The sequence below is a fragment of the Passer domesticus genome, chromosome W (genome assembly GCF_036417665.1).
Source record: "Passer domesticus isolate bPasDom1 chromosome W, bPasDom1.hap1, whole genome shotgun sequence".
NCBI lineage: Eukaryota > Metazoa > Chordata > Aves > Passeriformes > Passeridae > Passer > Passer domesticus.
Genome location: NC_087511.1, coordinates 17,620,966 through 17,693,054, shown reverse-complemented (window position 1 = coordinate 17,693,054; position 72,089 = coordinate 17,620,966). Strand labels below are relative to the sequence as shown.

Sequence of the window (72,089 nt, the reverse complement as noted above, 5' to 3'; positions counted from 1 at the left end):
GTGCTGTCCCGGGCTGTGGGCGGGGAGCAGGGGCAGGGACACCGACCGGGCACCGCCTACAAAAGGGGCGCGTCCCTGTTCCGATGGACAGGAGCTCAGGGAGCAGCCACCCAGGGACTCCTGGGAGTCCGAGGAGCCAGGCCCACGAAGGACAGAGCTGGGCTCGGGGCTATAATGGCGATTGCCACGTGCTCTATTGTTCTCAGACTGGATTCTATCGGCTCGGCTTTTTCCAGTTTTACTGTCAAAGTTCACCGATTTTGAACGCCAAAGCAAGGTTTTGAGAGGAGATATAGAGGACTTTGCTCTGGTAGGGTTTTTGGAAGACGGGTTTTGCAGACAAGCCTGGCCAGGGCTGGTCTGCTCCCCCCTGTTTCGGGATGGGGTTGGTGAGGCAGGCGGGGGGGCAGCTGGCCTGGCTGCCTCCCGGCCTCTCCACCGGGGTTTCTCGGCTGGGATAAAGGAAGGTTTTTGGGTCCCCTCAGAACTTCGCTTTCTCCTGTCTTCTCTGTCCTGCCTGCATTCTGCCCTCTCCCTGGTCTTTGCTTGCTTTTCATTTTCCATTATTACAAATTTCAATACCGTCCTGAATATTGGACGCAGCTTTAAGTTGGACTTCTTGTTCTTTTCTGTGTTATATAATTTCAGTCCAACTGAATCCCAGAAGTCTGGATCGAGTTTCTGAGACATGTCTGAGTTTGGGAACTCCTTTAAGACCCATTTTACAAGCTTTTTAAGCTGTTTTTTGTCAAACTGAATATCTTGGATTTCCAACTTATAGTTAAAATACGAAAAAAATTCCTGCTCAGCTACTGACAACCGATTCCCCATGGTGAAACTCACCGAGTCTTCTGGTCGTCCTTCTTGGTATAGACTTTTTCCCGGGTCCTGGGTGCAACAGTTTCAGCTTAGCCGATTCACAGTATCCTCTGAGGGTGTGTGCCGTTTGCTCCCGTCCCGTCTGAATTATAGCCTCTTCTTCACCAGTATGAGGCTTCGATTTGGGATTCCCTCTAAACCTCAAATCTCTTCTTCTGAGTTTTCTTTTTTAACGCGACAAAAAACTCAGGTGCAGGCCTGCTTCCCCAAAAACGCAAATACCAAGGAAAATTGTCCTATTTTGATTGAGGTAATCAAAAATTCCTAGACCATCTTCCTCAATATGAGAAATTCTGTCCAGGCGCCACGTATTAAGTTTTGTTTCGTCGGGCCAGGGTTTTATGAGCCTTTAAAAGAGAACTTAATACACAAAGGATAGCTCAGCTATTACCTTTGGAGGCAAATAATGAGCAGGATGGCTTCTGCTGCAGTGTTGGAAACAAAACTGTTTAATAAAAGGAAAAACAATAAACAGAAAATCCGATCCAGGTACAGAGGTCTGCTCCTGGTAAAACACCTTCACAAAAGCCTCGTCATTCTTTTGTCTTCTCTTTTTCTACCTGATGGCCCAGGCGGGATCTTTTGGCTCTCATCCAATTAGGTGACCCTAAGGTTTTAGTGAAGTCTCTGGGGTCCTATAAGGTGGCTTTTCACCTGATCGTTGGGAGAAACTTCTGGGCCTTCTTCCTTTTTTGGGGGACAAAGGCTAGTTTGTCCCTCTCTCATTGGGGGCATCCCCCTACACTCCTTCACCCTCCAAGGTAAAGAAAATAGGAGTGACATCGGAGCCAGTATGCAAATAAGAAATGCAGTGCACCTTGGGTTTTTACAGTTTTACAGTTTGTACAAGAAAAAAACCCCTAAAATCACGAGCCAACAAGTGACGTAAGTGACGTCTAAGGATGGGAGCGTGGTCCCGTGCCTGCTTGGACCTTTTTATTTCTCACCCTAACCTGAAAAGAAACTGATTAAAGAGACCCCCCGGGTTTCTAAACAAACAAACCAAGGACTCCACGACTCTCCCTTGAGGACAGAGTCCCCAGTTCTGTCTGCAGACCAGTGGACAAAACTGCATCACCCTCCTCCTTCGTGCCACGCCTGGGAGCAACGGGCGGCGAGGGCGCAACCCGTCGATTTCTCCCCACCTGAGCTGATTCTTCTTAATAAAGGCATTAAAAAAGGAGAAAGATCTCCCGCTCATTTATTTCACTATACACACACCTTTGAGACAGTAGTTATTATATTTTCACTGTGACACAATAATATGTATTTATACGTATGATGTACATGATATACGCAAAGCCTATTTCGCCTCCCAGTAATTTTACAATTATGACTTTCTACATACAGGAATAATTTTGTCTGGCACTGAAATGCTGCTATTTCTGGGATAAAACACAATTTGCTGAAGTTGCACTCAGTTTTCTGAAAAGACGTGAAGAAATATATCCTTTCCAAACAAAACCATAGAGTTACATTGCACAGGCAGAATGTACCTCCATATTTGGGTAATACAAAGGCTCTGGATTTTAGCAACATGTGGTCAGACATATGTTTTCACATATCACTGAAAAAATCCCAGTTTTGCAAACCATATGTCAACTCTTACAGGAAATAGGTTTACTAATAAATTAAAGAAACAGCTTTGTTTATTTGGATGTTCTTATCACAAGCAGTGCACATTTTCTTTGGATAATTTGCACTGGGTAAGTTCAGCCACAGCTTGGCTGATAAAGATGTCCAGATAGTGTGCATCTTTCTGTGATAATAGAATCATAGAATGGTTATGGTTAGAAGGGACCTTGAAGGTCATCTAGTTCCAGCCTCCCTGCCTTGGACAGGGATACCTTCAACTAGATCAGGTTGCTCAGAGCTCCATCCAACCTTGCCTTGAACACCTCCAGGCATGGGACATCAACAACTCTGGGCAACCTGTTCCAGTGCCTCACTAGCCTCCAGGTAAAGAATTTTCTTCTTCATCTAATCTAAACCTACTCTCTTTCAATTTGAACCCATTCCCCCTTGTCCTGTCACTATATGCTCTTGTAAATAGTCTTGTCCCATCTTTCCTGTAAGTTCCTTTCAGGTACTGGAAGGCCACAATTAGGTCACCCTGAAGCCTTCTCTTTTCCAGGCTGAACAATCTCAATTCTCTCAGCCTTTCCTCAGAAAGGTGCTCCATCCCTCTGATCAACTTGGCGGCCCTCCTCTTATCTCGCTCCAACAGGTTGATGTTGTAGTGTTTGTTTTGACAACCAACTAAACTCCAAATACCCACATCAGTAAGGTAGGGACAATAAATGAGAGATGATGAGTTAAAGTAACAGTTTACTAAAAACACAAAGCAATGGAATGAGACACACAATTAAAATAAAATTATACAGAAGAGGGAAATGGTTTAACAAAAACCAAGGTGTTACATAGTCCCCCTGGAACAAAGACAGAATGGCTGCCACTTCCCAGGCAGCCCATGTGCCCAACCCCCCCCTCCCCTTCCCCAGCCCCCCTAGAACAAAACTGGAAAGACAGGGGCTTACGGTGCAATTCCGATGGCGGATGGAGGGTGCTGGCGCTGCCTGGAGGAGCTCCAGACCTGTGCAGCCCGTGTGCCCAACCCCCCCTCCCCTTCCCCAGCCTCCCCAGAACAAAACTGGAAAGACAGGGGCTTACGGTGCTCTATACGTACTCCATCATAAATTTGTTGATACATTACATTGACCCTTAATTTATACTATTTCTTTGCTAGCTGTAATATAGTTACCTTATCGTGCACTGTATTTGTATCTACTAGTAGTTCTTTGTTTTAACCTGTGCAGCAAGTAGTCTGCTTATAGTCTTCTGTCTGTTAATCTTGTGTCCATTCAATAATTAATTTTATAATAGACCTAATTGGCCATTCTTAAGAACTTGTGAGTGAGAGCAATCTGAGGTGCAGGCTGCCTCAAATACAGCTACTGCCAGTGATGCCTTAAAGAACCTAGAAACAAAACAACAGACTTTCAAGGTAATATTACTATAACAGTTAATATAAAGGATGGTCTTTATTAAAGGCTTCCAAGGGGCACAGATGGAAAATGCCAAAATGCCCCCCACCCCCCACATTGGGGGAATATAGTTTTATAAGTTTAGTAAATTAGCATAACTGACAAAAATCCCCAAATTAAAGACATAAGTGGGGAGGTAATTCCCCCCAGTTCAACTCCTTTCAAAATCCTCCCCCCTCAGATAGAAACTATACTTTGTTTATGAAAATGTGTCTTGAAGAGCTGGCTTCAACCTTGGCTCCCAGGAAGAACCAAGACAGGGTAGGGGCCTTGTACCCCTGGGGCTTAGAGCCTCTGGAATGTGTTTTGTCTTTCTGCCTATCAGGGTGGGGAAAAGTACTGGGAAAATACTGGGACTAGCTACAAATACAATAATAGTCTAAAGAGCTACAAATATATGTGTAAAGAATATAGAGAATATATAAAAGCAAAAATCCTTCTGGCAACATTTCCCCCCTTTTAGAGACCAACAAGATTCTACCTTATCTTGTCTCTACTCCATATTCGACCACAGAATCACATCATACAGCCGAGCTATTATGCAAAGATTAACTACAGATATAAGTTGTATGAACAGTTCCTTCTATCTAGGTCCAGTTCAGTAACCATGAGGTGAGCGTATGGAAGATATATTCAAAGTTCAATGAGACTTTTGAAAGCTACCTGATGTAGAATTTGAGTTTGCTTCCAAATTTCAACCAAATCCTTATTGATTCTTTCACTCTGATCTACATAAGAAAAACAACTAATGTTAATGATTTTGCAGCTAGTAGGAAATTGAGAGCCATTCTGTTTTACAAAACTATAAAAGACAAATCATGGACTTCTTGTAAGGCTTTTCAGTATGTTCAAAAATCATTAATGTGATAAAATATTATGTATGGAATTACAGTCCCAAAGGCACAGGCCCGATATTTATCTAGGGGCAAAATTTGCCAGGCCTCATTTTCACATTATCAATACCACCTTGACAAGATGTTCTTATGAAGAGCTTTTGGATATATTTTGGACTAGAGCCACATGCAAATCCTGGGACCAAATCTGAGCCATGGTTACCAACCATGCAGATAACAGGCATAAAAAGAACAATTTAAATCTTAACAGCTTGATTTGTATCAGTGTCTGTTTTCCAGTTGTTTCAGGAGCAGAGGTCTTCTTAACTCTGGAGCAGTGAATCCAGGGTTCTCTGCCAGCACCTTTGGCTGCAGTAAGGATAGTCAGGACTTGGAATGGTCCTTTCCACTTAGCCTGTAAAGGTTACTGTCCCACCATTTAACATAGACTCAGTTTCCAAGCAGGAACAGATGAGCAGGTGTGTCCAGTCCTATCGGTCTGGATAACATGACAAATCTCTGGAGCCTCTGCAAAGTGGAACTTAAAGCCATTAAATACCTCTGTAAGTCAATTTCCCCCCTCATATACAAATTTCTCCCATAATATACACAATTTGATATGGCCAGCCATGCAATATTTCATAAGGACTCATGTTGTCTCTCTGCCTTGGTTGTATGTGGATTCTCAGCAAGGCTATAGGCAAGGCCTGAACCTACGTAATGGATGTTTCTTGACAAATTCTACTATCCCGTGTTTTGAGGGTTCCAATCACATGTTCAGCCTTACCACCCCTCTGGGGTATGTAGAGAATTTACTGATCCCAAACAATTCCCAAAATGTGACTAACTTCCTTCACTACAGTTGCAACAAAGTGTGATCCCCTTAGCTGATGACAACCCCAAAGGAACCTCAAACCTGTAATTATATGATTGAGCAAAACTTTCACTGCTTCTTTTGCTGTTAGTGCAACAGGGGTAAATTTCAGACCATCCAACGAAGGTGTCAACCAACACCAATACATACCTGTATCCTTCTTAGCATGGTAACTCAGAAAAATCTATTTGCCAATAATCTCCAGGGACATCCCCTGCCTTTATTATTCCTAACCCAACTCTTTTGCTCATGTTGGGATTTTTTTCTACAGTAGATTTCACATTTGCCTGTTACAGATTGTACAATATCAGTTATATCCCTTTCTACTACTACCTTCTTCATATGATTCAAAAAGTTCTCTGTTCCCCTATGGGTGTTTTCATGTTCTCACTGTGGTGGGACTATAATCTGTCCCCCTGGTGTAATAGTCCATTCTGTTTCTTTTGTTTCAGCCTTAAGGGACTTAATGGTCTGGTGGTCTTTCTGATTATACCTTGAGGCAAACCTTGACAAATCGATTCTCCTCTGTGGCACCACTGTGGGAAATTCAGGACTCCTGGACAATTAATCAATATGATTAAACAGAAGCTGTTTATTGTTTACATTAAGCACTATATATTCTAATTCTACTGCACATGCTGATCATGCATTTCTTATTGGTGCCTTTGTCTGTCCATGTGTTTTGCATGCACTTCTCAGAATATGATTGGTTACAGTCCAGGTGCTTTGCCACCCCCCGTTATTGAGTTCTTGTGGTCTTTGAATTCAGTTTCTCAGCTTCTTCTTTCTTATTTTAGCATAGTTTATGTCTTAGTAACCTTGATGAATTCCAGAGGGCCCTGAGAAAATCCTGATAAGAACAGTTACAAGTGGTATGGCTGGTGCACACTGTGGCCTAAGTTGTTCAGATACATTGCTACACACCACTGTTAAGATGCCTTTTTCTGCAGCTCTATGATAGATGAGTAATGCGATGATCGACTCTTACAATTAACAGACAAATATAATGTATATAGGTTAAGAAAAGTTTTCTAGATTTATAGTTATGTTTTACCCCCTTGCATTGTTATCAAGAGACAGCCGGGGTTGGGACATCTGGGAGGGTTGGCTTGTCACTATGGTGACATCTGACCTCCAATCAGGATTTGAGGAAGTGATCTCCACCACTGGACAGCGAAGAAGGGGTCAATGGACAGAACTTTGGGAGGGGTTAAAGGGTTAAGAGGCAAAACCTCCATTGTGTGGGTGAGCACATGGTGGGGAAAATCCTTTGCTCCTGGTGCCATAACCTTTTCTCTATTCAGTCTTCTGTTGTATTTTTTATAAGGTTTAACAAACCTTTCTAAAATTATGAAAAGTGAGTAACTATTTCTAACAATTTTGGCGTGCTCGTCCCGGATAACCACCTCGCCCCGGTGGTGCTAGGAGTTTTCAAAAAGAGGTGCGCCCACACCACAAATTTGGCAGAGTCTATCGGATACTCCTAGGGCCACCGGTGGTTGCAGGCTGAAGCCCGGAGACAAGAGGAGGCTGGATAAAGAAAAGAGAAGAAGAGGGGTGAGTACTATTTTTTTTGGCCAGATAATTACTCCGTAATTCTGGTATAGGAAAGCGAACTCCACGCCAGTACTCTACTAGACCCATCCTGGTCTGTTGGAGTTTTAGAATATTGGGTGGTTGGAGGGAAGGGAAGGGCAGGACACGTGGTGAAGAGGAAAGGGGGGATTTTTTCCCCCATGGCCGGCGGGATGCGTGATATAGAGGGGTTTGTGAAGAGGTTTACAGCACCGAGCCAGCGGCAGTCTTGAGGGAGGTGCGGCCATCACTGTAGTATTTTGGCCAGCTGAGCGGCAGTATCTGGCAGCGGTTTTGGGGGAAGCACCAGAGGGCCGGGCGCCGGTGGCGCCGCCGGTGGCTGAGCTCGGGCGGGGATGGCTCTTGGGCGCAACCAGCTCAATGGTTCCCGGAGCCAGCCGAGATTGGGCTAGAAACGGGACAATCACCAAGAGGTTTGCTGCGGTGCAGTTACTCCGTAGTAGGTGTAACACTTCACGTGCCGCTGCGAGTTGGGGCGGAGCTGCTGAGCTGGAGTGGGGCGGGCCAGGGGCGGACCCTAGCCGATCTGTGCCGCGACGAGTCAGAGTGGAGTGAGCCGAGCCGGAGCGGGGCGGGGCTGGCAGACCCTAGACTATTGTAAACAAGGGCAACTCGGACGTTGGTGAGGGAGAGAAAATGATGCATCTGACTCCATCATCAAAAGGCTAAATAATTACTTTCTTATTCTATACTATATACATTGCATCTAAACTGAATCTGCCTTGCACTCACTCTTGATCACAACTGCACAGAACTGCACTCATCTCTGATTCCTCCCGTGACTGTCTCGTGACTGTCCGACACACGCACACTTCTTGGCCCTGACAGGCCAAGGGAACAAAACATCCTCACTTCAGGTAAATAATCTCCATATTGCATTCCACTCTGGCACAACACAGGCACAGCAAGAGAGATAAGAATTATGTTTTCCTTCTTCTCTGCTTGTCTCACAGCTTTTCTCTGTTCAGAGGGCATGTGAATACCACACCTAGACCGTAGGGGTTTTTTTGGAAGAGAGGTAAAGCTTTTTCCTAGTTTCTTTCTCTCTCTTCCCCTTTTTTTTCTCTCCCTTTTCCTTTCCTGGTTTCTTTTTTCCCCTTTCCCTTGCCCTTCATAGGGAGGTGGGCTCTGTTGGGGGAAAACCTGTGATCTGCTGGTCAGGATGGGATCATGGGTGAGTAGCGAATCCCCAAAGGAAGAAGCAGAGATTGAAGAGAAACCAATGGGCATACCTCCAGATAGTCCACTGGGAAGGAAGCTAGCCCAGTGGAAATATGACCCCAACACCAGAGATAAGGACGAGAGAAAAATGGTTCAGTACTGTGTATTGGAATGGACCAGAAGGGAAATTAGGAGTGATCATGAATAATTGCCGAGATATGGATCAGACGAGGGATGGATATGCTGAGCATTAAACATCTATGTAAGAGCTAAGAAACCATTCAATCAGGAAGAGAGTGACTATGCTGCTTGCTGGGAAGGGGAAACCTCACCCTCGAAGGTGAGCATGTTTAAGGTAGCAGAACATACAGAGTGGGACCCATTAGACCACTTCCCCCCCCCACTTCCAGTGGCCCCAACTGCACCTCCCCTATCCCCTGATGGGCCTAGCCAGAACACCAGGAGCAGGGTAGCACAAAGAGAGGAAAGCAAATCAGAGGATGGGAGCCAAGCATTGGGACTGTATCCCCTGAGGGAAGTACCCCTGGGGGGAGTACAGGGAGGAATTGGGTTCGTAACGGTACCTCAGTTCCTCTGACATGAGAATGTTTAAAAAGGAATTAAAAGGACTATTAGAGGAGCCCCTTGGGTTAGCGGAGCACTTAGACCAGTTTCTGGGGCCCAATATTCTTACACATGGGAGGAAATGTAATCAATAATGACTATGTTGTTCACACCAGAGGAAAGACAGATGATTCGGGTGGCTGGGATATGAATGTGGGAAAGAGAGCATGTGCAATGACCTCCTGGGAACCTGAAAATGCCTGTAGTGTGCCCCACCTGGGACCACAACAGCACTGTGGGAAGGCAAGACATGGAGGAATATAGAACATTGATTGTAAGAGGTATCAAAGAGGCAGTTCCACGTAATCAAAATGCCCGTAAGGCTTTCAATGAGCAGCAAAAGAGGGAAGAAACCCCAACAGAGTGGTTAGAAAGGTTGAGGAAAAATATGAGGCAGTATTCAGGAGTTGACCCTGACACGGCAGCCGGACAGATCTTACTAAAGATAAATTTTGTCACTCACGCCTGGCCAGATATACGGAGAAAGTTAGATGGTTGGCAAAAAAGGAGGTCAGAGAATCTTTTAAGGGCAGCACAGAAGGTATATGTAAAAAGGGATGAAGAGAAGGCCAAGGCAAAAGCCAAGGTAATGGCAGCTGTCATTAGGGAAGGAAACCAGCATGTAAAGAACAACCCAGGTAAGGGAGGGGGATTCTGAGTATGGGAAGATAGATGGAGGGGGGATGCAGCTCCTTGGGACTGGGCACAGAAAGGAGAGTTTGGGAAATGGGGGAACTTAGGACCGGTTTGCTTTTACTGTAAAGAGAATGGGCATATCAGAAAGAATTGCCCCCAGAAGGAAAAGGACCTGAAGGTCTATGAAACTGAGCAAAAAGGAGAAGCAGAAGATTAGGGGTGTCAGGGACTCTGCCTCCTGGGGACAGAATACCATCAGGAGCCCTTGATAACTTTAAAAATAGGCCCCCAGGAGGAAGAATTTGAATTCTTAGTAGACATGGGGGCTGAAAGAACTTGTGGTTGTAGAATCCCAAAGGGGTGCAAGAAGGGTCAAGATACCATGCCAGTAGTAGGTGCAAAAGGAGAGGGGTTCAAGGTTTCAGTTATAAAGGAAGTAAAGTTTGAAGGGGCAAATAAAGTAGGAATTGGGGATGTTCTATTACTTACAGAAGCAGGGTACAATCTATTAGGGTGGGGTTTACAGGTGCAGTTAGGCATTGGAGTACTCCCCAAGGAAGGAAAAATGGTGGTTAAACTTCTCCAATTAAGGGAAGAGGATGAGGGCAAAATTCATGAGATGGTGTGGGCAAAACCAAAAAATCGAGGTAAATTAAACATGAAACCTATAGTAATAAAATTAATTGATGAGAGCCATCCAGTCAGGGTACGACAATACCCACTCTCCCTGGAGGGGAGACGAGGACTACGGCTGGTGATCCAGGACCTACTTGAGGACGGGACCTTAGAGCCATGTATTTCCCCCCATAATACACCCATATTACCAGTAATGAAGTCAGATGGGACTTACAGGTTTGTTGAAGATTTAAGAGAAGCAAACAAAAGAACAGTGAATCGGTACCCAGTAGTGCCTAACCCCTATACACTACTGAGTAATATACCCCCATCACACCAGTGGTTTAGTGTAATAGACTTAAAAGATGCTTTTTGGGCATGTCCACTGGCAGAGAAAAGTAGGGATATATTTGCCTTTGAATGGAAGGACCCTGATTCTGGGAGGAAGCAACAGCTTCGGTGGACTAGGTTACCCCAAGGGTTTTCTGAATCCCCAAACCTATTTGGTCACGCCTTGAGAGAAGTACTACAACTCTTCTCCATCAAACCTGAGATAAAGCTCATCCAGTATGTAGATTATTTGCTTCTCTCAGGATGGGAAGAAAACTAAGTTCAAGAATCCACCATAGCATTGTTAAATTTTCTGGGGAACCAAGGATTGGAGTATCAAAAGGGAAACTCCAATTTGTAGAGAGGGAAGTAAAATACCTAGGACATGTGATTTGTCAAGGGAGCCATCAGCTGAACCCTGAGAGAATAGCAGGGATAGCCTCACTCCCACAGCCAAAAACTAAAAGAGAAGTTAGAAGGTTGCCAGGCTTGTTGGGATATTGTAGGCTATGGATTGAAAGATACACGCAGGTTCTTGTATGAAAAGCTAGTAGAAGGAGAGATTAGGTGGGAAGAAGACGAACAAAAGACTGAGGCTTTAAAGCAAAAATTAATCAGTGTACCAGCACTGAGTCTTCCTGCCTTAGACAAACCTTTTTATCTGTAGATGTAGAAAAAGGGGTAGCTCATGGAGTACTAGCCCAGGACTGGGAAGGATCCAGGAAACTGGTGGCTTATTTATCAAAACTGCTAGACCCTGCCAGCCGGGGATGGCCGACCTGCATTCAGGCAGTGGCAGCAACTACCGTACTCATAGAGGAAAGCAAAAAATTAACCTTTGGGGGAAAATTGAAAGTATATACCCCTCACTCAGTTAGAAATATCCTAAGCCAAAAGGCTGAGAAATGGCTCACTGGTTCCCGAGTGCTAAAGTATGAAGCCATCTTAATGAATAGTGATTTAGAGCTAATCGTGAGTAACCAACTCAACCCTGCCAAGTTTTTATATGGGGAACCAGGTGAGGAATTAATACATAACTGTCTAGAAGTTATAAACTACCAAACTAGAGTAAGAGAGGACCTAATGGATCGACCACTCCTGTTATGAATAGAAAATTGTATTTTTTTTTAGTTTCAGAGTTTAAAAAAAAAAAAACAAAAAAAACAAAAAACGGTCAGACTTCTTTAGGTGTGCTGCCAAAGAAAAGCTCTTCGAATACCTGTTAATGGCCAGTGATTAACTGATTGTTTCCCTGATGCTGGCCACTTGCCAGGACAGACCCCTCCGAGGTAAAGAAAATGGAGTGACATCGGAGCCAGTATGCAAATAAGAAATGCAGTGCACCTTGGGTTTTTACAGTTTTACAGTTTTTTACAAGAAAAACCCCTAAAATCACGAGCCAACAAGTGACTTAAGTGACGTCTAAGGATGGGAGCATAGTCCCGTACCTGCTTGGACCTTTTTATTTCTCACCCTAACCTGAAAAGAAACTGATTAAAGAGACCCCCCGGGTTTTTAAACAAACAAACCAAGGACTCCACGACTCTCCCGTGAGGACAGAGTCCCCAGTTCTGTCTGCAGACCAGCGGACAAAACTGCATCATCCTCCTCCTTCGTGCCACGCCTGGGAGCAACGACGGCGAGGGTGCAACCCGTCGATTTCTCCCCACCTGAGCTGATTCTTCTTAATAAAGGCATTAAAAAGGAGAAAGATCTCCTGCCCATTTATTTCAGCTTGGGGGACTCGTCTGGGATAGCCACGCCTGAAGAGGACACCGGGACTGGGATGGCCGCCCACCCTGGACCTGCAGGACAGCTGGCTATCGGGACCAGAGAAGATCGGCTTGGGACAGTGACACGGAGCAGCATCGGATAAGTGAGAGTATCCGGCGGTGGGAGAGGGAGGCGAGCGAGTGTGTGTGAGTGAGACGAGGGCCGGCAGCCCGGCCCCTCGAAGCGAGTGAGGACCCCTCAGTACCGCGGTTCCGCACCCCCGCGAGGGGGCCGGCCGGGAACAGGGGGAAGCGAGTGGAACTGGTGATTGAGGCGCCTCCAGAGGGGTAAAGAGGACCCCCCTCCGGGCGTGCGGAGGAAATAGCTGTGTGAGTGGCACGCACCCCAAAGGCTCTGATACAGGTCCTAACGAAGAAAGTTAGGATTTAGGATATCAGGCAGTTTGGCCCTGACAAAGGAGGTCAGGCACCCCCTCAGAAGCCAGGGTTTCGAGGTTTGACTGTTTGAGCCTTGGCAACGGAAGCCAAGGTCTCTCTAAGTCCTGACGAAGGAGGTCAGGCGAACCTCAGAGGTCAGGACCTCGAGGATGTTTTTTTGTATTTTAGTTGTTTGTTGAGTCTTAGCAAGGGAAGGCGAAGGTCTCAACAAAGTTCTGACGAAAAGGGTCAGTGAAATTGGAGTTTTGGCAGGAGGTCGAGACTTCTTAAATAAGATATATTTCCTTTAGAGAAAAAAGACATCTTTGTGATTTGTTTAGAGACAGAAAAAAATGGGAGGGTGCAGTAGTAAGAAAAGTGGCCAAAGACTGAAGAATATACCTCCCCACACTCCCCTAGGTGAACTATTAGAGAAATGGGACTTTATAGAAGGCACAGAAGGATTAGATAAAGTTAAGATGATTCATTACTGTTCAGAAGTGTGGCCAGAATTAGAAGTGCAAGGAGGATGGCCATGGTGTGGGACGAAAGACAAGTGGATGTGTCAATAGCTGAGTAATTATCTGACGGCTCGAGATACTGATCCTGAGGAATTATTGTATGTAGCTTGTTGGTTGAATGCTATAAAGAATGAAGGAGTGCAAATTTGTAAAGTGCAGAGCAAGAAAGAAGGGAATGAAAGAGGAGATGCTAGAATTAAGGAAATTGGTAAAAGGTGGGACCCCCTAGACTACTTGCCTCCTGATGCCCCTCCACCTTATAACCCTCTCCTTCGAGCACCTCAAATAGCAGATCCAGCCCTTCGCCCAGCTGCCATGGGGGCCATTCCCTCACCACCCCCTTCGACTCCTTCAGCTGCTTCTGCACCACCACTAATACCTACTACACCTGCTGCATGCTCCACCCCTTCTCCAGCTCCACCTAACATGCACCCAAGCTCTTCTCCCCCTCCTACTGCAGTCCCTCCACCTCCTCCTAACTGGGACACAAATTCCTCCTTATCTAGTAACCCCTTATCACCAGGTACAGCCGTTAGCCTACAGCAAGTCCAAGCTAATGCTAATACCCCTCAAGTGAACAATCTTGTGTCTGAAGATGGGCCATACTGTAGTACCCGATCCAAGACCTCCAAGGCAGAGAAACTTTTTCCCCTTAGAGAAGTTCCTATGGGAAGAGTAGCAGGAGGTGTTGGTTTTGTAAATGCTCCTCTAACTGCTTCTGAGGTAAGAGGATTCAAGAAGGAGTTAGGGAATCTAGTTGAAGACCCCGTAGGCATTGCTAACCAAGTGGATCAATTTTTAGGTCCAAATTTCTACACTTGGGGGGAGATGAATTCCATTCTAAATATATTATTTTCCCCAGAAGAGTCCCGAATGATTAGGGCTGCAAGCATAAGAGTTTGGGAAAAAGATAACCGTCCAGGGCCCCAAGTGCCATCAGGAGAAGAAAAATTGCCACTAGTGGATCCCAATTGGAATCCTAACCAGGAGGAAGGGAGGAAGGCCATGATGGAGTACAGGTCCTTGATAATTCGAGGGATAAGAGAATCAATTCCCAAAGGAACCAATACAAAACTGGCATTTGAGGGTATACAAGAGAAAGATGAAACTCCTGCCACTTGGCTTAATCGCCTGAGGCGGAACTTTCAATTGTACTCCAAAACAGACCTGGACACCAGCGAAGGTGAAATGCTACTAAAAGTCCATTTTGTTACTAAATCTTGGCCTGATATACGGAGAAAACTGGAAAAGATAGAGGATTGGCAAGAAAAAGATATTGATGAGTTATTGAGGGAAGCATTGAAAGTGTATTTAAGGAGGGAAGAAGAAAAAGTGAAGGCCAAAGCTAAGATCGTGCTTGCTATAGCCAGAGAAAGTGTGGGAGTAAACAACCCTTTCCTGCAGTACAAGGCCACAAAAGAGTGGGGGGGTCCACCATCAGGAGCAAGCAAAGATACACCAGTACTGTCAGGGACAGGAGGCATGGAGAGGCCTCGAGTCCCTTTAAGTGAAAGCTGCTGCTATTACTGTGGAGCAACTGGACCCCCCCCCCCCAAGACTGTTTAGCCTAAAGTTGTGAAACCTTTGCTAGCTGATCAAGATAGCAAAGGAAGCAGCTTTAAGACCAGAAGATCTGGTAAAAGGTTTTTTTAAGCAGAAACCACACCCGAGTAGGGAAAAAGAAAAAAAAGAACTCATATTTTGTGAAATTTAAAGTTACATCAAGGGATATGGGGGAGGGGTTAATATCTGACGGACGGGTGTTGCTAAACAAAGCACTTGCTGGGATAGTGCTAACAGAACTACAGAAACTAACCCACTGGGGAGTCCAAGGACTATGTGATTATTTCCTAAGAAATAACCTGTGCATAAGCGGATATGACCTAGCAAAAACAATTATAAAAGAGTGTTTAACTTGCCAAAAAGTGAACCAGAATGGAACGGTGAATACCATAGACTAAGACCGAGGTCCACATTTTGTAGCTCAAACATTGCACAATATAATTGAAGTTTTAGGAATAAAATGGAGATTGCATACTCCGTGGCACCCCCAGAGTTCTGGGAGGGTGGAATGAATGAACAAAACTCTCAAAAATGAATTGGCTAAAGTGTTTGCCCCTAGCGCTTTTGCGCATCAGAACAAGACCCCGGTCTGATATAGGGATTTCACCCTATGAAATGATGTTCGGATTGCCATTCTTGTTAACACCCTATAGCACAGGAGACTACCTGGAAGGAGAAGAAGCTACAAGGAAATATTTAGAAGTAATTGGAAGAACTCTAGAAGGACTTAGAAAAAGAGGATACCTCCCCCAAACCTCCCCTCTTGATACAAAAGCACACGACATCAACCCAGGAGATTGGGTTTTAATAAAATCCTGGAATTATAAACCATTAATGCCTAAATTTGAAGGCCCCTTTCAGGTACTCCTCATCACTAATTCGGCTGTGCGAACCAGAGAAAAAGGTTGGACCCACATCACGAGAATTAAAGGACCAGTCTCACCCCCGAGTATTGGACAAGATTCTTCAGTGTCCCCCTCTGGTATTGGACCAGATTCTACACCACCCTCACACCCTAACTCAGGACAAGATTCAACCACATCAGGAGTTAATTCAGCTGAGTATACTATTATAAAAGGACCAAATGACTTAAAATTGACATTCAAAAAGACTGATGAACTGCATAAGAAAAAAGTTTAGAATCATAACATGTCTTGAAGTATTTTAAGAAATTTGTAAAAGTTAAAAATTGTTAATAAGTAATTCTGGTTAAGTCGTCCCAACTTGGTACCAAAGACCCCAGGTTAATCTTCTCCAGAGTGCTCCCCTAGGAGGGACCAAATTAGCAGGGACAGATCAAGAGAGGTTTAACCAGAGGAGCAAGAGACTCTAAAGAGCTTGGAGACTTCTTCTCAGTAAAATCCTCAAGAGGCAAGGCCGGCTGGGCAGGCTGTGCAAGATGACCCATACCGGACTCTTGGGAAGGGTAGTAGTAATGGCTCTGATTGTTGGTGGTGCTCTGGAGAGCCCAGAAGAGCTGTGCAATGAGTACTACCAACCTTTCTATGAGAAAGAAGTAAGCTCCTTGCTGAGAGTCCACAACAATTGTGTTAACCTCTCCCAATTGATCTTTTATCAAGAGAATAAGAAAATATATTGGATGACCCGGAACACCGCCACCTTTAGGCAGCCACTCCTGGGAGAGCACCCTGTAGGAGAAACCTGGTGGTGCTTTGAACGTGATGCTATTGAAGCAAACCTGGTAAATCTGATAAAAGGAAAAAGTATTTCTAAATATTGGGAGGGCACGACAAAAATTAATATCTTTCAGGAAACCCCTAAACCCCTGTTTTGGGTCAATGGTACCACAACATCCACTGAATTGCCAAGAGGCTGGTCTAGTGGTGGCATCATTAGAATTATAAAACGAACTGTCTTTATATTACACAAAGAATCTGGATCAAGTTTAAGAGTTCCTATATATGAGGATTTGAGAAAAACAAAAGTGAAGGAACAATATATGTTAAACAAAATTTTGAAACTACAATCAGAATTAGAAGTAATATCTAATCAGACCGCATTGGCTCTTAATCATATTAATGACCAACTCAACCAAACCAAAACAGTAGTTTATCAAATCAAATTAATTGTAGCAGTCATTAGAAACACTTTAAACGAAATTAAAAAAACTAGCATATTTAAGAAATCAAAAGACTCTTACACTTGATTCCAGTTGGTGGGATAATCTATGGATTTTCAAAAAAAGTTGGAAAACTATAACCTTCACTGTGGGTACACTTGTTAGTCTGTTCTTATTTCCATGTTTAACAAAAATAGTGACATCTGCTGTACAGAATAACCTAAGGATCTCTAAAGAAATTAACCTGAAAAAATCAAAAAGGGTAATGAAGTTTAGTAAATATGATCACCCGAGTGCTGAAGAAATGTATTATCAATACAAAAAATATAGGAAATTCTATGTTAATGAGCCAAAAATTATAAGTTGATGCAAGCTTAAGCTTGATCAAAGAAAAATAGGGGGGAGCTGTTATGAATAGAAAATTGTATTTTTTTTTAGTTTCAGAGTTAAAAAAAAAAAAAAAAAACCAGTCAGACTTCTTTAGGTGTGCTGCCAAAGAAAAGCTCTTCGAATACCTGTTAATGGCCAGTGATTAACTGATTGTTTCCCTGATGCTGGCCACTCACCAGGACAGACCCCTCCAAGGTAAAGAAAATAGGAGTGACATCAGAGCCAGCATGCAAATAAGAAATGCAGTGCACCTTGGGTTTTTACAGTTTTACAGTTTTTACAAGAAAAACCCCTAAAATCATGAGCCAACAAGTGACTTAAGTGACGTCTAAGGATGGGAGCATAGTCCCGTACCTGCTTGGACCTTTTTATTTCTCACCCTAACCTGAAAAGAAACTGATTAAAGAGACCCCCCGGGTTTTTAAACAAACAAACCAAGGACTCCACGACTCTCCCGTGAGGACAGAGTCCCCAGTTCTGTCTGCAGACCAGTGGACAAAACTGCATCACCCTCCTCCTTCGTGCCACGCCTGGGAGCAACGGCGGCGAGGGCGCAACCCGTCGATTTCTCCCCACCTGAGCTGATTCTTCTTAATAAAGGCATTAAAAAGGAGAAAGATCTCCTGCCCATTTATTTCAACTCCAAGGAAGGAAACAATTGTACATCGATGGATCTTCAAGGGTAATCCAGGGGCACCAGGTATCAGGGTACGCTATAGTGGATGAAGAGTTAGTAGCCATAGAAAAGGGAAAGTTACCTTCCAACTGGTCAGCGCAAGCATGTGAGCTATGTGCCCTAAAATTAGCTCTGAAAATATTAGCAGAGAAAAAGGGAACAATATATACAGACTCAAAATATGCTTTTGGCATAGTGCATACCTTTGGAAAAATTTGGGAAGAGAGGGGGCTATTAAATTCAAAGGGAAAGGGACTGATTCATGAAAAACTTGTTTTAGAAGTGTTAGAAACCTTTTCCAGTGGATCTTCAGAGGAAGACTACACCCTTTCTACAGGATTGCTGCTCCAACAGAACCACATTTGCTACTCCAGGAGGACTGCAGCCACCAATCCAACTGGACTGCTACCAACACCCTGACCAACAGGGTGTCAGGTTGTATTCTGTATTTATCAGTGCTTTTTCTTTTGTATTATTGCATGTATTTTGGTTTTCTTTTCCCTTTTCCTAATAAATTGTATTTCTGACTTGGAGTCTCTCACTGGTTTTGCTTTCAAACCAGAAAAATGGCCACTCCCAATTAGTTCCAGAGTCCTTTGCGAGTCCTTTGCTCCTCACTATAAGCTGCCTAGGTGTCATCAGTTGTGGCTTCTTATCTCTTAAGGGTTGATGTTGGTTGTCTGTGGTATGGCTGTGTGGCCAGTCTCCGGCCCGTCCCCTACAGGACAAGTTCCCACAAACAGGGACAAAAGAATTTAAATCACATAATCCTAATTTGTATCTGTGTCTGTTTTCCAGTTGTTTCAGGAGCAGTGAATCCAGGGCTCTCTGCCAGCACCTCTGGTTTCAGTGAGGGTAGTCAGGATTTGGAATGGTCCTTTCCACTTAACTTGTAAAGTCACTGTTTCTTCATTTAGTACAAACCCAGTCTCCAGGGTGGAACAGATGAGCAGGTGTGTCCAGTCTTATTGGTCAGGATAACACAATGAATCTGGACCTTCTGCAAAGTGGAACTTAAAAGTTGTTAAATAGTTTTGCAAGTCAATTTTCTCCCTCATATGAATTTCTCCCTTAATAGACATAATTTGATATGGCCTGCCTTGCAATATTTCATAAGGACTCATGTCTCTCCACCTTGGCTGCATGCAGAGTCTCAGCAAGGCTACAGGCAAGGCCTGAACCAATGTCATGTGTTTCTGACAAATTTTACTAATCTGCGTTCTGAGGGTTTGTCCTGGCTTGTAAAATAAGCATGTATTCTATTTTGCCATCTGTTGGGGGTTAGGCAGTTTTTTCTTATCTCTTTCAGGAACAATGACACTGCCCGGAAGACAATGTCCTGCTAATGGGCTATATAATGTCCTGGCTTGTAAAATAAGCATGTATTCTTTTTTGCCATCTGTTGGGGGTTAGGCAGTTTTTCTTATCTCTTTCAAGAACAATGACACTGCCAGGAAGACAATGTCCTGCTAATGGGCTATTGAATCACTCACTGTGGCTGGTAAGATTAGTTACATCATCCCATTGGGAGATGCTCCACCCAGAGGGAGGAGCCAAGCATCCCTGCCACCATAAAACAAGCACTTCTGAGACCACAGACAGCCTTCTTCGCTGGATTTCCGAGAGGAATCAGGAACCAAGGCCCAGCTGCTCCTTCGCCGCATTTTCGGAAGGGATCTACACCCTTCTGCAGATCGCCGCTCCAGGAGGAGCAGCCACCATTTGGCTGGACTGCTATCAGCACCCTGACTTCTCAGGGTGTCAGGTTTTTTCTCACTTTGCCAGTGGTTGTTTTGCTTGTACTAAATTACATTGTTATTTAGTTTTTTTCTTCCTAGTAAAGAACTGTTATTCCCGTTCCCATATCTTTGCCTGAGAGCCCTTTTTAATTCTGAAGTTGTGATAATTCGGAGGGAGGGGGTTTACCTTCTCCATTTCACAGGAGGCTTTTGCCTTCCTTCACAGGCTCCTGTCTTTTCAAACCAAGACAGGGTTCAATTCACACATAGGGAATTTACAGATCCCAAACATATCCCAACCTTTGAGTAACTTCCCTGATTACTGGGGACCAACCCCAAAGGAACCCCAAACCTTTGGAATTATATGATTGGGTGAAACTTCTACCACCTCTCTTCCTATGTTAGTGTGACAAGGATAAGCTTTAGACCATCCACTAAAGGTGTCAACTAACACCTATACATTCCTGTTTTTTTCTTAGCTTGGTAACTCAGCAGAATCTATTTGCCAATAATCTCCAGGAAAATCTCCTGCCTCTGCTATTTCTAGTACAACTCTTTTGCCCATGTTTGGGTTGTTTCTGGTGTAATAGTCCATTCACTTTCCTTGACTTCAGCCTTTGTGCCAGAAAACTGATGGTCCTTTTGATCACACTTTGGGGCAAACCGTGACAACTTCATTTCCTTTTGTGGCACCACTCCTAAGATGCTTTTTTTTTTTTGCAGCCCCTCCTTTTACTATTTCACCAGAAAAACAATTCTTTAATTCAGGAGTTGTTTTCCTGTTTTGCTGAGCTTTGCAATGCATAAAAGCTGCTTCTGTACATTCCCAAATACTCTGTAGCAGTGCATGGGTCTGTTCAGTGTGTTCAATTCCATTACCTTCAATAGTTGCCAGTCCTCTTTCCTTCCAGATAACTTTGCTCAGTTCTAGATCTTTTAATGATGTAATCAATTCAGCTCTCTGTGATGATACATTTGATGGCAAGGTCTTTTGCCTGGTTACCTGGTTCGTGGTTGTCACTGCATAACTTGTCACCTGTTCACCATCTCACATGAAGCTGCTTTTGTCTGCACACAGCTTCCAGTCTGGCACATCCTTCATGTTTGGTCTGCTGGAATAGGCTTCTTCCATGGTCTGCAAAGTCATACTCAGATATATTATCAGTTAGTGTTGGGAACAGAGACATACCAGGATTAACAGCAAACATTTTCAGAATAACATTACCCTGTTTCAGTAACATAAGATACCTATCGCTGATGTTCATGGAACAAACTTATAGTGAGTTGCATGCAACTGTTGGATGTAGCAATTCTTGGCTGCTGGTTGGATGCAGCAATTCTCATTTGCTGACTTTTCCAGTTCTCCACTTTCTTTTCCAGCTGATTTCTGAATATAGTTGGTGTTATAGGTAAAAATCGATACAGCAAATTCAATAATTAATAAAAATATAATTTATTTTGCGACCAATATACAGTCTCGATAGCCACAATCAAAGGGACAGCGTCGACCCTAGGTTTGACGCTGGGTGAACGCTGGTCCGACCTCTATTGCATCGGAACCCCCTCTGTTCATGCCAGTGTGTGTGTCCGGGCGGTTTGTATACACTTTAATTTGCCCAAGGCAGAGTCTCTCTTGTTCTTTTCATAGTTAAACATATTCATGTTGTCTCCTTTCTCTGCGCTGGACTGGACAATGTAGTTCCCAGCAAGGGATGAATGCTGATGTTGAGTTACAGGAATATGGCATTGGCATGCAAGTTCTCCGATGGCTCCTGCTATCTTGATCTCAGTACTTGTCGTGTATTGATTGTCCAGGTGGCTCTTGAGTAAAGACTCATCTCCAGAGCCAGGCTCTTTCGATTGTAAATTAGGCCTTTCCTCACTGCTATTAGCAGTTTTGCAATGGCATGAGGCAGTCTCCCGGTATGAGACAATCCCTCGGCTCCCCATGTGGATTTGAAACACTTTCAAATATTTATTTTAAACATATATTCCCATCATATTCTATATAAGCATGAATTACCTAAATCACATTACAGTTGGGCTGTGCCTTAAACCCTCAGGCAGGACTGTCTTGGTGAGCTGGCTCTTTTTCCCTGATTCAGGATTTTTCCATGTAATAGCAATAAGTACTTGGCTTTTCCTATTCTCAGGGATGCTGAAGAAGGTACTTTTAAAATTTAATTCAGTAAACCATACTAAACTATCGGTTACTTTCTTCCTTTTGCAGAATTCCAATAAATCTTTCTTAGGAGAATTTGGCAAATAGAGAAACTGATAAATCCAGTGTTTATCTAATTAATGTTTTAAAGGTTGGAAGAAAGGTCTCATTTCTTTTACCCCTATGGCACTAACAGCCTTTATAGCATCTTGGCTCAGTTTCCATTCTAAGGTATTTGTTAACACAGGACTCTGTTTACTTTGAGCCTGTTTTAAGGAAGCCTGAAAAATGATTTCTTTTTTGAGTGCTTAACAGCACAAAGAGTGCTCAATGTCCGCCACATGGCCGGGGGACAGATTCCCAATGCAGGCACACCCGCCCGGGGGCACTCCCGGCACGCCCATGCTCGAGCTGTGTCAGTGCTTACAGCGGTTCTCGTGTCTCTCTAAAACAAAACTCATTACTATGGCAACTGCGATAGTCGTTCCTGCCTACAAAGGTGACATCAGCTTCCTTGAGGGACTCAACTCCGCCTTTCCCCTGCCCCTCACAGCAGCAAAATCGGTGCCGCCCAGGGTGGTGACACTCCTGCCCATAGATTTCACACTCCCAGCCCCCTCTGGGCCGGCACGGGTGGGGCCCAGGGGTGGGGGACGAGCCAGGCTGTGGCTGCACAGCAGCGGCCACCCCGCCCAGCCAGAGCAGGGGCCAAGAGGCGCAACAGCGGCCACGGGTCCTGGGACTGCTCCCTCGCCCCATCTCCCGGCCATTCTCAGGGCAATGGCAGATGTCACGTCAGCCCCTCTTAGAGTGGCTGTTCCCTGCCGTCCGTCACGAGGGGCATGGCCTCCCCACTCGTGGATCTGTCCCAGGAGTCCGAGAGCCACCTCTGCCCTAAAATCTTGGAAAAAACTTTCCATGGATGGAACATAGGAAGTGGAAGCGCTTCTCCCCTCCTCTGCAATGGCGTGAGCCCACCCTTCCCAGCCGCTCCGTGCCCAGGCGTCCCCAGGCCAACTTTCAACCCGCCCGTGTTAAACAGGAAAGAAACTTCCTCACTGTAATTCACTTTTCTCCACCAATGAACGATCTCAGCCAGTTGTTGGGGGTTGGGTTTTTTCTGTTCTTTCCTTATTACCTATGGAATTTCTTCCCATTGAGTTGCTAAGAAGCACTGATGGCTGGGTGTGGTATTCACATGCCCTCTGAACAGAGAGAAGTTGTGAAACAAGCAGTGAAGAAGGAAAAACATAATTCTTCTCTTGCTTGCTGTGCCAGAGTGGAATGCAATATGGAGATTATTTACTCAAAGTGAGGATGTTTTGTTCCCTTGGCCTGTCAGGGCCAAGAAGTGTGTATGTGTTGGACTGTCACGAGACAGTCACGGGAGGAATCAGAGATGAGTGCAGTTCTGTGCAGTTGTGATCAAGAGTGAGTGCAAGGCAGAATCAGTTTAGATGCAATGTATATAATATAGAATAAGAAAGTAATTATTTAGCCTTCTGATAAGCTGGGGGCCTCCTCATCATTTTCTCTCCCTCACCAACGTCTGAGTCGCCCTTGATTTACAATATCTGGATGCTTGAGATGGACGGGGAGGGGGAATGTCTTTGGTTTCTGGGAGTTTCCCTTGGGGGGGGCAGAGATACCGCGAGAATGGGGGCAGGTAAGAAAGAGATGGGGTTGGGGGCAGCCTCGCTCTTGCTGCCAGGCTTTGTAGGACGGTCGGACCTGCGGCTTGGGGAAAGGAGTTCGCTGACACCACCATAACCCAGCAGGGAACCTTTTTTCTGCTGCTGGGCCCCACATCCCCCTGCCCTACCAGGACATCCCGCAGGTTCCAGCTATTGCCATGGACAGTTGATACATTCTCGTCCACCGCCCTGGGATTTCTGCTCATCCCTGCTGTTCCAGCCTGCTGCTTCTGAGAGTCCTGCTAGGGGCACCAGAATCGACTGCCCCAAGGATTTGTGAAGCAAAGCCTCTTCCATCCCTTCCTGTCTTGGCTGAGCTGCCATTGCCGCGTGCTCCCCGAGCCCACGCTGGAGCACCCCCTGCAGCCACGTGGGGATCACCGCACCTGTCCTGTCCACCGGGAGCCTGCCAGTACCCCCGCCGGCTGTGACCGTAACTACACCAAAGGGGAAAGTGCCACAGCCGAAAAGGCTGTCACTGGGTTCCTGGTTCTGTTTGTTGTTAATGCCATAGTTGTTGTTTGTTTGCTTTATTATACATACTAGTAAATAAATGTTATTCTTCTTCCCATATCTTTGCCCTTACTTTCAAAAGTCTAATAATTCGGAGGGAGGGGGTTTACATTCTCCATTCCAAGGGAAGCTTTTCTGCCTTCCCTAGCAGACACCTGTCTTGTAAACCAAGATACCAGTGGCAAACACACACATACACATGCAAGCTCCGCCTCCCCTCCAGCTGATCTGGGGCAGGTTGTAAAAGTGATGAAACAAAAAACTTTGAGAAACCATTCCAAAAGCAAATTCTTCCCCCCCCCCCCCCCCCCCCCAACGCTGGGTTGTCCTAGGACTGCTAGCAATTACTGACCTTTAACAGATACACAATACATACACAATACACACACAGATATGAACTACATACTACACAGCAAAAAGAGCTACCTTTATATTACCTCCTGCGGGATCTTGGAACCATGGCCTCACAACCTCAGGCTGCTGCATGGAATTCTTTAGATTGCCAGCAGGAAAGAATTCCTTGCAGGATGTTTCTGATCCGGAGGAAGGGTACCAGGTTTGCTTGTCCCATCTGGGTGTGCCAGAATAACTGTTGCCTTTGGCCCAACCTGGAAATGAAACTTGAGATAATTTTAGTAAGGAGGTAATATAAAAGAGGATCTTTATTTAAAGGGTTTCATGGGTAGTTATGGAAAGATGTCCACAAAAGCCCGCCCACCCACACGGGGTGAATACAGTTTTATAGGTTTTAGGAAATTAGCATAATTGGTAAAAAGCACCAATTAGGAGGACAAGTGGTGATGCAATTCTTCCCCAGGTCAAGCCCCTTCTCTGGATCCCCTCCTTGGCATTCACTGTACTTTGTCCATGAAAATGTATCTCGAAGAGTTGTTCTCAACCTTGGTTCCCAGAAAGAACCAAGATAGCATTGGGGCCTTGTACCTCCCAGGGCTTGGAGCTCTGGAATTTGTTGTCTTTCTGCCTAGGGAAAGGCCATGGAAAAGTACTGGGAAAATAAGTCACTAATACAATAGGTTACAAAGCTACAAATATATGTGCGAAGAATACAGAGAACATAGAAAAAAAAGGCAAAACCCAAACCAGCATCACAATCATAATATTAAGGAAATGCTTTTATTGTGAATATAATATTTCACTCTTCAACAGTGGCAAATAATCTTCCATATTTATTCTGGACCTCCACGCTGTAAAATAAAAGCATATAGTTAAATGTATTCCACTAAAATAATGGAAAATGGAGATGAAATCTTTTTCAATGTTCTAGATTAAGAAATAGTTTTAGCTTTAATTCTTGATTTAGACATTGATTTTTTAACCTGTATAGGAACATACACAGAGTGTCAAAGTATCAGTATCTACCCATAAGAACTCCATTTTTTCAGGGGAGAATACAAAAAGATCAATACCTGCAACCTATATTTATAACTTCTTCCAGTTCTCCCACTCTGAAGAAACATGTCTCTTACTCACTTTAGAAAGGTCTGATAAACACAGCACTAGTAAACAGAAGTTTTAGAATTATTTTCACTGCCCAAATTCCAAAGCAAAAACAAACCCAAGGTCAGCCATTACAAGCTTTATGAGAAGTCAGAAAGGTACTCAATGCATTATTTTGCTAATGAAATGATTTTACAATTTACCTCACCATTACAAAATTTATGCTAGAGGTCAAGGAGCATATTACAATGCAAAATGATTAATTTTATTTCTAATTATAATACCATACTGATATACATGAAAGAAAACTGATTTCCTCTATTAATATGATCACACTGTAGGTGTCCTTATAATTTAACAAAGCTATGTGTCTTTTCATTTCAAACTCACACCCATCTCTCCCGTTCTTCATATTTTGTGCATTCTCTCTTTTTAAGCATTGGTGTTTACAACTGAAAATTGTTACAGAACAAAAGCAGGTTTTTCTTGCCTTTTATGTACAATGGCATATTTGAAAATATTGCAGAAAATATTTATATCAAGTTTAATCAAATGTTTCTACTACTAGAAATACAAGCAGTAACTTATTAATACATAAATTAAACTAGCTTGAGGAATATCTTAGACTTCAGTCGCCTGGTAATAGCCTTTGCTGGTCTAAGAACAGACTCTTGTGCTCCTGTACAGCATATTCAAATTACACGTTAAACAGCTGTTACACAAGAGGTAGTGACTGTGATTAATGCAGGCTATGACTATCACAAGCTGTCTGCATAGCTATATCTCTCTAATTAGTGACACCACAAGCTACTAATTAGTGAGTGTTGGGTACCTTGTGTATTAAGATTTTGTAGTTTGGGTACTGTGCATCAAAGTGGTGAAAACTCTGAGTATACACTTGCCAAGAATTACAATGTAATATCGTATTTTAGACTTGGAAATAGGTGTAGAAATAAGATAAATACTAGGCAAATACAGACAATACACAAACATAAATGAAACTTACTTGAATATATTCAATCTCTTCATCTGACATTAGTTTTCGTCTGTATTTCTGAGGTAAGGTTCTTGTTGATTCAGAAGTGTCTGGTATACCTTGTACTCTCCTAACTGGTGAAATATTTTGAAATCCTGGTGATCTGCCTCCTACAGACTCCTGTGCTTTTGAAGCACCAAGAGATGGCATACTTGTTTGTAGAGATTCCAGTACTGAAATCCAGATTGCAAAACCATTACAGAAATATAACAAGACTGTAAAATTAATTAGTGAGCAGCCAATAAAAGTTACCAGTTATTGACAATGTTCTTAATTATAAAAAATAATCAAAATAATTAAAATAATTTAAAGATATTCTACTTCTCACAAGCTGTTTTTATTGTTAAATATACCAAGAACATGGTGAAAAAATTCTGAAAGTAAAAGAAAGCATATTTGAGTGGCAGAAATACAGATGTGGAAACAGAAGATAAATCAACATAGATCCTAACAAAGGCTTTTTCACTGGGAAGCTGTACTTGCAGGAGCAGCATGAAGTATCAAATGTGTGTGTGGAGGGGATTATGTAGAAATATAAATAACTAACATCCAACTAAGATGATGCTTTTTGTTTACTGCAACTATAAAGACAAACAAATGAAAAGGAGGTAAGAGGCTTAGAGAAAGAAAAAGCTCACAACTACGGCATACCACAAAATGTAATAGAATGCTATGCCCATTCTTAATATTACAAAATGGTATCAAGAAAGGAAGGTCCCAAACAGAGCAAGGAGGAAGAGAACCCATCAAATGGAGCAGAATCTGAACAGGGAGCATGCCATTAAACCGAAATTTTAAAATTTAAGAGCAAAAGGCAAACGGAACAGAGGATGAAAACAAAAGAAAACAACACACAGATGATAATAGCTTTGGCTAGTAATGACTACAAAGGATTTTTAAGAAGTAACATACCTTATATATTTAAAAAAAGTTTCTCCAAATTTCTTTTATATACCAAATAAATATTTAGAAATTTGCCTAAGATTTTCTTCTATTGTATTTTTTAAAGTTTGAAGTGTATTTGCAATAGAAGCATTAGCCAATCAAAAGCCCAAAGTCAAGATTAAAAAATACCTGACCTGATACTGCTGTTTCTTAAGCTCAGATACAGTCCCTACTACAGTTTTCCCTGCCCTGTTTGAGACCATCATGTTGCAGTAGTAATATGATAATAAAATCCCTAAAAGTATAGTCTTGATCTGCAGAGCTGTGTGTAGCTATGTAGAAGCAACATTCTGGTATGGTGAAACAGTTATTGCTACAGCATTCAAGCAAAGTGAAGTAGATTGCAATTCACTAGTGAGGCAGCAGAAATTAATGTATAAAGGTCTAACATACTTAAGATATATAGCCACAAAAATCTTGTGATGCGAAGATAAGCATAAGCTAAGTAACATGTTTTTAAGCCTTTGAGAAAGCAATTCGCTGGCATCAAAGGTGGTGCAATTGGCTGAACTGAGCACAACATACAAAATTCTGACTGAAAGTTATCACAGAATATAGTTCCTGAAGAATTCACAAGTAAGTCAGAAGTAGCACTGATGTTCATTGTAGATACTTTGCAGTGTTAATGGATAAACTAAACTTAAGGTTAAATCCTAAATATAATGCTGTGGCAAATACCTAGTATGGTATCATTTCTAAACAAGTGAGAATAACAACAGAGCTTCTTAAAATATCTACTACTTTAGTTTCAAATACTTTATTGACTCAAAAGGAATTTTAAAACAACATATAGCTCATTAACTTTGATGTTCTAAATGTAACAGTATTGAGGTTTCTATAAATATGAACGTAGCTATAGGTGTAAAAATTAATGTCAAAGATTGCAATGAAGTCAATTTTTTCTCAGCATTAATTATTAGCACAAAGAAACACTTCTTAAAATGTACAGTGGAATGGCTCTTAGCCATAAATCAGGGTTTTAAATACCAACACCATCACACACTCCAATTAGGAAAAGAAAGGATGAGGAAAATGCAACATCATTTTCTGCAAAGATCACTAAATACCTAAGGCTGTTTCAAATTCATTTGGACACTATCACTTCAGGCAAATATTAGTATTTTCAAAAATGTGACTTCTTATATAAGTAGAAAAACATTACTAGAAATCCTTGTGATTCTGCCTTGACCAAAAAATAAAGGCATGCATGTATTATTTATATTCCCACAGTTGTACAGAGTCTGAAAAGGAAGCCTTCAAACTAAAACAACGATTCAGAAACCCTGTTCAAAATCAGTTGAGTTGCATAGTCAAAGCAGAAAAATTGTGTGCCGATTCTTATACACAACAGTTTATGCAAAGAAATATGGCATAAGTTGTATCTATAGATGAAATACTTACTTTTAGGTCTGGGACTACTTTTTCTGTCTGGGAACTTTATTAAGGGAGTATGTGGCTTGACTACCTAGAATAAGACAATGTAGTACGAGAAACAGGGAGAATAAAATATATTTCTAGACAAACATTAATAAAATGGAACACACAACAAATTAAACAACCACTTCTATAACTGCTGTTTTGTGCACCAGCACTGTGATAAAACTACTACTCGAATTTTATTTTTACCCAAGGAGAAATTTCACCTTTAAAGGCACTACCTCACCCTAGTGTTCAGAACAGGAATAAGCATTCTCTTCCTTTTCTCACAGCAATCAGTGTGTATGCAGAAATAACTACTACAGTAGCAAAAATGGAATTACGAAGTTTTAGCATGTGAAATTGCTAGCAGTGCTCTTTACCTGTATATATTTGTTCAGCTGGCTGGCTGGGATGGACTAGTTCCATTAAGAAAAAAACGCCTATACATTATAACGTCTGGTATTCAAAACCACTGTGCTTATTTTTAAATATGTCTTTTCAAGAAGACTCTATGTTTCACCTTTGAAGGGAAGAAGGACGGCTTAGAAACGAGATACTGATTAGCGCCCTCCCCTCTTGAAGAGCGACCGAAAAGGGGCAGCCTGCAGACTGCTCAGTAACATCCTTTGGTACCAGAACCAGGCACAGGAATCTAATGACCGGCGCCACCGGGCCGGCCTCGCCGCACCCTTCTTCCCCCGCGCCAAGGTCACCAGCCTCTCCAACGGCGCCTCGGGCATCGGCCACCTCAGGCCCCGGCGGCTGCGCGCGAAGCGAGGCCTGCCACCCGCGCCAGGTTCCAGGCCCCAGGCTCCCGGCCCCAGCCGCCTCCCGGTCCGCACGCCGCGCACCACTACCTGTACGACTCTAGTGGCAGCCGCCATCTTACTGCCCATGGTTACGCCATATCCCAGCGCCTGAGGAGCAATACCAGGCCACGCCCACTATGAGCGGGGCCCAGAGAAGGGGCTGTTTGAGGCAGTACCAAAATACAAATAAAATAAAGAGGCAACACATTAAAATTTAAAAATCGCTTCAAGGAGCTCTGCATTTTATTTGAATTTGATCAAGACACAGCCAATCCACATTTTAAAAGCTGCCCCTCACTTATAAAGAGTGCCGATGTTTTAATTTAACATATTACTTTGGTGAGTTGACCTTGGCTAGATATCAGATGCCAGCCAAGCTGCCTTATCCCTTCCCTCAGCAGAACAAGGGGGAGAAAAAGATGAAAAAAGGCTCATGGGTTGAGATAAGGACAGGGAGATCACTCAGCACTTACCATCACAGGCAAAACAGACTCATTTGGTTCTCAGTTGATATCTTCCTGATTGCTGATACTTCTTTTTGATTCTCCACAGAGCACTTGCAGTTTGATTTCCAATTATTTCGATTAATGCTGAAATATTCACAATTGCTTTTTCCAATTCACTAACTCCTAACCAGGAGATAAACCATCTGGCAAAGGAATGGAAAGATGTTGATCTCTTTATAAAAGGATTGCTAATTCTTTTGGTTTATTTTAGATCAGCCTTCAAATTCTTGGTAACTGTAATATTTGGGATTGTGGCTCCTAAAGTGCAAATACCCTTGTCACCAAAAATCAGGAATAAAACTCTAACACTGTAATTTCAGTATTAGAAAGCAGCATCACTTTTATTTACAATGCCAGGCATGAGGGGGATATTTCCACCTAACCCATGCACCGCAGCTCACTAACGAACTGGCTTAAATCTATGTAACTTATACATATTCAGTATATTTCTTGAAACACACATATATGCTAAACATCCTTGCAAATTCTTTCACATATTTAAATCACTTCTCAGATTTTATTTACATTAGAATAGGGGTCTTTTGAGGGTCTCTGATGGTCATATGGGGAACATCCCATTCCTCAAATTATCCTTTTTTTGGTCACAAGCCTCCAAAAAAAGTTTCTTCTCTTTGAATGCATCCCAGTGATGTGGTCTGGCCAAGATACACCTTCCTATCAGTGTTGCTCAGGCCCACCATCATTAGGGCTAAGATAACCACTTGCACACATTAATACAGGACTAAGCACTGTCGGTTAAAGCTAAATTAATTCACAAGACTTAAACACTATTTCTTACAATTAAAGATTTTCCCAAAACCCTTCCAGTTCTGAGGTAAAGCCTTTTCACATAACAGTTAACCTGAGCAGGCCCAGGCCTGCACCAATCCCTTGGCCACAGGATAAACTCAACCAGCTCATGGTAACAGAGGAGGCCAGAATCAGCTTAAACTTGATACTGGTGATTATGCCACTTGCATTCCCTTGCCTTTATCTGAAAGTGCAGCACAAATTCTCATGAAAACATAATTTCTTGTTTGCTTTTAAGAAAATCTGATCACACTACAGGTCATATGGTTTCCTACAAAAGTAATGTTGACACAATTTACTTTGTCTAGTCCTTTTTGGGGGATAACATCTGTTTATACATGTGCTAGGGTAAGGTGATGTCTTCAGATCCCACTCCTGATCTTTTTCTTCTTGATCTATATTAAATGAGGTACTTACCCACAACATTGTCCATTTTATATCCGTGGGGATTGGAACTCCAATTAAATGTATTCCTTTTCCTGAATGTTCAGGCATATGAGCACATATCCAACAATCACTCAGATTAGCTCTTTGTTACTTCCTAGATCAATTTCAGGTGGAGACTGAAGCTCTATTAGTTTCCCAGACCTAATCTCAGTGGGATTGTTAAACTTAGTCCACTTAACAAGATAAATGAGAGTTAAAACTTCATACTGCTTTGAATAGAAATAGACAAAATTTAATCCAAATGGAAATACAAACACTGTTGTAAAATAACTTCATTCACACGTTGTGTTTGATAATGACCAAATGCCAGGCACCCACAAAAGCTGCTTGCCCACCCTCCTGTGACACAGCTGGGCAGAGAAAAAAAATTAAACAATGGATTCATGAGTTAAGGACTGTGAGAAAACACTCCAAGGGCAAAACAGGCTCAACTTAGAAGTCCAAAGTGAAGTTGTTAGCGTTCAGGAGCACGTAATTACGGAATGATTATATGCAGGTGCTTTTATTGAAGAGCTCTGGGTGTCAGGGGTGCACAGACCCAAATCTGACTCTGACATGGTTTCAAGCTGAACATGTTTTATATTCTATTGTTATATAACTTACATATTAATTATTAAACTTACATTGTTCTATTGTATACATTGATTTCATCCAAGCATGGATTTCTCGTGATCCCCCTCAAACCCCTAACATAGTTTCTCATGATTCTTTAAACAATAATTATATCTAATCACATCTAACAATTATATAATTTATCATATACTGACTACACAGGTGCAGTTTCACATGATCTAGCAAATACAAGGCCTAACATTTCCCAGGGCCTATCTTTAACATTTCCCCAGGGCCTACTAAGCCTAACTTTCTTTCTAACTCTCCAAATTTTCTATGATTTTAAAATCTTTTACTATCAAAGTTATTACTAACAGAGTCAGAGGAGGATAATGAGAAGTAAAATAAGCCCTTAAAACCACCTTTTTTTCCCCCCAACCCCTCCCTCCTTGCCACCAACAGCACAGGGAGACAGGGCATGGGGGTTTTGGTCAGTTCATCACCCGAGATCTTCTTCTGTGGCTCTGGGAGAGGAGTCCTTTCCCTGTGAGACCATGGGGTCCCTTTCCACAGAAGAGACTTCTCCACGAACTTCTCCAATATGATTCCAATCTCACAAGCAGTATTCCTCCCAAATCTACTGCAACATGTGTAGCCATGATATTTTAGTGAAAATTCCTCTGCTAGGATTTTTCCTGTCCTGAAGAGCTGAGAGCCTCAGGAAAGAAATGTAAACAATAACTATCTGCTGCTGTGGAAGGCCACAGGTGCATCTTCCATTGGTCCATGTGGATTGTTTTCAATCAGTGACCAATCACAGCCACCTGTGCCAAGGCTGTGAGCAGTCACAGGATTTTTGTTATTCATTCCTATTCTGGTCTTGTCTTGGTAGCCTTCTGATCTTCTCTCTGTTCTTTTTAGTATAGTTTTAATGTAGTATTTTAATATAATATATAACATAATAAATCATCCTTCTGAGGAAAATGGAGTCAAGCCTCGTCTCCTCACACAAGGGGCAGACTAAACAACAAACATGAGTCCCTCCCAGGGGCAAACAGTCGTCCCTAAACTGCTGTGGTGTGGGTCATTCTTCCACAGGGTGCAGTCCTCCAAGGACAGGCTGATCCAGACTGGAAGCAAGGGTCCCCTCTCTCCACCAGGTCTCCCACTGGATCACAGCCTCCTCCAGGTATCCATCTGCTCTGGCATGAACACCTCCCTCACAGGCTGCAGGTGGATCTCTGCATCCCCCATGGACCTCCATGGGGTGCAGGGGAACAGCCTGATTCACCATGGTCATCACCACAGCCTGCAGAGGAATCTCGGCTCCGGCTCATGGAGCACCTCCTCCCCCTCCTTCTTCACTGACCTTGGTGTCTCCATGTTGTTTCCCTTACATGTTCTTACCTCCTCTTCTTTGGCTAGGAAAAAAAAACTGTGCCCCACTTTGTTTTGATTTTCTTCTTAAATATGTCATCACAGAGGCATTACCATCATCTCTAACTGGCGTAGCCTTGGCCAGCGGAATGTCCATCCTCAGAGCCATCAGGGACTGACTCTGCTGGACATGGGGCAACTTCTCACAGAAGCAACCTCTGTGGCCCCTCTGCTACCAAAAACCAGGCTGTCCAAAACCAACACAACATGTTATTTCCCAATTACTCACAAAGTCCTCTCACGTACAGTTCATGTGGGATCTTAATTAACTTTAATTGTAGAGGTCCAGTTGATTTACTTTCCATCCAGGCTTTGGTGCTGCTTCAAGTCTGCTGTAATGAATCCATGTACAGATTCTGACAAGCTTGGCTGCTGTATGGGTGGTTAACAAACCTTGAAATGGTTCTTTACAGCTTTCCTTTAAAGATTCATCATTCCAGCTTAGAAGATACACCCAATCTCCTTGTTGAAAGGGATGCACTTGGACATCCGAAGTAACAGGTGATCCTAAAACAGTAAACCTATGCAAAGATGAGAGGGTTTTGGTTTTTTTTCCCCCAAGATATTACACACTCGCACAAATTGTGGTTCCCTGTCATGTGACTTTCCTGGGTATAATCACAGCCTGATATGATCTCCCATAGAGTGTTTCATATGGGCTTACCTTTTCCTTAGAGCTTGGATGAATTCTAATTCTCAGTAATGCCAGGGGAAGAGCCTGTGGCCACTTAAGTGATTCTTTCTGACAAATTTTACTCATTTGCCTCTTTATGCTCTGATTCATTATCTCAGCATTCCCACTAGATTGTGGTCTCCATGGAATATGTATGTCCCACCTTATTCTTAATGTTTTGGACAAAGTTTGTAAAATTTCAGCTTCAAACTGGGGTTCTCTGTCTGATGACATTCCTAACAAAACCCCAAATCTGGGTATTATTTCTTTTAACAATATTTTAGTTACCTCTTTAGCTTTGTTGGTGTGACAGGGGAAAGCTTCAGGCCAACCAGAAATGGTATCCACTAACACCGGTAAATACCTATATTTCTCTTGTCAAGGCAATACAGAGAAATCTATTTGCCAGTAATGTCCTCAACAATTTCCTTTCTTTGTAATTCCTGGAGGTGGTAATTTATTATTTTGTAGGAGTTATTACCAAGATGCCTTTTTCAGCTTTTGCTAGTTTATTTTTCCTTCTGACAATTCCAATGCCTTCTGTAAAACAGTAAGTTCAGCCGTCTGTACAGAAGCAGGCAAGGGGCACAACCTCTGAGTTACCAGAATATCTGGATTTGTTATGGGAACATTCTTTAAATCCTCTCTGTTAGAGTAACCTTGTTCAATGGTTTGTAAACAGTCATGTTGTAATTCCTCTCCTGTTTTCTGAGGATCTAAAAACATAGATGGATTAAGTGCAGAAGTTACTTTTGAGTTTAACATTGTCTTGTTCCAAAAGAACTTGATATTTTAGCATTCTGCTAGCAGACAACTAATGATTTATTTCCATTTTTGTTCTAAAACAGTTGTAAGCATGTGTAGCACATAGACAGTGATCTTTTGTTCCAGAGTCAATTTTTTTAGCTTCTTGAATCAACGAAACTGTAGCTGTCACTGCCCTAAGGCATGTAGGCCAGCCTTTACTGACATTGTCCAATTGTTTGGAAAAGTATCCCACAGCTTGTTTCCATGACCCTAACTTTTGGGTCAACACCCCCAGGACTAAATGAAGCCACTCATGTAAAAAGAGCTCAAAGTGTTTCATTAAGTCCAGCAATTCCAATACTGGTGCAGACATCAAAGCTTTCTTTAAAGTGTTAAAAAGGAGACTTACAGTCAGGATTTCAGTGTAATACTGTTACCAAAAATTCAGTAAAAGTTAAAAAATTCCTTAACACCAATGTAACATTAAGAAGTAGGCATTCTTTATTTGGCTGTATGAATGAGGGAATATTTCCTCTGAAATATTGTGCATGATGGGTACAGAAAAACTCCTGCTTCTATACTCTGTTTTACATACATATTCTTTGATTTTCCAAGAATAAACATACATATAATAATTTCCCCAAAATAATTAACATATGTTCCCTCCCCTTTACACGTGTTTTTCTGTCCTGGGGGTCTCTTTGGTGGGTCCTGGTGGTTGGCGACCCCAAAGTCATACCTGACTGCCCAGTGAACTGGTAAAAGTTGGCACAACTGGGCTGGTTGCTTTCCAGTTCTCCTTCTTACACAATGGGCATTGTGCAGTTCCATAGATCAGTGGTTTTTGAAATATAAGCATTGTGTTAGCCCACCAGGTGCAGAAAATTTTTCATCTGGCAACATTCCTCCCACCGCCCCTTGAGACTTGTGAAGCTTGTCTTCCCTTCAAGCCTTCATAAGCCTCACTTTGCTTTTTTACTAACATCATATAAGTTCCTCGTGTTGCATTAGCAGTCATGTTTTTTATGCAGCTTAAAGCAAGCATCATAATCACAATTATTACTATGATCACAATTATACTTTGTAAAAGTGAGGCCACCCAACCAGTCAGAGAAAATCCAAATCCTTTAAATATATTGTTTAACCAGTTACGTTCTAATTCTGCCATTAATTCTCTGCTATATACAACAACCAATTTTATCTCTCTCTATCTGATCATCCAATTTAGCAGTCACATTTGGAATGTGCACACAACAAGTATTGTTTAAATTCAAATAACCACATACTCCATGTAACAGCAATAGGTCTAAAGCCAATCTGTTTTGTAAGGTCATTTTAGTCATGGCTTGCAATTGTTCATTTATTTCAGTAAACCTCAATTGAGTTGCATTTGCTAAAGTTGCCATTTGTAGAGTCAAATTGTGTATGGCCAGCCTGTTCCTGAAGGTGGATATTTGCAGAGTAAAGATGGATTCTAAAATCCATCCCACTATGGTTCCTTTACAGGGGTGTTTCCAAGTTTCATCATGTTTAACTTTTCCCCATAGTCAGGTTCCCAATGGTGACTCCTTCCACAAGGGGCATAATGTTAATACTCCCAGTGTCCATTGTGCTCTTGACTCTACCAAGGGCAAATGTGTAGTCCAAATTCCATTACTTCCCACCCATACTGTGGGTCTTAATGATTTTATCATGTCCTGCTGACAGTCTATATCTCTCCAAGTCTCATTGTTTATTAGGTGAAACCACGTGTCATTAAGAAAGGTAGAATCATTTATACAAACACATCCCAATAATTAGAACCTGCGCCACAGTCATGAGCCACTGTACCTCAAGATTCCTACTAGTACAAGTGAATATTTTTGTGCAATTCCACTTTGCCCTTGGATCTTTTTGCCTTGACCTTATTAAATCAGAATATTTTATACTGACCTGTAAGGCGTCCTCTGGGAGGCCTGGACTCCCTCCCCAGTCTAGACACCAGTGAACTGTCTGGATATATTCCCATTGTCCTGTTTGAGGGCTATTCCATATTTCTGGTATTTGACATCCCCAAGGAGTATAGAAACAAAAGTTCTTTTATCTCCGGGAACAGAGGTTTTCTTCTCCCAGACAATGTTCTGGTGTTTCAGACCACAGAAAAGCTGAACAGTTCCAGAAGAAGAAGAAGAAAAAGAAAAAGAAGAAGCCACAGTCCCAGGAAAAAACCTCTCGTCTCAGCTAACAAATGAGAAGCTAGCTTAAAAAGCAAAGAAAAGCTCAGTCTCTCTCGCTGGAGAAAGAAAACCCAGAGCTGGGAAAAAAAAACGGAGTGGCTTATCTCTGTTTTGAACTCAGGCGCCAAAAGAATTCCACCGCTTCCCCCCCTTCTCTCTTAGATCCAACTTAAAGGCACAGGGCTCATATCTGGCAAAAAGCAGACAATAGAGTATACAAGTGTCGAGCTTTAGTGGGTCTAGGGTCTTCAAAGAGACACGAGCAGTTGTGGGTTGCTATAAGGTTGTTTACTGCATGAATACATCAGTCTCGAAGGCAAAGAGTTCAAGGTGTTAAAGTCCATGCAAAAGCTTTCTGGCATAGAGTCCCAAGCAAGAGCAGCAGCTGCAAGGCTGCTCTCTGGTATAGAGTCCCAAGTTCCATGCAGGAACAGCAGCAGCAGCAGCAACAGTTGTTCCTAGGTACAGAGTCCAATGTCCCAAGCAGCAGGGACGAGTCTGATGTTCTGAGCAGCAGCAGGGACCACAGCCTTCTTTATTCTTTCTTTTCTTCTTCTTCTGTTGTCATCATTATCTTCTTCTTCTTCTTCTTCTTCTTCTTGTGGTTGCTGACGGTCATGGTTGTGGTGGTCACTGTTGTTGATGATGATAATCCTTGCACCCCGCTATGGGGCTTTTTATTTATAAAACATCCAATCAGCTAAAAACACAATTCTAAAACATTCTTTCTAAATCAATCTGAACTTGATTCTAATGTGCGAAAGTAGTATGATAGTATCAGTTCTTAGTCAACAAACGACACGTATAATATTATCTATTTATGCAAATGTACTATCTGTTTTCTTACTTAAAATTTACGTGAATAAGTTTATCTATCTACGTGAATAGTTCTATCTATTTGCACATGTAATTTTATCTGGTTTATGTGAATAATTCTATCTATTCTAGTGGCAAGGTTCTGCTATGTTTTTTTTATGTCTAGGACTAAGTTGCTGAACTTTAAACTAGGCCTTAGGACCTTTACTAGCTAGCACAGTTTCTTAAGGCACTTAAAATGTATTTCTACTTACTTAAAACTATAACTTACACTTCTACTTCATATCTATATGGCTTAATATACCTTAATTTCTCTAAAGGCTTTAACAACATTCTCCAAAAGTGAAGTAACAGATTCAAAGGAGAAGGAAAAGAAAGGCTGAAAAGCCTCATCCCCTGCTCCTCCTCTAACAGAGTGCAATTACTAATAAACCCCCAAAACATGCTACTGGAACTAGGACTCAGGGTAGGATGAAGCAACCATAAAACATACCTATCTTGAACAAACTCGTTACCTTTGTAAACTCCCTATAAATCATTATCACTGAGCCCAGCACAACAGATATTCTAATCTGTGTCCCTCTACTGTAAAAACTACGTGTTAGGGACAATACTGGAGCTATTTCCAGATAAGAAAATAAGCTTAGGGACCAGAAAGGTATTAAAACTTCAAACAGGCTTAGGGACTAGAGACACATGAAGGCCTCCACCCAGAGAGACATTATGAATTCAAGCAACATGGCTACTGACTGCTTTATCCCAATACAGAGTAAGTGAAAACAAAATGCAATCAGTACAGATATTTTCTACTTTTTTGGGCCATGCGCTGGGTGCCAAAAGAATTATTTGTCCCAATTTAGGGCAAATTTGGGAGGAAACTTCCAAAGGGGTCCCTCTAGAAAGCAGATTCAAGCAGCCCCTCCCCCAACTGGCTCGGGAAAAGATTTTCAGTTTCTGAAAATAAACGGCATGCTTCTTCCCCCCCCCCCCCCCTTCACTTTCAGAACCAGTCTTAAAAGTGCAGAACTTAATATCCAGCATAAACAAAACAGACAGTTGAGGATCCAAGCATCATAAAGTCACTCTAGAACACTAGGCTATATGTAGGATTACGTTCTTTCAATCTTGAAGAGCTAAGACCTAAAACAAAACCCCTCCAGTAAGTGCTCTCACACTAATGGTAGACAAAAAGCTCTTCTTGGCTTTTATCGTCGCAGTGTTCATAAATACCACACGATGGCAGTATGGACTTGCAAAAGAAAGAAATGTACCATTATTAAACCAACCTAAGTGTAGATGCAAAGTTGAAAATGTCTAGCCACTACTTTCAAACAAGACAGAAAGATTTCCATGTGCAAACTTTTATTTGTACTAGACTCAAGCAGCAACATGAATGCCCTCCTAATTATACTAATACTTTTGATCTCACATAGTCCAGCTACACAACTGAAAACATCTGGTAAAAATATAGCTCACAAAAGTGACAGGTGCAAAAGTTGTTTCTGGGTGAGAAAGCTGTTACCAGCTTCATCTTCAACTGCACAGCAAATAATTGTATTTTGCACTTCTCATCTCTATCTACCATCGTCATTGTACACATTGAGGGAATGCTCCCACACAAATTGTCCCAGTAAAGAAAGATGGGTGGCTTATTTTACCTGAAACACTGGCTAGGTGCTGTCCTTCCCATGTGAAAACACTGTCATCCTCTTTTGGGAGCCCATCACTGAAATTTTAATACCACATCCAATATTGCATACATACAAGAATTTCTCCTACACAAAAGGTGCCAGGACAGAAATGCCTTGATGGAGTTTGCCTTCCCATGGTACCTTATAATTTTGTCCACAAACACCCAAAATGTGTCCTTTACTTCCCAAGGAAAGACACTAATTTTCTTGCCTTCAGTACCCATGCACTGCCTTTCCTACTCCTCCCTTGCTTTGCCTTGCCTTGCTTTGCCTTGCATGCTTCCCCACCTTTCCCCTTCAGTGCCTCACCTTGCCTTACTTTTAACTCCTTTGCCTTGCCTACCACTCCCATGCTCTGCTGTGCCTACCCCTCCTTTGCCTTGCCTCCTATACCTTGACTTGCCTTGCCTCCACCCCCTTTCCTTGCCTTTACCCCTTCCTTGCCTTGCATTAACTTGCCTACCCCTGCCTTGCCTTGCTTTGCCTACCTGTCCCTCACCTTGCTTTACCTGTCCCTCCTTTGCTTTGCCTTGTCTTGCCTAAAGCTCCCTTGCCATGCCTTGCTTACACATGCCATACCTTTCTTACACATGCCATACCTTTCTTACACATGCCATGCCTTGACTTTCCTACACCTCACTTTCTTTGCCTAGCCTTGCTTTCCGCTCCCCAGCCTTTCCTTACCTATCCCTACCTTAACTTGCTTTGCCTACCGTTAACTTGCCTTGCCTTGATGACTCCTTTTTCTTGCGTTGTATACTTCTCCCGAGCCTTCTCTTGCCTTGCCTACAGATGGCTTGCATTTTCTTGCTGTCCTGGTTCAGGGCAAATTTGGGAGAGACCCCCCAAAGGGGCTCCTCTAGAAAAGCAGATTCAATTGTCCCCTCCCCCAACCAGTTCGGGAGAAAATACCTCCTTGGAGAAAAGTGGAAAGAAACCTGTTTATTAAACAATAGAACCCAAACAATATTAAACAATAAAACCTCTTGCTGCTCCAAAAGAGATGGCAAACTCAGAAAAGTCCCCTCCCTGGGTTGCAGCTCGGCTCACTCAGTCTCTTATCAGTCCCTCCGGCATTGGAAATGCCGTGGCCCAAGCCCGGCCCAGTGGGCCACAGGTGCGAGCTGCCGGTGCTCTTCTGGGTGTTCAGTCCAGAGCAGGTTTGAACAGGTCCAAGAAAAAGAAAAACCACAGTCCAGGGAACTTCTCTGCCTCAGCTAGCTGAAACTAACTAAAAGCAAAGGAGAGCTCTGTCCTGCTGTCTGTCCATCTGCAGACAACACAGTCCAGGAGGGGGAATGTGGAGAAGTGAGCGCAGTGTCTGAAAGCAAACTGCATGCTTCTTCCCCGCCCCCCCCCCCCCTTCATTCTCTGGAACAAGTCTTAAAGGTTTAAAACTTATTATTCAGTATAAACAGAACAAGATGATTGGGGATAAAAGCATCATATAGTCGACCCAGTACAGTAGGTAAGGCAAGGCATGTCAAGAGAGTAATAGGCAGCTCGCACCTGTGGCCCACTGGGCCGGGCCTGGGCCACGGCATTTCCAATGCCGGAGGGACTGATAAGAGACTGAGTGAGCCAAGCTGCAACCCAGGGAGGGGACTTTTCTGAGTTTGCCATCTCTTTTGGAGCAGCAAGAGGTTTTATTGTTTAATATTGTTTGGGTTTTATTGTTTAATAAACAGGTTTCTTTCCACTTTTCTCCAAGGAGGTATTTTCTCCCGAACCAGTTGGGGGAGGGGACAATTGAATCTGCTTTTGTAGAGGAGCCCCTTTGGGGGGTCTCTCCCAAATTTGCCCTGAACCATGACAGTAGTTTGACTTTGGCAAACTTTTGCTTTTCTGTTTTTTCCTTTGCCTTAGTAAACTGCTTTATCTCACCCTGCTGGTTGTTCTCCATCTTATTCTCTCCTGTGTCACAGGGAAGGGGAGTGATAGAGTGGCTTAGTGGGCACCTGACACCCAGCCAAGGTCAACCCACTATACTACCCCTTTCTTTCCTGGCCTTCCTTTGCCTTGTCTGCGTCTACTTTGATCTGCCTTTCCTTACCTACCCCTCCCTTGCCTTTCCTTGCCCTGTCTACCCCCCCTTGCCTTGCAATGCCTTGCCTAAAAATCCCCTGCCTTGACTCCCATACCCCTTCCTTGCCTGGCCTTTCCTTGCCTTGCCTACCCTTCCCTATCTTTGCTCTTGTCTCCCCTGCCTTGCCTTGAACTGCCTACCTTTTCCTGACCTCTCCTTGTCTACCACTCCCTCGCCTTTCCCACTTTCCCACCCGTCAGTTAACTTGACTCACCTTCTGTAAGATCTTGATAACAAGAGAAGGGCTTAAAAAATGCTTCATCATTATGTCTGCTTATCATAATCTCTTTTGAACACCTGAAAACTACATTCAGAATGGACTGTGAGCAGCCTGCCTTGAGACCCATAAAAAGGAAGGCAAAACCTGTGCAAAAGTGTGGAGGAGAAAGAGAAGGGCAGAATCTCTGACCTTCACCCCCCCCCCCCCCCCCCCCCCCCCCATCGCCTGCTGCGAGACACCCTGGGGCCTCTTGGAGCTGATAGCTGATGCCTCCAGCTTGAGGAAAATCCCCCAATACTGCATCCTTGGACCAAAGTCACAAATGAGCTGTGGAAACCTCCCCCTCTCCTGGCTCCTGCATTCTGTGGTGAGAGCACCATCTGTGGACTGAGGTTCAACCACGGGGATCGAGCACCACGCCTGCATTTTGGAGGGTGGGCTGCTGCATTCCAGCCAAGCTGCTCCCAATAATGGAAAAGGCAGATAAGATGCTTCAAATGGCAGAAAGAAATAAAAAAAAGCACAAACTACTTGCCTCCCCTCTTGCTTTGACTTGGGCCCCTCGGACGAGGACACGAGGCTTGACTCCATTTGATCAGAAGGCTGATTTATTATGTTATATATTATACTAAAATACTACATTACAACTATACTAAAAGAACAGAGAGAAGAAAATCAGAAGGCTACAAAGACAAGAATAGAACAGGAATGAATAACAAAAATCCTGTGACTGCTCACAGCCTTGGCACAGGTGGCTGTGATTGGTCACTGACTGAAAACAATCCACATGGACCAATGGAAGATTCACCTGTGGCACTCCACAGCAGCAGATAGTTATTGTTTACATTTCTTTCCTGAGGCCCTCAGCTCCTCAGGACAGGAAAAATCCTAGCAGAGGCTTTTTCACTAAAAATCCTGGCAACACTCCCCCCCATCTCAGTAGCAAAAAAGGTAGCAACAGTGTGGTGGTGAGCTACCCTATGCTTTTTAAAGTAACCTTAGCTTTTTCTAACTTTTTTAAACTTTTCTTTCTTTCTTTCTTTCTCTTTGACTCTTTTAAATAAAATAGATCAAATTTTTGGTATCAATATTTAACCCAGTTTAGTTTTTATCTTGTTTTGGGGAATATTTCGAGCCTCAGTTCATCCTGCCTTATTCACAGTTTTTCCTTGCTCCTGTGTGATTAGGACAGATCATAAAACCTTCTTCTCCCCTGCCTTGCTTTTCCTAGCCTACAACTTCCTGGATTTCTCTTGCTTACCCCTCATTTGCCTTGCCTACCCAAAGTTGCATTCCCTTGCCATGCCTGACCATCCCTTGCCTTGCCTTGTATATCACTCCCTTGCTTTGCCTTGCCCTGACTATTCCTCCCTTGCCTTTCATATTCAGCCTTGCCTTGAATTTCCTATCCCATTCTTTCCTAGCCTTGCCTTGTTCTACCTTCCCATCCTTTGACTTGCCTTATCTTTCCTACCCATCTCTCATTGTGACTTGCCTGCCTCTTTCTTGCCTGACCTTGCCTTTCATTGCCTATCGCTCCCTATCTTTTCCTTGCCTACCCATTGATATATTTTCTCCTCGAGCCAGGTCTTATGAGCTCTCAGAGAAACATATCACACCCAAGATAGCCCAGCTACCTCAATGTCGGAAAATCAGCAGGATGGCTTCTGAGGTAGTGTTGGAAACAGAAAAGTTTTAATAAAAGGCAAAATAACAAAGCTCGTTACAGAGAAAAAATGAGCCGGGGCAAGAGGTTCTTGCTCCTGGTAAAAACACCCCACAAAATCAATTACTTCTATTAAAGATATAGTTAGTAATTCATGCAGATAGAATTATATAAAAGGAATATGTATAAAAACATCTCTAATTTATAATGGTATCCCTTCTTGCTGGTAACTGAATGGACATACAACCATGATAAGAACAGGCTTATAACTTCTAAGAGAAAAGACTATGATTTTTACAATATATCTAAAAATGAACTTATTGTATATAGGGAAAGGGAGAGGGAGGAATTTTTATCCTCGGGATGGCGAAACCGTGGCAGATGGGCAGAGAGGCACCACAACATTTACATGCAAAGGAAACCTCGGCTGCACAGGAGATGGGCATTCATGAAAGCATGTGCCCCGTGACGCCCAAGAGATGATGGCCCGGACAAGATACCTATCTGAGATGACCAGAGCCATCAACACCTTCCATCTGAATGCCAGATTCCGGGAATCGGGGAAGTGTATTATTCCATTCCCGGACAAAGGCTTTGTGCAGCCCAAACCGAAGAAAGAAACCAACTTGAATATTAAGAACTCAGAAAGAAACAAAGGGACTCTGCCGTGGGCAAAATAAATCGTATAAGAACCGCTGCCTCGGAGCAGCCGGTGTGGACGAGGTGGACTTGGTGAGATAGAGACCATTTCCCACATTGACCCAGCTTACCTCCTGGGAGTGTTATGCTGTCTGTTTGATTGTTGGCTGTCGGGACTGTATTATGGTCACTAAATAAATTCTTTTTATATTTTTATTATAATTTGGCATATTTTCATTTTTACTTATAACACTTCATTTGTTCTCTTCTTTTTCTAGTGAATTGCTTAGGCGGTACCTTTTGGCTTCTGTCCAATTGGGTATCCTTAAGTTTGAGGTGAAGTCCCCAAGGTCCTATGAGGTGTCTTTTTACCAAATTGAGGAGAGAAACTTCTGGGCTTTTTTTCTTTTTTAGGAGACAAAGGATAATTTGGTCACTCTGTCAACAGGGGGCACATTCCTACAACCCATCACTGCACCTGACAACTTCCTGTCCCGTGCCTTGCTTGCTTGGCCTCCTCAGTAAAGCAAAACAAAGTTGGTATGATTTGAAACCTATTCCACAATGATTCCCCATACACATGCACCTGCTAAGTGGGGTAGAATGGAGGGCGGAGTAGAGTGGAGGCACCTCGTCCAGGCTCTGTGGAAATCCTCGCAGGAAGGGGAACTCAATGGTACTTTGCAGCTGATAAATCACATACTAGGGGAGAGAGGTGAAGGTGTCTTGCTGCTGAGCCAGCAACGGTGGCAAAATTTCTCTCTTCATATGAACTTGGTTCATTAAAGTCTAATAGTAATATTACTGCACACCTCCATCCTAAAGTCACCCACCTCCGAGGTACAACCAACCCTCACTGGGCATGCTCTCTATATTCTTTTTGACTGTATCTCTAAAAGGAAGTGAGATAATTTTACAGCAACCAGTAACAAAGGTATGTATGACTAGAGTCACTCAAGCTCCACCTAAACACAAAGAAACAGTATAAAAGTAAGTCAAGAATGGGGGAAAGTTAGGGAAGACTCCATCACAACTGCCATAACTTCTGGGATCAGTCAAGGGGCTGAACCTGTCTTGCCCCCCACAGGGATGCCTATTGGGTAAGAATCATACTGTATGTGAGCTGAATATTTTATTGGGGATTACAGCTTTTCTGTATATTCCTTCAAATACATTTTTGCAGTCAGATACTATCACTGACAATCCTTGAACCTTAACCTGTCATGATTTTAAATGAATAGTGTTATTCTGTAAACTGCTAGTGTGAGTCCTTCATGGGCACTGGCAAAACAAAAGGGAAAGACCCACTGAGGGGTCTCCCTTATGCTGTTGGTGTGTTGGATTAAATCAGTCGAACCACCCTCCAACCCCGCAGGACTGTTCAGTGAAGGGGTCCCCTAATGGACCATTGACAGACTGCTCGGGCAAGGCAAAGCAAAGGAGTCGTAGACAGTTCAAGGCAAGGCAAGGGTAGGCAAGTCAAGGGAGTGATATACAAGGCAGGCTGTTGGAATGCATGAAATAGAAGCTACTCTGAGTCCCTCATAGAGAGAAAGGAATGCAGGGATTGAATTGGAGCCTTTAGAGAAACTGAAATATATTAAGCCACACAGACATGAAGTAGGAGTGCAAGTTTTAGTTTTAAGTAAGTAGAAATATATCTTAAGTGCCTTAAGAGACTGTGTTAGCTAGTAAAAAGCCCTAAAGCCTAGTTTAAAGTTCATTAGTGGTACCCTTCACAAAATTAACTTTGCTCCGGACATAACAAAACCATAGCAGAACATTGCTTGCATTTCTAGATAGAACAGATAGAACTATTTGCGTGAACAGATAGAACTATATGCGTAGATTTTGTGTAAGAACCGACACTACTTTCGCACATTAGAATCAAGCTCGAATAGGTGTAGGAAGAATGTTTTAGAATCGTGTTTTTAGCTGATTGGATGATTTATTAATAAAATCCCCCTGTATTGGGGTGCAAAAAAACAAAAGAAGAAAAAGTGGTAGTAGCTTCTGCTAGCTGCTACTGCTTCTGCTGCTTCTACTGCTTCTGCTCGGAACATCGGGACTCTATGCCAGAAAGCTTTTAGCATGAACTTTAATATTCTGAACTCTTCACCTTCAAGGCTGATGTATTCATGCAATAAACAACTTTACAACAACCAACAACTGCTCCTGTGTCTTTGAAGACCCAAGACCCACTCATAACTCAACAGCAGGCAAGTCAAAGGAAGGGCAGGACAGGTAAGGCAAAGCCAGAAAATAAAGGGAAAGGGAAGTCAAGGCGAGGGATAGGTATGCAATGCAATGTAATGCAAGACAAGGGAGGAGTAGGAAGGGACAGGCAAAGTAGCCGATCGGTGAGAAAGACAATTCAAGGTTGGGGTAGGCAAGGGAAAGGAACTCAGAGGAGGTGCAGGCAAGGTAAGGCAAGGCCAGGAATGAAAGGGGTAGTAAAGTGTAGGTGGGGTATAGGAAAGCAAGGCAAGGTAGAAGTAGGCAAGGCAAGGGTAGGTAATGAATTGGAAATCAAAGCAAGGCAAGGACATAGCGGCGGTTGTAAAGCAAAGCAAGAGATTGCTAGGAAAGGCAAGAGATTGCTAGGAAAGGCAAGGCAAGTCAAAGAAGAGAAAGGCAAGGCAAGGTGAGGGAAGTAAGGGGTAGGTAGTTAAAGGGGGGGGATAGGTATGAAAGGCAATGAAAAGCAAGACACAAGTAGGCAAGGCAAGGGATGGCCAGGAATGGCAAGGAAATGCAAGGTTTGGTAGGAATGGCAAGTCAAGTCAATGGAGTGGTAGGCAAGAGAAGGCCCAGGTAGGCATCCTCTGCTTTGACTTACCTACCCCTTTCTTCCCTGACCTTGTGAGACACGGGATTAGAAATTTAACTTGGTGTAGAAACTAATTTTGGATTTAGCTGGAGTCTGCTTGTTTAGTCTGTTAACTTGTGTGCTCGCAAAAGGCCTGCAGAAAGAACAAAGGCTACTTAGAAAGGGATACAAGCATCCAAGATGAAGAGAGATAAGAAGAGGCCCCACTGACCTTGAGGCTGAAGCAGACAGAGAAACTGAATCTGGGTTAAGTGACTGAAGAACTGCACAGGCTCATAAAAATTGATAAGACAGTTTAATACATATGCATATGTCTTTCATGCATATGCAACAGGTTAGGGGATAAAGTAGACTCGGGAATTTTCAGGGGTGCACATGTCCTTGGGAAGCATGCGTCCAGCACTGAAATAAATCATACCAACTTTGCAACTTTTACAAGTTGTGGAGGTTTTTTTTTTCTGCAAATCACTTGTCCTTGCCTTGACTTGCCTACCCCACCTTTGACTTGCCTTGCCTACCTATCACTGGACTTACCTTCCTCTGCCCTGCCTTGCCTACAACACCAGTGCCATGCACTTAGCTTCACAGCTCTACATACCATCACATTCTGTCACTCTTGCAGTCTGAATCTAAACTGAAAAGTTTCCAGCTACATCTCTGTCCTGGGTTGACTATATGATGCTTTTATCCCCAATCGTCTTGTTCTGTTTATACGGAATAATAAGTTTAACACCGTTAAGACTGTCTTCCAGACAGTGAAGAGGGGAGGGAAGAAGCAGGCAGTTTGTTTTCAGACTGCTCTCACTCCTCCACATTCTTGCTCCTGGACTGCATTGTCTGCAGATGGACAGACAGCCGGACAGAGCTCCTTTTTCCCTTTTTTTTTTTTTTTTTGCTTTTAGTTAGTTTTAGCTAAATGAGGCAAAGAAGTTCCCTAGACTGTAATTTTTTTCCTTTTTTCTTGGACCTGTTCAAGCCTGCTCTAGACTGAACACCCAGAAGAGCACCGACAGCTCCACCTGTAGCCCCCCTGGCCGGGCCTGGGCCGCGGCATTTCCAGCACCAGAGAGACTGATCAAAGACTGAGTGAGCCGAGCTGCAACCCAGAAAAAAGACTGTTCTAAATTTACTTTTTTTAGAACAATAAGAAGTTTTATTGTTTAATATTGTTTAGGTTCTATTGTTTAATAAACAAGTTTCTTTCCACTTTTTCTCCAAAGAAATATTTTCTCCCGAACAAATTAGAAAAAAGAAAAGCAATTAAATCTGCTTTTATAAAGAAGCCCCTTTAAAAATTATCTCCCAAACTTGCCCTAAATCAAAACAAATACAATCTCATACAGATAAATGTTCCAGGACAAGAAGCTTGCTTTGACCTTGCCCTTTATGTGTGGAAACTTGTATTTGCTTCACAATCAAGCAGCAGTCCTCCTTCCTCTTGCAGGATATGAACTGCAGTCACACTATTGTGCTCTGCAATTTCCTGCTCAGTTACAGGTAGTGTCATGCACTTTGAATTTTGTAGTGACCAACGTGTCCATGTACCTCTGCTTACAAAGATATGCCAGAACAGAAGCAGTTGCTAGGTATTTCTTTCTAGTGGCAGCATTTCAACAACTTACAACTCACATGGGAGCTATGCACCTTCCTTCTAAGCCATATGGAACATCACATTTTTTCACTCCTTCAGATTCCACTTTCAAACCTTAAAACTGCCCACAGCTTCTACCATACCACAGGTTAAGAACCAAAGCTCACCAACAGCATTCACCTTTGCCTTTTCAGCATGTATACTGTACACATCCCAGTGTGCTCTGCATGATTTTTCCTCAGCTATATGTACCATCATACACTTTCAGTCTCACAAAGTCCAAAGTATCCATCTATGCCTTGCTCAGACAAATGTGCCAGGACAGAAACAGTTGCTGAATTAGTCCTTCAATCTCCAAGCTTTTCAACAAACCACCACAATCTGGACCTATGCAAGACTGAAAGTGAGTGAAAGTGCAGGCCATTATGGTGTATTTGCACCTTTTACGTTGTAAGGAGAAAGTGAGTAGTACATGATTGTGTTGCAAATGGAAGCTTTAAAATGTCAGGAAGGTCAGTGAAAGCTATGTGTCCTGCACAGTTCTTTGAGACAGTTGTAGCTGGAAGCAGTTCAGCTTTGCACGTCATGAGCTTGAGAGAATGTTATAGCACATAGAGCTGAGAAGCAAAGTGAATAGCACCAGCGTGTTTAGTGTTTTATATGCTTCAAGGTGAACATGAAGGCCAGTGCTGGATTTTTGTTCTAGTGATGCCTTACGTTTTAGTTTTTATATTTTTCAGATTCTGTGCTGCTTTAGTGTGTAGTTCTGAGCTTCATATTAAGGGATGGTAAGCCCTCTTCACAGAGTAGCCAGACAAAACAATTAATTTTCTAGCTTGGGATCAAGTTACAGGCCCAAGAGCATAAACAACTTCTGTTGTTAATCCTGCCATGTTTTTGTCCTCCACCTTAATTGACAATGAGCCTGAACATGATTGTTTGCAGACAATTGAAGAGGTCTATTCCAGCTGACCAGACCTGAAAGACATGCCCCTGGAAAATCCAGATTGTGAGCTTTTTACAGATGGAAGCAGCTTCATGAAAAATGGCAAAAGGATGACAGGTTATGCAGTGACTACATAAGACAAGGTGATCGAGGCAAAGGCCCTATCAGCAGATGTGTCATCACAGAAAGCCGAACTGATTGCACTGATGAGAGCCCTAGACCTGAGCGAAGGAAAGAAGGTAAATATATGGACTGACTCTAAATATGCATTTAGTGTTGTCCACACTCATGGAGCCATCTGGAAGGAGAGAGGACTTCTGAACGCTCAAGGTAATCAAATCAAGCACGCTGAACAAATACTCACCCTCTTAGAGAGCATTAAAAATCCCACAGAAGTAGGTATAATGCACTGTAGAGTTCACCAAAAAGGGAAAACTGCTCCAGAATTGGGAAATCGCTTTGCTGATGAACCAGCAAGAGGAATTGCAGAAAAAGGTATTCTTGCAGTAATTCCACAAAAAGAGATTGATTTGTCAGAGTTCACCCTAAAATATGGTAGGAGAAAAAAAAGTTGTGTTAGGTGAAATAAATGGGCAAGAGATCTTTCTCATTTTTAATGCCTTTATTAAAAAGAATCAGCTCAGGTGGGGAGAAATCGACGGGTCGCGCCCACACTGCCGGTGCTCCCAGGAGTGGCACGGAGGAGGAGGGTGATGCAGCTTTGTCCGCTGGTCTGCAGGCAGAGCTGGGGATTCCGTCCTCACGAGAGATTAGGAGATTCCACCTTTTCGGTTCAACACCTCGGATCCTCTCTCTAGTCAACATCTTTTCAGGTTAGGGTGAGAAGCAAAAAGGATCCAAGTAGGCACTGGACTACGCTCCCATCCTTAGACATCACTTAGGTCACTTAGTTCTATGTTGGCTCGCAATTTTTTTAGGGGTTTTCCTGGAAAACTGCAAAAATTGGTGCAATGTGTTTCTCATCTGCATCCTAGCTCTGATGCCACTTCCATTCTCCTGGTACCTGCAGGGGTGTCCCTCCCTGGCAAGCATCAGGGTGACAATGGTTAATCACCAACCATTAACAGGTAATTGAAGAAGAACTCTTAACAATTAAGCTAACTTAACAGCACTGGACTAACTTGTTTTAACTCTGCAACCTTAAAAAAAATAGATAACTTTTTATTCGTAACATTAGGAGTAACAAAAGCAGGGAATCTTCCTGGAGATTACTGGCAGATAGATTTTGCAGTTACCACCCAAAGAGGGATACCAGTACATACTGGTATTAGTTTTTACCTTCAGTGGATTGCCAGAAGCTTTCCCCTGTTGCACTAACACAGCCAAGGAAGTGGTGAAAGTTTTGCTCAGTCATATAATTCCAAGGTTTGGGGTTCCCTTGGGGATGTCATCAGATAGGGGGCCTGTTGCGGTGTGTTGTCATGGTGTGCCTCAGTTTCCCCAGTTCTTCCCCTGAAGTTTCCTTCCCCAGGTGGTGTATCGATCACCTCTCCTTTCCCCACACTTGACCCCTGCTGGGCAGTGTCTATCAACCCAGAAATTCCAAGGGGAGCATCAAGTGATTGGCAGGTTTAAAGGATGCTCTCCACCCCCTGGGGGACCATTGGCCCACCCAGGTGTCCCTCTCACCTGAGACCCCCTACCCCCATACCTGGTTGGTGGTCCCTGTGTTCCCTCCCCTTCCCCTCTCCCCAGGTAAAAGGGCAAGCACACCACGTGGTCAGGAGTTCTGTTGGAGTTGTTGCAGAATTCAGAGGCCATGCGGCCCAAAATAAAAACTCTGGATTAAAAACTCTCCATCAGGACCCCCTCCTCCTTCACCATCGCCTTAAAGGGTTTCTCCAGCTCAGGAAGGCCTGAGGAGTGACCCTCTTCAACAGCAAGCTCCAGCCATAAGCACTGGAGCTCGGGACATGCCTGGACTTGTCTCCACATGTTCATAGCTAGCCAGAGTGTCTCTGGGGTGTAAAACACCACAGGTGCCACGATTGGGTCAGCATCTGAGGCCAGACAGACCAAGGCGGTCCCGTTCAGTAATATTAGTAAATTCCAATAGGGGCCACACTTTGTTGCAACAGTGGTTAAAGAAGTTTGTCGGATTTTGGAAATTACTTGAGATCTGCATACACCTTATAGACCCCAAGCGAGTGGTAAAGTTGAATGCATGAATGGAACTCTCAAAGCACAAATTAGCAAAATTTGTCAGGAAACATCCATCACATAGGTTCAGGCCTTGCCTATAGCTTTACTGAGAATCCGCATGCAACTGAGGTGGAGGGATAACATCAGTCCCTATGAAATACTGTATGACAGACCATATCAGATTCCACATATTCCAGGTGAAATTCACATGAAGGGGAAACTTGATTTGCAGAAATATAATGGCTTTAGGTTCCACTTTGCAGAAGCTCCAGACTTACATTGTGTTATCTAGACCTATAGGATTGGACATGCCTGCACATCCTTTCCAACCTGGGGACTGGGTCTGCATTAAGTAGACAGCAATCCTCTAGAAGCTAAGTGGAGAGGACCATTCCAAGTTCTGCTGACCACCCTCACCACAGTCAAAGTTGCTAGCAAAGGACCCTGGATTCACTACTCCAGAGTAAAGAAAGCTTCTGGTCTGGAAACCACTGCAAAACCAGAGACTGATGCAGATGAAAACATACTTTAAATTATGCCTCTTCTGTGCCTAAAGAACTGTTCACAATAATAGTTATTCTTCTTTGCATGTGTCCTGGGGTGACTTTATTATGCTCGTATCCCCATTTGTCTGTTTAGCCCAGAAATAAGTTTTGTACCTTTAAGATTGGTTCTGAGAGTGAAGGAGGAGGAAGAAGCACATAGCTTGTTTTCAGAAACTGCACTCATTCCTCCACATTCCTCCTCCTGGACTGTGTTGTCTGCAGATGGCGGGACAGAGCTCTCCTTTGCTTTTAGTTACTTTTTAGCTAGCTGAGGCAGAGAGATTCCTTGGACTGTGGTTTTTCTCTTTCTTTGGACCTGTTTAAACCTGCTCTGGACTGAACACCCAGAAGAGCACCGGCAGCTCGCACCTGTGGCCCACCGGGCCAGGCCTGGGCCACGGCATTTCCAATGCCGGAGGGACTGATAAGAGACTGAGTGAGCCAAGCTGCAACCCAGGGAGGGGACTTTTCTGAGTTTGCCATCTCTTTTGGAGCAGCAAGAGGTTTTATTGTTTAATATTGATTGGGTTCTATTGTTTAATAAACAGGTTTCTTTCCACTTTTCTCCAAGGAGATATTTTCTCCCAAACTGGTTGGGGGGAGGGGCCAATTAAATCAGCTTTTCTAGAGGAGCTCCTTTGGGGGTTCTCTCCCAAATTTGCCCTGAACCAGGACAATCCCATACAAAGATACCAGAACACTGTTACTGGACATTACCACCCCTGGGCACTATATCAGCTGCACACCAAGACTGAGCATAGCTGCTTACGTTGCCCAAAATAAATGTACTGCCAAAAATTTCAGAAGACCACCTCTGAAAAGCAGAAATGACATGCCAAATTGAATATTTTAGGAGAGCACCTTCAAAATATGGATACCAACTCCATAATTGTACAAGTCCAGGAATGCTTCCACACCAAATATACCAGGACAGAATGATCCTGCCAACCTTTACCTCCACTGGGGATCTTATTGTAGTGACATGAAACACTGGGGCTATGTGCTTTCCTTCCCATGGAAAAGCATTGTCATCCTCATTCAGGAACTTACCAACCAAAAGTTGGGTACTACCTCCAATATTGATATGTCCAAGAATTGCTCCTACACAAAAGGTGCCAGGACAGAAATGTCTCACTGGAGTTTACCTCCCCATGGTACCTTATAATCTGTTCCACCAACACTGGAACTACATCCTTTGCTTCCCAAGGAAAGGCACTCTGAGTCACTTGGCCTTGCCTTGCCTTAAGTACCATTGCCTAGTTTTTCCTAGCCAACCATTGCTTTGCCTTCCCTTGCCTACCACTTCCTTGCTTTGCTTTGCCTTGCCTACTGTTCCTTTGCCTTGCCTTCCATGCAGGCAAGGCAATGCAATCGAAGTGTAGACAATTCTAGGCAAGTAAAGGGAGCGGTAGGGAAGGCAAGGCAAAACCAGTGAGTGGGAAGCAAAGCAAGGCAAGAGTGGTAGGCAAGAGGAGGCTCAGAAGTTGTAGGCAAAGCAGGGCTGAGGAAGGTAAGTGCAGTGAAAGGTAGGCCAGGCAGGGACAAGAAGGGCCAGGCAAGAAATGGGCAGGCAAGTCAAGGCAGGGAATGGGTATACAAGGTAATACAAGGCAAGGGATGGGCAGGCAGGGCAAGGCAAGAACATGGAAGGGCCAGTAAGGCAAGGCAAGGGACAGGTAGGAAAGGTAAGACAAGTCAAAGGGGAGGAAGCCAAGACATGAAAGGAGTAGGCTGGTCAATGCAGGGGATGGGTATGAAAGGCAATGCAAAGGAAGGGAGGGGTAGGCAGGGCTAGGCAAGTCAAGGGGTGGGTTTGCAAGGCAAGGCAATGAGAGTCATAGGTGGAGCAGGCAAGGCAAGACCAGGAGAAAAGGGACATCAAGGTGGGGGATGAGTGAACAAGGCAATGCAAGGCAATGGAATTGTAGGAAAAGCAAGGTAAGGACATGGAGGGCTTGGTAAAGCAATGCAAGGTGTGGGGTAAGATAGACAAGGCAAGGGAGGGGATGGATATGCAAGGTGATGAAAAGCAAGACATGGGTAGGCAGGGCAGAGCAACGCAAGGGGTGTGTTTGCAGTGCAAGGCAATGGAGTGGTAGGCAATGAATGGCAGGGCAAGGCAAGGGAGTTTTAGACATTTTAGGCAAGGCAAGGAAAGGCTAGGCAAGGCAAGAGAGTGGTATGCAAAGAAAGCAAGGGAAAGGAAAGGTAGGCAAGGCAGGGCAAGGCCAGAAATGAGAGAGGAAGGGAAGTCAAGGTGAGGGATGGGTATGCAACACAATGCAAGGCAAGGGAGGTATAGGAAGGAAAAGGCAAGGCAGGGATGGGTCAGTAAGGCAATGCAAGGTTGGAGCAGGCAAGGGAAGTCAAGTCAGATGCAGGGTAGGCAAGGCAAGGCCAGGCAAGAAAGGCATATTAAGGTCTTGGTGGGGGATAGGTATCCAAGGCAAGGTAGAAGAAAGCAAGGTAGAAGGGAAGCAAATGAAGGTGAAGGCAAGGCAAGGCAGGACACCGGGGAGGGGTAGGGCAAGACAAGAAAGGGCTATGGAAGTCAAGGCAAGACAAAGTAGAGGAACATAAGGCAATGCAAGACCAGGGAAGAAAGGGCTACACAATTATCTGTGGGAGATGAGTATGTGTCCTAGTTACAAAGGGTAGGGTGCCAGTTTAGCACTATGTGGGTGTAACCAAACTGTGTATTCTACCGCCCTGTTTGCCATTTCTGATGAACTGTTAATGATGGATGCCCTTTATATAAGGGAGGCTTTTGATGCCATGGGTATTGAAACTAATGACTATGAAGTTGAATGCCTATGGGTAAGAATTAAGGGGAAGGCCAACAAGGCTGGCATCCTGCTGGGAGTCTGTTATCAACCACCCAACCAGGAAGAAGAGGTGGACAACTTATTCTACAAGCAGCTGGAGGATGTTTCAGGATCACAAGTCCTTGTTCTTTTAGGTGGCTTTAACCTACCAGACATCTGCTGGGAACTTAATACAGCAGAAAAGAGGCATTCAAGGATGTTCCTAGAGTGTGTGGAGGACAACTTTTTGTCTCAGCTGGTGAGTGAGCCCACCAGAGAAGGGACTATGTTAGACCTGTTGTTTACAAATAGAGATGGGTTGGTGGGAGATGTGGTGGTTGGAGTCTGTTTGGGGCATAGTGATAATGAATATAGTTCTCGATATTTGGTGAAATAAGAAGTATCAATAAGAATTTTACATTAGACTTCCGGAGGGCAGACTTTGGCCTATTTCGGAGACTTTATCAGAGAGTTCCTTGGGAAGCAGCCCTAAAAAACAAAGGAGTCCAGGAAGGGTGGGCATGCTTCAAAAGAGAGATCTTGAGGGCACAGGAACAGACTGTCCCTGTGTGCCAAAAGATGAGTCAACAAGGCAAATGTCCAGCCTGGATGGGCAAGGAGGTTTTGAAGGAACTTAGGAATAAACAGAGAATGTATCATCTTTGGAAGGAGAGTCAGGTATCTCAAGAAATATTTAAGGGGGTTGCTAGGGCATGTAGGAAAAAATTAGAGAGGCCAAAGCTCAGTTCAAACTTAACTTGGCAACATTTGTGAAGGATAATAAAAAATGTTTTTTTCAAATACATTAACAGCAAAAGGAAGGTTACGACCAACCTCGGTTCACTACTGAATGTGGGAAGGAATTTAGTGACTCTTACCATCTGCTTTCTTAACAGCTAAAATGGGGGTGTTAAATTTGGACTCAAATTGCACTAACAAACCATGTTATAAGAATTTTTCAATTACAGATAGCAGTCCCTTATGGTTGTCTAATTTCAAAGGGTATGGTTTTTGCCTTACAGGTCTAGTTTCTGGTTTGAGTGCAATGCTCACTCAATTCTGTTTGTTTGGATCTTCCTGGGATATCACTGGCCCACACTAGTGGATTTACTGCATTCTCAATTTCAATGGGAATTTCACCACATTTTTCCTGTATAAAAAGTGCAGTAATTTGGACAAATTTAGATTCAGGATTTTCAAATTGTACACCCTTCCCCTTTTTGAATTTCATTTCTGCTTCCAATTTTTCTAAGCAAATCCCTCCCCAGCAATGGTTTAGGGGAGTTAGGCATATAGAGGAATTGATGGGTTACCCAATGATTCCCCAGTTTAAATTTTAAAGGTTGGAAGAAAGGACATGTTTTGCTTACCTTGGTCACTCTAACAGCATGTACAGTATTGTGACTCAGTTTCCCTTTTAAGGTATTTAACACAGAATATGCTGCTCCAGTATCTACTAAAAACTCAATGTCATCTTTCCCCAGCTTAGCTATAACTGAAGGTTCCACTGGGGGCGTAGCCTTTGGTCCCCATCACTCAGAACTTGAACTACTTGAGGTTTGTACTACTGGGAGTTGGGGAACTGAGGATTTTTCTTTCAATGCTGCACAGTCATTCTTCCAATGTCCCCACTTCTTACAATATGCACACTCATCTTTCTCCGCTGGGGAAGTTCTCTTGGATGACTTTTCCAGAGTTGCCTTCTTACTAGGTTGGAATTTAACTCTTTCAGTTGGACCCCTGTCTCAAAACACTTTCCAGGCAACCTCTAGCAATTTATCTATGTCTTGAATTACCTCTATCTTTTGCAGCTTTCTTCTTATATCATTTGAAGCCCAACCCATAAACAAAAGAACTAGATGTGCTTTACCATTAGCTGATTCAGGATCTAAATCTGTATATTTGATGGCAGTTTCTCTTAACCTGTATTAAAAATCAGTGGGTGATTCATCATAATTTTGCCTATTTCATAAACATTTGACCAATTTATAGCTTTAGGGACACTGTGTTTCAATCCGTATACCATGAAGCTTTGATATCGTTTTAACCTCACCATATGTTATGGGATATTTGGATCCCACCAATGATTTTCTAGGGGGAATATCTGTGTGACAGTGCCTTGAAGCAACCTGTTTGCAATGCTTGCCTCAACTGACGTTGTAATCATCTTATTGACTATTCATCTCTCAGTGGCATCAAGTAATGTGTCTAACACAGACTTGAGATCAGCCCAGTCTGGACTTTGTGAGTTAATAGCCTGTTCTAATAATTTTGCCACCTTATCTGGGTCCTCTTTATATTTCCTCACAGTAGTTTTCCACTGCTCTAACTTGATAAGGGAGTATGGAACCTTTACGTATATTGGCTCCTGGTTGACAAGTGCCTGCCGTAACAGGGCTTGCAAAACTGGTTCTTTTCCTTTTTCCCTTTTTGACCTAGTATGTTTGGCAATCAGGCTACATTATTTGATGGCTTTTCCCACTCTCTTGCCCCTCCTTTGCCTGTTCAGGGCAGCAATAATCTCATCCTCCTCCGAGCCACTCGAGAAAGAGCTGTCTGACTCTGTTGACTCTGCCGTAGCAAATAATCTACTTTGACTAGTCCCGATCGTAGGAAGTGCCATGCATGACTTACTGCGTCGCTGAACCCGGGCTGTGCACCTGCGCCCATCGATGACGTCATCTGAGGCAGCTCCCCGGCGTTCGGGATTTCTATGGAAACTCACAGGCCTGAGAGCCGAAGAGGTGCCACTCCCCCTTTATGGGAAGGCCCCTCTCTGCCTTTGCGGCAGAAGGCTCTGCCCCTCGGCTTCTCCCCTAGGGGCGGTGCCGTGGGCTGCACACTCTGGCTGTCTCCTCCCCCCGCCCCACCAGGAGCGAGTGAAGAAGGGAGGGGGGATTAGCTGGAGCGGATGGCCATGACATCAGCGGCAGTGACAGCTACCAAAGCCCTCCATCATCCTCCTTCACTGGCTGGAACCCTGCCAGGGGCATGCCCCCCCATGCCCCTCCTTGCTCAGATGGCGGCGGCACCAGCAGCACCGGCGGCGCTGGCGGGGGCAGCTGCGGGGGTGGAGGGGCCCCTCCTGGACCCAGGCCCGAGCCCGCTGCGAGCGTGGCCGGGGTTGGCCCTGCCCTCAAATCAGGGGCGATGAGGTCTAACTCCGCCTCCTCCTTGTTTTTACATTCAATATCAGCTCTTTTTAACTTTTTCCATCTTTCTCCTTTAAGACCAATATATGCTCGTCCTTTTTGTTTGCTATTGGGGTTTGCTAATACCATAAAAAGCCTACCATATTCTAATTCATCAAAATTTTTATCCTTGTGTATACAGGAGATCAGACTTGATATTAATCTCTTATCAAAACTACCGAATTTTGGCCAAGTCTCATCGTCGTCGAGTTCATAAGTTGGCCAGATCTTTTCTGAGATTCTAATAAGTTTGGATTTAGAATACAATGACTTCCCACTGCTTAGGTCCCCCCCAGTTTTTCAATACTAACCCCAAAGTGCTATGTCTGTGAATTTTGTTATTACAACACTGACAGGAGAATATACAGCCCATATCTCAATAGCTATGAGTAAGAAAGTAACCAAGGAGAGTGTGAAAAACGCCAATCACTTGTTTTGAAATTTTAATATTAATAAAATGGTTATAAAAATAGTAATACAAATTAGAGCAATAAGAATTTGGACAATCAGGGTTAGGACAATAAAGGACAATAAAAGCAAAGAATTACAAATGTTTGGATGCTTTCCTCTTGAAAGCATAGCTCGCTAACAAAGGATTAACCCTTAAAAGCAATAACCTGTTGCATATTCATATATCTCATATATGATTCAAAAATTCTTTTCAAACAAAGGGTGTTCTCTGGTTATTGTCAACTTCTCCTCCTTAATCCTGTTGGCGACTTAAAGACAAGAAGGAGGTGGAAGAAAGTTTGTCTTTTCCAATAAGGGGGCAATAATTCTTCTCTTTTGGCATCTTAGTGTCTTGTTGCTGTTATCTCTGTGTGAAGAATTTCTTGATTATCTCATCTCTTTCTTGAGCTAGGTAAAAGGTATCTTAGATAGCATAGTTTCTATTTTAACATTATGTTATAACCTAAAACTATATTTAACACACTACTTAAGAGAATTAATACATCATAACTTTCTAACATAACACATATAATATTCATTTTAATATTTGTGAAAAGCCAATCATATAATACACATTTTTCACAGACAGAGAGCACGAGAGAGAGGGAGCATAAACAAATAAGAGACAAAATTCAAATCCCCATGTCGAGAGTTTTTTGCAGGACAATGACACGTACAACATATGCACAATCCAGCCTTCATAGAAACTGAGCAAGGTCACCATGCCCTTGAAGGACACGAAAGGAGAACGTGCTCAAAAGCAGACAGTTCAGGATGCAAGTTCAGACAAGAAAACAGCAGTAAGACACCTGAAGAAGGAAGATTAACTAAAATTAACTGATATATTAGAATGCATGCATAAAAGAATTTAACCAATCATGAATTAGCTTGAGGCGTGAACAATAAAAACAGTATAAATATAGCTTGCTTTTTGTAATAAATTGGCTTCACTTGATCATATTGATCATGGCGTGATGTCCTGTTACTGATCCTCTGCAATACCCCCACCTTTCGGAGCCACAGCACTAGAGCTAACTCATTGCTGGCCTCAGGCCAATATTTACCACTGCAATGCTAAATCCTGCTTTACAGAGAGTGTCCTCTCTTACTGCCAGTGGGGCAGACAGAGAGCACCAGCAGATCCACCTGGACCACCTAGGGTCCTTCCACACTAAACAAAACTACAAAAGATCTCTCAACACCTAACTCAGGTGCTTAAACAGAATACCCCTTCATCTACTCACATGTCTCTGTCAGGTCTGAGGATTCTTCGGCTCTGATACCTTCTGGTCAGCAGCTGGGGCCCCCTAGGAGTCACGGCAGGAGTGGGGGGGGGGGGGCAGCTGGGTGTTCCTCTGGTCCAGGGGGTTTTCCAGATGTCTCACTGTCCCTTTGTGGGGTGCCAGAACTAATGCCTTGAGAAGGCCAGCCTGGAACAGAGATTAGACAGAGCTAAAAGAATAAAGTAAGTATTTACTAAAAGACCTTAAAGGATATACCTTGGGCAGTACAAGAGCCTTGCCAGGGCTACACCCAAGATGGACCCAACATGGTCACAAAACGGATGACCAGTCACGAGGTTTCACACTTTTATAGGTTTTGGTCCATTTGCATATTGGGGTTAATTGTCCAATTATAGCTTCAGGTTATGAAGTTCCATCCTCCTTGTTTGCTCTCTTCAGTTGTCCATTGTTTATGCTTTTTGTGCCTGAAACTTGTAATGGTTGTCCTTGGTCTCAAGCTGGAAAAGGATTGTTTTGCCTACCTACCCTGTGAAGAGAACTTACTAACACTTAATATGAAACTCAGACTACACACCTAGGCAGCACAGAATTTGAAAAATATGAAAGCTAAAACTTAAGGCATCAACTGCAGATGGGGAGACGGCGGAGGTTTTTAAAACCTTCTTTGCTTTGGTCTTTAGTGGAAAGACTGCTTGTCCTCAGGACAACTGTCCTCCTGTGTTGGTAGATGGTATCAGGGAGCAGAATGGTCCTGCCTTTATCAGGGAGGAGGCAGTCATAGAACTGCTGAGCTGCTTGGATGTTTATAAATCTATGGGCCCAGATGGGATCCATCCCAGGGTGAAGAGGGAGCTGGCAGATAAGCTTCTGAAGCCACTCTCCATCATTTACCAGCAGTCTTGGCTCACTGGTGAGGTTCCAGATGACTGGAAGCTGGCCAATGTGATGCTCATACACAAAAAGGATTGGAAGGAGGATCCTGGTAATTATAGGCCAGTTAGCCTGACCTCAGTACCTGGCAAAGTTATGGGACAGTTTATAATGAGTATCATCATGCAGTACTTACAGGATGGCCAGGGTATCAGACCCAGCCAGCATGGGTTTAGGAGGGGTAGGTCATGTTTGACCAACCTGATATCCTTTTATGACCAGGTGACCGACCTGGTGGATGCAGGAAAGGCTGTGGATGTTGTCTATTTAGAGTTCAGCAAGGCCTTTGACACTGTCTCCCACAGCACACTCCTGGAAAAGCTGGCAGCCCACGGCTTGGACAGGAACACTCTTTGCTGGGTTAAGAACTGGCTGGATGGTTGGGCCCAGAGAGTGGTGGTGAACGGTGGTGCATCCAGCTGGTGGCCAGTCACCAGTGGTGTCCCTCAGGGATCAGTGCTGGGGCCACTTGTGTTTAATATTTTTTATTCATGACATGGATGAGGGTATTGAGCCTATCATTTGCAGATTGTTATGAATAAAAAGTTATCTATTTTTTTAAGGTTGCAGAGTTAAAACAAGTTGGACCAGTTGCTGTTAAGTTAGCTTCATTGTTAAGAGTTCTTCTTCAATTACCTGTTAATGGTTGGTCATTAACCATTGTCACCCTGATGCTTGCCAGGGAATGACACCGGGACCCTGCAAGTACCAGGAGAATGGGAGTGGCATCAGAGCTAGTATGCAGATGAGAAATGCATTGCACCAAATTTTGCAGTTTTCCAGGAAAACCCCTAAAATCAACGAGCCAACAGAGAACTAGGGGACCTAGGTGACGTCTAAGGATGGGAGCATAGTCCAGGGCCTACTTGGATCATTTTTGCTTCTCACCCTAACCTGAAAGGATGTTGACTAGAGAGAGGACTCGAGGTGTTGGACCAAAAAGGCGGAATCTCCTAATCTCTCATGAGGACGGAATCCCCAGCTCTGCCTGCAGACCAGCAGACAAAGCTGCATCACCCTCCTCCTCCGTGCCACTCCTGGGAGCAACGGCGGCGTGGGCGTGACCCGTCGATTTCTCCCCAGCTGAGCTGATTCTTTTTAATAAAGGCATTAAAAAGGAGAAAGATCTCCTGCCCATTTATTTCACAGATGACACTAAGCTGGGAGCCTGTGTAGATCTGTTGGAAGGTAGGAGGGCTCTGCAAAGAGATCTGGAATGGTTGGCTGGATGGGCAGAGTCCAATAAAATGAAGTTTTATAAGTCCAAGTGCCAAGTTCTGCATTTTGGCCACAATAACCCCCTGCAACGCTATAGTCTGGGGACGGTGTGGCTGGACAGTGCCCAGGCGGAAAGGGACCTGGGGGTACTGGTCAACAGCCAGCTGAACATGGGCCAGCAGTGTGCCCTGGTGGTCAAGAAGGCCAGCGGCATCCTGGTCTGTATCAGGAATAGCGTGGCCAGCAGGAGCAGAGAGGTCATTCTTCCCCTGTACTTGGCACTAGTGAGGCTGCACCTTGAGTACTGTGTCCAATTCTGGGCCCCTCAGTTTAGGAAGGATGTTGAGACGCTTGAGCGTGTCCAGAGGAGGGCAATGAGGCTGATGAGGGGATTGGAACACAAGCCCTATAAGGAACAACTGAGGGAGCTGGGGTTGTTTAGCCTGGAGAAAAGGAGACTCAGAGGTGACTTTATCACTCTCTACAACTTCCTGAAAGGTGGTTGTAGTCAGGTGAAGGTCAGTCTCTTTCTCCAGGCAGCAACTGTCAGAACAAGAGGACACATTCTTAAGCTGTGCTAGAGGGAAATATAAGTTGGATATTAGGAAAAAGTTTTTTATGGGAAGAGTGATAAAGTACTGGAATAGTCTGCCTGGGGAGGTGGTGGAGTCACCATCCCTAGATGTGTTTAAATAAAGACTGGATATGGTGCTTGGCGCCACAGTTTAGTTGAAGTGTTAGGGCATGGGTTGGACTCGATGGTCTTAAGGGTCTCTTCCAGCCTAGTGATTCTGTGATTCTGTGTAACCATAGAGATGTGGGCTAAATGGAGAGACTTGCCAAATTTGCTGAGCTGAGTCATTGAAAACAAAGAGTATGGAGAAAGACTCTCTAACTAGTTAAAGTTAGAAAATTGTATGTTTATTAACACCAGTGGATGGCACAGGGGTCATCCCTGAAAGGCATGACCACACTGTACAAGGTTCTTTGCCCTCTATTTTTTCCTGCGATCTTACATGCAATACATATGCATAACCCCAGCACCTCCCATTCCTGCTCTGTGTTAAAATGAGTTTATTAGTCCTTCACATGTGCGCAATTCTTTTCTTGAATTGGGTCAGTGGTCTCGAATTAGGTTAATGGTCTTAAGGGATGAAGTCAGGAACATTTTCATCAGGTGTCTGTGTCCCTCTGGCATGATCCAAGGCCCCCTGCTTCATGATTGATTGACTTAAAGCCCAGGTGCTAACCATTTTTCTACTGGTTCCAATATGTTCTTATAACGGTTCACTTGCTCCCTTCTACAAACAAACTCATAATGGCAAATAATATAACAATCAGCTCTAGCTTAAGCATCTAATAGTCATTAACCTATTGTCTACTTATCTAACTTACATCCTGATCAATATGAATTTGTTCTAACCCTCAGCTGAAATCTTAAGTCTTTAAAACCATGCTTCATTTCCCCACTCCTTCTTCAAGGTTAGTAAATTCTTTTACTAATATATAGATTCTTCTTCATCTAGCCAAGCTGTGCAGTAGGTGTCTCTTAAAACCGTACCATATGCTCTTGATATTGAAGTTAAGGCTGCTACTTGCTGCAGCATTCTCCAATTCCAAACAAGTATTATAAGAGACAAAATCAAACTTGTACCAACTAAAATAAGCAAAACAATAATTGGATGAACCAAGGTATTGAGCAAACCAGTTGCTGTTGGTGACCACCCAAAAAGCACATCCCACCAATGATGGGATAGGCCTTCCTCTAATGTTTTAAACACTCTCCGTATAGTGTCTGTGTCATGGTGTATTGCAATCAAAGTTCTCTTTCTTTTATCTTTAATTTCTTTAAGAATTTTCTTTAATTCATTATGTTTTAACAATTGGGCAACGCAAGTTAAGTTCATCCCTATAGGCACGGGCAATATTTCTTGGACAGTAGTCAAGTTCACCGTTATATGTTGGTACAATACAACAAGTGCCTGATAGGAGAAGTCACACCCTTCAGTTTTGACAAAGTTACAAATGAACAAGTTAAATTGAGTTTCATTCACAGTAATCTCATTGACCATTATAGTGGGGCATGCTGTCCTGAGACAGACACAACCTTGTCCTGTATACACAAGCAAGGTTGTCTGGTTAATGGAATGCATTTCAAAGTGACAAATTATTTGCTCTGTATCCAAACAAATATCTTTATCATCACCTACATTGCCTTCACATATAAACCCCAATTGTTCCCTCATTGAGCAAGGTTCTAAGTTAATAGTTCACCACCTTCCTTCAACTTTTCGTGCCCACATTCTGTGTTTAAAAGGATATAGTATGGTCCCCTCATGATTTAGCCCTAAAGGAACAATTGGATATATCAAACTTACAGATGCATCATATATGGTTAAAACAAAAGCCGTTACCATACTTGTCATGGGATTATAAGTAAAATTAACTAAAACCCACGAGGATTGAAGTTCCTTTTCTAAATCTGAGGTATTATCCCAAACAACTTTCAGCAGGTAATATGCCTTCTCCCCCGTTCCTAATGATTGAGGCCGCCACTGATTGCATCCATAATTGTGCCTGTGTACACCTGAGAGCCAAAGAAATGCTTTCACTAGCTGTGCCTAAGGTATTAATTATCAATTGATGATCCCGGTCTTCTGTATTTTCCTATTCTGGTAATATTTTGGACAACTTCCACTGGCTGGTACCTAATGCCAATAAGGAAGATTGTAAAGGTTGTTGTAATTTAACCATATCATTGCCAATTACTGTCAATTTGTTCATTAATACTTCTGAATCCATTGTATTTAGAACCCCTAGTCCCATTCCCAATATCCCAGTAAGGTCTGTCTTCTGTCTGGACATAAAAGGCATACACTTCTGCAGCCAGGTGGTCCAATCCATAAAAGAAGACCTCAAAAATGGAGCACACTCAGGCTGAATGGCAGAGGCATTCACTTGCATTGCCATCTCTACCTGTTTTAATGACCACTTTGGATTAACTAGCAATTTTTGAATTCCTGTTTTCTTAACAGCATATGGCCCAATTTTGGTAATTATGGGAGCTATGGGTTCTAAAGTGATTTGGGTAGCTGTGGTTTCTCTTAGTGTTGGCACTAGTCAAGTTATCTTAACCTCATCTTTTTGGGGATCAGTACAAATTTGAGTTATATAATAATCAAGCTTAAAATCCTTAATTGCACAACCTTCTATTGTGAGCCTAAACTTGCAACAGTTGGTTAAACATTTGTCACAGCATTCAGGACCAATTTGAATAGGTTTTGTTATAAATTAAAAATGAAAAATAGCCAATTTTAATAAAAAAATTAAAAATAGAATTTATTTTGTGACCGTAATACAGTCCCGACAGCCACCAATCAATCGGACAGCGTACCACCCCTGGGAGGTGAGCTGGGTGGACGTGAGTATGGTCTCGCTAGCACCAAATCCTCCCCATCCACACCGGCTGCTCCAAGGTAGCGGTTCTTATACGATCTATTTTGCCCGCGGCAGAGTCCCTTTGTCTCTTTCTAAGTTCTTCATATTCAAGTTGGTTTCTTTCTTTGGTTCGGGCTTCACAAAACCTTCGTCTGGGAATAGAATAATACACTTCCCTGATTCCCAGAATCTGGCATTCAGATGGAAGGTGTTGATGGCTCTGGTCATCTCAAATAGGTATCTTGTCCAGGCCATCATCACTTGGGCGTCACTGGGTGCATGCTTCTGTGAATGCCCATCTCCTGTGCAGCCGAGGTTGTATTTCGCATGTAAATGTGGTGATGCCACTCTGCCCATCTGCCACGGTTTCGCCATCCTGGGGAAGAATCTCTCCCCTCCCTTGTGTACCGGCCGTTTATTTTACACATATGTATTTCATACATCTTTTATTTCCACAAATTACTAACCATATTTCTAACAGGTTTCATGGGTTCTCTATGAGATTAATGAAATCCATCCTGGACAAACACATATTCACATCCCCAAACATTTCTTCCTTCCCACACAGTTGCATTTGTAACTTTTAGCATCTTATGATAAATTGGGACACGCCTTATTGGTATAATCAAATAAGAATTTATTGATTACAGCAAACAAGGCATAAGCAAAGCAGCGCTGGGCGACGGGGGAGTTTTTGCTCCACCAACTGCCGCAGCCACAGTCAGTTCCAGTCGGTTTTTTTATACTGTATCGTTTCCTGCCGACGTGTCCTTTAAGTCGTACTCTGCATATGTGTTATTCTGTTGCTAGGTGGTCGTATCCTGCCTCCCGGTGGTCTCTAGGTGAAGGCCGGTAGTTTTTTTTCTCTCAGATTTCCTCTGGGTGACCCATTCCTTATTTAGCACCAATGCTTATCTCTCTGAAACTTAAAAGTTGTTAGGCAAGCATGTTTTGGACAATGTGGGTTTTATCAAGTGCTGAAAGCCTGTTTCCCGTTATCTTACTTTAGTCCCGGGTTTTATCAAGAGCTGGAAGTCTGTTTCCTGTTGTCTTACTTTAATCCCTTAGTGAACAAAACACGCCATGTTCTATCACAAACACCCCCCTTTTTCTCTTGTTCATTTTTGTTCACTGAATCTTTGCAGTTCTTGCCTAGCTAATTCCAGAGTTTCGTCTTTTGGTATTTGCTCATATCTTGTCCTAACAAGCATCAGGTGTGCAGCTTCCAGGCGTCCTTTTACTATAGAAATCAGTCTATTAAATATACAGGGCTCAAATGTGAGTCCAAATATCAGAAAAATCAGGGGTCCTGTAATAGTAGATAGTAAAGTAGTCGGCCAGGGTGAGTGGTTAAACCATGACTCATACCAGTTTTGTTGCGCTTCTCTTTCTTTTCTCCACTGTTCTAACTGTTTTCTTAGTTCTGCCATTGTATCTATGACAACTCCGGTATGGTCTGCATATGCGCAACATTCTTCCTTTAGTGCTACACATAATCCCCCTTGTTGCAGGAATAGTAAATCTAATCCTCTTCTATTTTGTAAGACCACTTCCGACAGAGACCGTACTGATTTTACCAATCCATCAATAGCCTGTTCTATCCTATTCAAATCTTCATCTACTGAAATTCTTAACTCCCGAAATTCTTTGTGCTGATTTACCAGGGAGGCTACCTGCTCCTATTCCTCCTATAGTAAGGAGGGTCGCTATGGTTATTGCGGTAAGGGGTTCTCTTTTCTCTAGGTGGTGATCTGCCGTAGTGTGCTGCTTATATACATACTCACTAGAGTGGTACGTAATTTTAGGTATTATGGACACTTGAATGCAGTAATCATGGGTATAATTAAACAATTTCAAAGAAAGACAAGGTGTAATTCCTATGTTATTACAAACCCATCTAGTGTTCGTGGCTGGCAGTAGCCAGTCAGCCGGTTTCTCATCTTGTTTCTGTAGCATAATTACCCCACACAAATGTTCCTTATCCTTGGGGATACTTCCTATGCATCTCCCTTTCCCAGTAACTTGGGATAATGTTAATCCTTGGGATACTTCCTTCTTCCGTCTCCAAAGACACTGTGATGGGTTTGTTCCATTTATTCTCCTAACTTTTGATGTTATCCCAATACCTTCATAAAACGGTGGCCTAATGTTGTAACATAACCAGCATTCCTTAGTCAACTCGGGGTTTGTTTTGTTCAGAATTCCATAACTAGCTTGCATAACTTTCCATAGGGTACTATATTCGCTATATTCTGACCCTGCTTTCATAGTCCTGTTTTTTCCCTGTGGGGTGACCGTTTTGTTTTCAGATTCCCAGGTGATATTGTGCGGGTCTTTAATCACTCCGTCTAGTCCTCCCAGTTCCTTATTTGGCCCTATTAATTCTGGGGGATCGTTTGGGGCTTTCTCTTTCTTAATTAGTATTAGGTTCCCTCTATCTTTTCCAGGTTCCCAGTGTCTCACTCCCCAGGTTTTCCCTAAGAGCCACCCTTGGTCTCCCGGTTGAGTGACATTTATATAAACAAATGCACAATTACCTAGATATGCCGAGGTTTGTTTAGTGCATTTGGCTGGTCCAAACCCCGCTTGTATGTGTGAGTCTGGCCCCCCGCCCTGGTGTCCAATGGGAGGCTATGGTCTCGCATCCCCAGTACCCACAAAAGTATTCCCCTGGGTAGTTACAGTATGGTTTTCCTCGGTTAGCACTTGGACACATATAGAATCCTGTCAAGTTTAGTACCTTGCCAAAGTGTTCAATAGCAGTTAAATCACATAATCCCACTTGGAAACTTGGTCCCTTTACAGTGGTGATTGTTTGCAGGATTTTGTTATCACTCCACCTAGTTAAAGTCCATGTAAAGGGCTCATGAGGATGTGCGTCTTCGCTATTAGCTTTTCCTAAACAAAATATAATCAGCAAAAATATAGTGTGTTGGATTAAGTGGTGGAGGTTGTCGACGGCATGGGTACGATTTAATAAATAATTGTGATCTGATGTTAATCTTCCCTTAGTTAGATGTCGCGTGTTGTACCAAGGATCTTTAGGGTTTTTAGTCCCACTCCTGAGGCAGTTCTCTGAGCATCGCTCTGGTATCCCAGTTTGTGGGTTCTTTCCTCCACAGTTGCTTACTCCTCTGCCTCACCCGTCGACTCGGTTGCGTCGAGCCACGGGGGGTACCATCTTCTCGGCAGCAGGGGTATTCTTCAGGAGGTTTCCTAGAATGAGCTCTTATAGCCCTCTGCCTTTCAATATAGGTACCCCAATTAGAGTCCTTAATTCCAGGAGTATAACTCTGAACCTCTTTCAGGTACTTGCGACAAATGGCCCTAGTAATTTCAGCTACAAAGGGGTTGGCTCATTAGAGTGGTAGCAATAGAAGTTCGGCTCAACCCCTTTGGTGTATATCTCCCACCACTCTTCCGATTCCAAGTCCAATTCCCCTCGAGAGGCTTTATAAGCTAAAACCCAGTTGGTTATTTTGCGTTGAAGGGTCCAACAAGGGGTGCAGATCCCCCTCGGTGGAATCCCGCGTCTACAATGAATCCACCACTTTTCCCCACACACCTTACATATGTAACATACAAATGGATAACAATTACAATCTGAATTTCCACACCTTATTCTAACATGCAGTTTACTAATCAGTCCCTTATTTACATAGCGTGGGTCCGGGAGGTATTCAATCCGATATGTGGTCATTAACAGTCTTTTCTGCGAATTCTCAGTTTCAAATCCCCAGGAGGACTAGTTATCTTCCACTCGGATGATGGCTCCTTCACTGGTCCCTTAATTCTGCTGGCATGTGTCCATCCCTTTTCAGCTGTCCGTATTGCAGTCTCTGTGGTAAGCAATACAAGGTAAGGGCCCTCCCATTGTGGGGTCAGCGAGGTTTCTTTCCATGATTTTATCAATACCCAATCCCCCTGGCTGGATCCGGTGTATTTTCAATTCCAGTGGGGGTCTTTGGGCTATCATACCCTTTTTCCACAGCTCTTCCCTGTACCTCATTAACTTAGTAATATAGGTATTTATATGTTGATCTCTAAAACTTGGATGATCCTGTGGCTCCTCGAGGTTATAGGGCATTCCATAGAGCATCTCAAATGGGGAGATTCCCATATCTGTTCTCGGTTGGGTTCGTATATTTAATAGTGCTAGTGGTAAGCACCTTACCCAGGACAGCTTGGTTTCCAGCATAAGCTTTGTTAGCTGTTTCTTTATCTCTCCATTCATCCTCTCAACCCTCCCCGAACTTTGGGGATGCCATGGGGTGTGATATTCCCACCTTATTCCCATGAACTTCATTATTTCCTGATTAATTTTGGATACAAAGTGGGGTCCTCTATCGGAATCGATCATCTCGGTGACTCCGTACCTAGGAATAATGTTTTCTAACAAAACCTTTACTACTGTTTGTGCTGTCGCCCTTGCGGTGGGGAATGCCTCGACAAAGTGTGTCAAATGGTCTACTATGACCAGCAGGTATTTGTATCGTCCCACTTTGGGAAGCTCGGTAAAATCTAGTTGTATGTTAGCAAATGGTCTATATGCCAGAGGTCTTCCCCCCAATGGGCGCTCTCTTAAATAGGCCTTGTTTACCTTAAGGCAGGTCATACATCCCTTGACTACCTGTTTTGCCAGGTTGTATATCCCAATGCACATATATTTAGCTGCAAAATGGTCGACCAATGCTTGATTTCCCCAATGGGTTTGGCTATGCAATTTTGGTAAAATTTCTAAAGCTACCGATTTTGGTAGCACAGTTCTCCCATCTGGAAGTTCCCATTGTTTTTGTGAGTTTTTTTTTAACCCCATATGGGATAGTTTTTCTTTTTCTTGTATCGTGAAGCTGTAAATATACCATAATTTCTCCCCATGTTTATAGCAATAAGGGGCTATCGGAGTCTCGCAGATACATCTCACAGCTTCATAATCCCAGGCTTCCCAACATCTACTGCAGGGAAATTCTTCCACCCTGCTTCCACAATCACTACATTTTTCTCTTTCCTTGATGGGATCTTCCCAATTACAATAATCCGGGCAACAGTGGCACACCTCCCACATTTCTACCCCACATCTTTTCTTTGTTAATCCCTTTTCTCTTTCATTCTCATTCTTAGTTTGTCGTATTGTTAGTAATGCTACTCGTTTAGCCTCTTGATCTGCAAGGTTGTTACCCCTGCTTTTGAAGTCTAGCCCTTTTTGGTGTCCCCTTAAGTGTACTACTGCAATTTTCTTGGGCCCCCTCAGAGCTTGGAGCATTTGTTTTATTAGTTCCTGGTGTACCAGGTCCTTTCCTTGGTAATTAATTAAACCTCGTTCTTCCCAGATTTTCCCAAATGTGTGTACTACACCATACGCGTATTTAGAATCTGTATATATGGTACCTGTTTTGTTCTGTAGTAGCTTTAAGGCTTGCAATACTGCATATAATTCGTATGCCTGGGCTGACCAGGATTTGCTCAAGGGTCCTGATTCTGAAACCTTGTAATCCTTTCCATTAACAATTGCATACCCGGAAACCCGCTTCCCGTCTACCACCCGGGATGATCCATCTACAAATAATCTTTCCCCTTCTTCCAGTTCCTCCTCCTCTAGGTCTGGTCTTATTTTTGTTTGTTCTTCTATGGTCAACATGCAATCATGAGTTAGTTTATTCTCATCAGGTTCCCCATATAGGAATTGGGCAGGGTTTTGTAGTGTGGTTATTTCTAGGGTCAATTTTGGAGAATCTAATAAAATCCCCTCATACTTTAAAAGCCTTGAGTCAGTTATCCATTTTTCAGCTTTTTGTTGCAATATGTTTTTGATGTTGTGTGGGGATAATACTTTAAGTTCTCCATTAAAAGTTATTTTATTAGCTTCTTCTACCAGAAGGGCACAAGCCACCACCGCCTGTAGGCAGGTGGGCCATCCTTTACTTACAGGATCTAGTATCTTTGATAAATAACCTACCGGTTTCTTTTTCCCAGCCCAGTCCTGAGTTAGCACTCCATATGCTGTTCCATGGTCGGTATTAATGAACAGATAAAATGGCCTTTTCAAATCCGGTAAACTCAAGACGGGTGCGTTTATTAAATCATGCTGCAGTTGTTCTAATTGTTGTTCACCCTCCCTACTCCATTTCAATAAGCCTTCCTGACTAAGCTTATTGTACAAGAACTTCACTTTATTACTGTAGTTATCAATCCATTGTCTACAGTATCCTACTAATCCCAGTAATTGCCTTACTTGTCTCTTACTTCTTGGAGGTGGGAGTGAGAGGATTCCTTTTACTCTCTCAGGATCTATCTTCTTTTCCCCTTTACTCAAATAGTGGCCTAAGTATTTCACCTCCTCTTCTACAAATTGCAACTTTGTTTTTGATACCTTTAATCCCTTTAAACTCAAAAAGTTTCTTCTCTGACTTCTTCTTCCTCCTTCCCTGCAATCAATAGATCATCTACATATTGAATCAAAGTGACCCCTTCTCCTACTTGAAATTTT

At 43.2% G+C, this 72,089-nt stretch overlaps 1 protein-coding gene and 1 long non-coding RNA gene across 7 annotated transcripts; both read right to left on the bottom strand.

Moving 5' to 3' along the window:
• Positions 1-5,290: 5,290 nt before the first annotated feature.
• LOC135289172 (alpha-ketoglutarate dehydrogenase component 4-like) lies at positions 5,291-29,927 on the bottom strand. Of its 6 annotated transcripts, none has more exons than XR_010351968.1 (5): positions 29,795-29,927; positions 28,920-28,983; positions 26,544-26,746; positions 24,506-24,699; positions 5,291-7,160 (listed from the first exon to the last, which is right to left on the bottom strand). XR_010351968.1 is itself a non-coding variant. In XM_064402594.1 (4 exons), the coding sequence occupies exons 1-4, from the start codon at positions 29,831-29,833 to the stop codon at positions 24,574-24,576; spliced, it is 432 nt and encodes a 143-aa protein (XP_064258664.1). In that variant the 5' UTR covers positions 29,834-29,927; the 3' UTR covers positions 20,419-24,573. The 6 variants fall into 6 exon arrangements, 4 of the variants coding, with proteins under 4 accessions (XP_064258664.1, XP_064258666.1, XP_064258667.1 ...); XR_010351967.1 differs by having other exon boundaries at positions 24,517-24,699; XM_064402594.1 differs by lacking the exon at positions 5,291-7,160 and having other exon boundaries at positions 20,419-24,699.
• Positions 29,928-35,396: 5,469 nt separating this feature from the next.
• On the bottom strand, positions 35,397-58,155 carry LOC135289174 (uncharacterized). Its single transcript, XR_010351969.1, has 4 exons — positions 57,766-58,155; positions 49,984-50,164; positions 42,483-47,215; positions 35,397-37,807 (listed from the first exon to the last, which is right to left on the bottom strand). It is a non-coding gene; the product is annotated as an uncharacterized LOC135289174 (long non-coding RNA).
• Positions 58,156-72,089: the final 13,934 nt, after the last annotated feature.

Bases quoted from the DNA above. Each gene is read 5' to 3' on its own strand.
- LOC135289172 (XM_064402594.1), bottom strand. From the start codon at position 29,833: ATGGGCAGTAAGATGGCGGCTGCCACTAGAGTCGTACAG. The intron at 28,984-29,794 runs GTAGTGGTGCGC...GTCTTATTCTAG, and splicing joins CTGCCACTAGAGTCGTACAG to GTAGTCAAGCCACATACTCC. The intron at 26,747-28,919 runs GTAAGTATTTCA...TCTGGATTTCAG, and splicing joins AAGTAGTCCCAGACCTAAAA to TACTGGAATCTCTACAAACA.